At 37.0% G+C, this 72,089-nt stretch overlaps 1 protein-coding gene across 5 annotated transcripts; it reads right to left on the bottom strand.

The window, feature by feature from the left end:
• Positions 1–20,192: 20,192 nt before the first annotated feature.
• On the bottom strand, positions 20,193–63,873 carry slmb (beta-transducin repeat containing E3 ubiquitin protein ligase slmb). Of its 5 annotated transcripts, none has more exons than XM_045737480.2 (13): positions 63,739–63,873; positions 60,552–60,912; positions 53,994–54,180; positions 53,052–53,136; positions 48,815–48,925; positions 47,171–47,248; positions 42,528–42,719; positions 39,268–39,411; positions 37,854–37,972; positions 35,284–35,394; positions 29,466–29,544; positions 27,991–28,151; positions 20,193–21,395 (listed from the first exon to the last, which is right to left on the bottom strand). In XM_045737480.2, exons 1-13 carry the CDS (start codon positions 63,802–63,804, stop codon positions 21,392–21,394), a joined length of 1,698 nt encoding a protein of 565 aa, XP_045593436.1. In that variant the 5' UTR covers positions 63,805–63,873; the 3' UTR covers positions 20,193–21,391. The 5 variants fall into 5 exon arrangements, with proteins under 5 accessions (XP_045593436.1, XP_045593438.1, XP_069188912.1 ...); XM_045737482.2 differs by having other exon boundaries at positions 47,180–47,248; XM_069332811.1 differs by having other exon boundaries at positions 63,651–63,788.
• Positions 63,874–72,089: the final 8,216 nt, after the last annotated feature.

Here is a 72,089-nt window from a genome sequence, read left to right as displayed (position 1 = left end):
CGACGAGCAAGCCTCTGACGTGTCGATGGCGGGAAGGTTGTTTACCCTGCTGGAGGACGGCAGGGCGGTTGTCTTCCACCTCGACTCGTTTCTGAAGTTTCTCTGATGTGGTTCACAGTGGAAATTCCAGCAATTGCCTTTCGTATCCGTATTTATTTAACAGCTAAAGGGTATACACTAGGAAGGGTGAGTGACGTAGTAATATACTGCGTGCGCACGAACACGCACTAAGAACGAGAATTTTAAATATATATACAATCCACCAGTCCATGATGGGATCGAACCAGCGTCCTCTCTCTTACAAATTTGGCATCCAACACATCCTCCATAATAGTTTATAATCAGATGAATACTGAATTGCATTTGAATTTAACCCCAGACTACGTTCGGTTTTAATATTCAATGCTTACTTTTATTCTAGTTTGACTCACACGTGGAATTGCTGCGTTCTAGTAATATATATACCGACATATCACGAAGAACTCTATTTGATCCGACGAGGGATTCGAACCCCCGTTATCCTTGATCACCCCAAAGCGTAAAGGGGTTGCCACAAATAGTCCTGGCGCTTATTAACTAAGCTCCATGGCTGACCAAACCCCGACACTCATGATGCAATTTAGGTACAGTTTTTCATCAAATTCTGGCGCATGCACGGGCTACACTGAGCATACAATTGTGACACAAAGGGCTACATAAACGTTCCAGGGCTAACCAATTCTTATAGACACTCATTGGTGAAGTGGTTACAGTACACTGTACGCTTCGGGGTGATCCTGGACGGCGGGGATTCGAATCCTGGTTCGAGTCCCAGACGCTGCCTTAATCGACTGAGCTACGAGACACAAACCCTGGTTTGTCTCGGAGAGGCTGCAGGATCCAGTAAGTTCAGTAGAACTTCGGTTTCAACTCTTTTGATCATGTCGTAGCTCAGTTGATTAAGGCAGCGTCTGGGGTGCTCTCGGAAGCAGGTTCAAATCCTCATCACGGCCCTTGTGGATTTGTTCATTTGATGCATCACGCTACTGTGTATAATTAAGTGATCGTGTTTCTTCAGCTCCCAGATGGCAGAAGATATCTGCTTAGAATGGAAAATATCCAAAAGTAAATTAATAATAGTCACAATGCTCTTGTGTTGAATGTTAAATATATGTATTGTGCGTATGCAAATCACGAAGAAATTAACGTGATGAACAATGTGACTATATACATATACATGTACCAAATAGGCCAAGTTGCCTAACAAGCCGAATTTTCCTGAAATATTATTTTTTCAATTTTTTTTTCTGGAATGATTAAGCTTTCAATTACTTTATAAATCCCAATCTGTCGGGAGAGGGAGGTGTAGTTGAATTTAGTGTGAGCTTTCCGTAGAGTTTTCGCTTAAAGTAACTAGTGTACACCGAAATTCAAATATAGTGTGTTAAGACTACCAAAAAGTTTACATTTTGTTTTTAATCTTATAATCTTATTTTTTTTAAATCAAACATTCCTAGGGATTGTATTGCTCACATATATACTATATTAGACCTAAGATAGCATGTTTTATGTGTAGGATTGCTAGACAGGTTAGGGTAGGTGCTTTAGTTTCTTATTATATATGTAATTAGACCATTTGGTCTAATTCAGTAATACAAAAGTGAACGTTTTGGTAGTCCATCACTGCACAGTGGTAGTTCGGACGAAATACTTTCTATAAATGCTATCATTAAAGGAGGATGGGCTTAATAATTTGTATTTGTAGTATGTAGGTAGAGCATTAACAGTTGCCATGCGAACAGAGATTGTCAGCAGAGCACTGCTTGAACGCCAAAATCTATAAAAAAAAATATCCATAAACGTGTTTTGCCGGCTGCACAACATGAACATTGACCTTTGTTGATAAGGATGTGCTCACATGGGATTAAAAAAAAAAAGACAATCAGTGAAGCACTGTTCGATATTTGAACGTCATCAGCTGTATTAAAATGTGTCAAACTTAAATTTTTGTTGCAATAATTAGATAGGTTGCTCATGTTGCCCATTATTAATTGTTCCTTCATTGAGCTTGTGACCTTGACATTGACTAAATTAATTTTTGACGATGTTGGACTTAGCTTGATGCAATTCAAGTTTTACATTGTCAAATTCTTTCAATATTTTCCAGTACACTGTATACTCCTAAGACGAAATGTACAATCTTAGCAGATTGTATGTGCTAACTTGGCGAGTATGCCGCTGGTGTTTTACATGAACGATGCAACATTCATCAACATGGGCTATTGGTAAACCTCTTTCACCTTTTCCTTTCTATAAGAACTTCTTACAATAATTCCTCACTGGTAATTGTTTCCAAGAAGTTTAATATAATATTCTTCAGAGGTATATTTAATGTGGCCAAGCGGCTAATTTGTCCTCCACGAGTCCTTTTTTTTCACGGAATACCTGGCACTTCATGTTTAACTGCAGTACTGTACATTACCAAGTAATTGAACATGCTATGTGGAAAGATACATTTACTTCATCCTAATAATTAAAACAACAGCTTACATGAAATGTCTTTATTTAAGTGATCCATACTGACTCTTTCTCTACAAAATATGAAGGGTAGTGATGGTCCTTTAAACACTCAACATCAACAAACATGACATTAACGTAATAGCACAGACATAGGTACCTCGATGGGTCATTAGACCGTGAGCTGGCGAAACCTTGGGCAGAGACAGTAAATTCAGTTCATGTTCATAAAAACACACCTGTATATTTGTAGGATCAGTTCGGGAGAGTAAGTGCAGGGTTGGACAAGGTCATGTATGCAGGCGAAGTGGGTGACAGTATGCACAAGTGAAATGGGATATGCACATAGTATAGTCCTATGAGAAATCTCTCAAGGAAAACACATGTATTAATGATACAGCTAATATGTACAGGTACAATAGATGTGTCTGTACAAATGAAGTGGATGATACAGCTGTAAAAGGACAAATGAACATACTAATGACAATGCAGGTAGTCTGTACATATGGGATGGGGATTATGTTGAATCTAGATGCAGTTCAAAGATGGATTATTATTAATGTAGATTCAGGCAATATGCACAGTGAGGGGGAAGGTTGGGTGGGATATGTGAAAATGATATGAACAATGAGGACCTGCATAGATAACTTCACTGGTATGTTCCGAGAGGTAGCTGGGTAAAATGAAGAGACTATACATAAGACAACAATCAAATATACACACAGCCTTTGTGCGATGAGGCTTTTGTGAAAAAGTAAACAAGAGATGCAAGAGAATAGATTAAATGGTAGTAGAGTGCTAAATAATTTCAAGCAAGCTATTTGAATATGGCTTTTGTGTGGAATTTATGGGAAACTATATACTTATGATATGACTATAAATGACAGGTTACCAATCTGATTGGTGACACTGTACAAAATGATGAATATGCTGTTACAATAATGATCACATGATTCCTAATTATGCATACTAGGGAATCTATGAGGATGAATGGTTCTCTTATTTTGTGATGACGAGTTTTCTCTATGATTATGGAAAACACAGCTCAGAAAGAATGTAAATGAGGCTGACATACTGTAAAATCATTTACTGAAGGCTAGGTTATGATGCAAACAGATGAATGGTGGAAACTTTACATATATGAGTCAATGGCAAATGTCAACATTAAAATGAGATGAAATTTATTTATACATTGAGTGAATGAAGACCAACAAGCCCTTTGAAAAACTGTAGACTAAAATAAAACATTCAAATCTATCGGGGTAGTCCTATTGCAGTTCAAAGCTGGACAGTTGAAGAGTGTGAATGTGTGTATTATTTGCAGTACGTATGTATGTTAAGAATTTAAAAGCAGCACAAATAAAAATTATAACTATGTTTAGAACAGAGAAACATCTGACAAATAAAACCTTGCATCAAGTCTCATACACAGCCAAGTACTGTAGTTTCAATTTTTTCTCCCAAAAACATTTTTTAGAATCTTTAACATTATCTTATTAAAATGGAATACAGGATAATGCCAAAAAGCATAGTATAAGTAATATAAATAAATAAATTGACTAAATTATCCATAGTCTAAATGAAACCACAATTAACCATATTATTTACTTAATGGTATTTTTTTAATAACTGAACATGATAGGCAGGCTTAAGTAACGGTTACAAATTACAGGTTCAGTATCTAATAAACACTTCTTAAATTGCAAAAATGACATACTGTATATACTAAAACTATTTACAAAATTATATACTGTAGCATATTCTGGGGTGAAGTTACGTACTAGACAACAGACTGAGTTTTCTATGACTGTAACTTTGCAGTGAACAAATTCATTCGAAGCTACTTTGAATGTATCTTGGAATGAAGACTTTTTTAGAGTAAATGTAAAATTGATGATTCATATAATATTTTGAACAAGAGCCAAGTATGAAATGTAATGAACTATGAAAAATAAAACTGAAAAAAACATAATGCAAATATAACTGCTGTACTATATTTATAAATATTAACAAATGATGATAAAAATAAATGCAGTAATATCAAGGGGAAACCAATATGATAATGGTAGTGTATAAGAGAGGACAACATTTGTTACATGTGCACCTGTAAACAGTCAAAAATCACAAAGCATTCACCACACATTTGAAACAATTCTTGTAAAAATTGAGCAGGAAACTTTACATAATTTCTTTTTATAAATAGCAGTTTGCATGCGATACATATATTTTGTATTTCTAACAAAAACAAATTTGGATGGGATAACACAAATGTTACACAAGTACTTCAGTCAAACTGAAAACAGCTTACACAGCATTCATTTCTCAATGTGATCAAGTCATAGTCCAAAAAAATATAAGACATTAGCCAACAAAACTTTCATGTATCCATTACATTTAAATACCATATGCACATCACAAGAATTTTTAAGATTTTTTTTTTACTAATTGTGTAATGTTTACTATTAGAAATGTATTGATTATTAAGAGCCCTGTTCAAGTAGCAATGCTAAATTAGTAATCTAACAACAATTAATAAATCATGCCTCACATATTAAAATGTTTTATAGCCCTTCATTATGCAACCAGTCCTCACACATAATGCACCATAGAGTAATTTTGATGCTACAGTTTGTTGCTGATTTTTCAGACCACTTGGTACCTCCAGATGTCTGGATAATGGAAAATTTGGATAATCAAATAAAAGATAGCAAATAAAAATTTCAGCGAGGCTTGTTATTTTGGTATTTAACAGATGTATGTGGCAAAATTACCTGTAATAGATTAATAAAAAAAAGTTTTTTTTTTTTAAAGGAATGCACCAATGTATACTGTATGTAGGAAACCAATTAACATTTTGTGCTATTTGATTTGAAGAAGCATCCTCCATTGCTAAATCGCACCGAGACTTCACGGATAATGGGAGGTAGCCTCCATTAACTGGACATGCTCTAGTTAATTGAGATTCAGAACTGGACAATTTATTTGTTCAGATAATCCGAGAAGTCGGAAAAAGGGGATCCGGGTAATGGGAGTTTCCCTGCTTTGACCAGTGTCAAATTCTGGTGCTTTTGTGAAATTAAAAGCCCAGCAATATTGATGCTGCCTCGATAGGTTAGATGGGCTGCTTATGTTTGTAATCTTTTAGTTGGGTAAAAATTTAAAATTACATCAAATTGTAAGAACAGACTACATAAAGAGATTATGTTAAACAGCTGATATTAAACAAGAGAACATCAGGAGGTCTACCTAAACTTAATATACCTATCTTATAATATTTCCAAAACTTGTGCTAATCTTGTTTAATAACTTTTGGCTAGCTGCAGGATTTGCTCAAATTTTCCAAGTTTATTGGAATAGGTTCTTCACATTTACCAATGGAATAAGGAACACGTTCACCATAGTTTTACCATGAGTTGCAAGTCTTAATTTAAAAGCAAATGCATTTCAAGCCATTTTTCAGAAGTCTGAACTCGACAAAGCCTTTTGACATTCAATTTAATGTTCAAAAATTCACAGTATTACAAAACAGAAAGCAATAGTTCAAATATCTTGCATTAAAAATTTGAATGTTATTTTATAAATAACAATACAGTAATATAGCAACAGATAAAGTGCATTTAGTTGCAGTCAAATTACCATCATGTGGCCTTCAGGCTCCTAAAATACTTGCCCCCTTGTCCTGATTATTATATATTACCTACTAAAACAAAACTAAGAAAACTGCAATAATTAACATTACAAACTGTAGCACATTGCTACACTTGTAATTCTACAAAATTTAGTGAATAAGACAATATGAGTTACATTAATGCATTTTGCAACAGTGCAACAGTCACAATAGGACATTGCTAATATACAACACAGTACTTTAATGGAGGAAATAACATGAGAAACCACAAGATGTAATTTTTTCTAAATAAATTTTGAGGTTAATGCTTATCAAAATTAATCTTTACAGTAATCCAACAACAGAGTATAGTTTATGAAGGCAAAATAAGAACATAAATTGTCCCTACCTTAATGAGTATTTTTTGTAATTTACTAACAACCTTTTGTATCTTCAATAAAATTAATTATCTAACCTTCATGATTGCTATTCAGTATCCTCAGTGTGTACTGCATTAAAGTAGAATGTACTTGCACATTATTAATGTTCAAAATAAATGCAGAACATAAATATGTATCATATCTTCATTTTGGATGCACTGTACTGTACTTACTCTACAAAGAAAGTTGCTCGTTACCCTGTATCAGATTTACAAAAATTATTCGTACAGTAGCCCCTCTAAGCCTGGATCATTTCATTCCATATCTGATCTCCAGAAACCAAAATTTCCTTAAATTTGACCCTTTTATGGATACATGACACAAAATTTCCAAAATTTTCTTGTGGAAAGTGACAGAATACATGTTTATGCATATCCCAAAATAATAATGTTTTTGTCTACAAATAATAATTTTGCACAAAAGTAGTGTACTGAATATGAAAAATATAAGTGTTCACTTATCGTTTTGTAGTACAGGACGGTCTTAATACAGGCAGCAAAATGCAATTATAGTACTGTTAAACTTCTGAAGTCGGCCTTAACTGGCCTTTAAGTTCCCAACGGCCATGGCCCTTCTCTCGGTTCCAGACAGCAGCTGTTCACCACCACCAGCCACCTCAAAGGCTACAATGCTGCATAAATAATTGGTAAACAGCATCATCTAAATCTTCATTCTTAAACTTCAATGTATTTTGTCACTTTTTTTTCCACCAACTGCTTTTCATTTTATTCAACCTATATGATCATTGTCCTTAGCTTTTTTATGCCTTAAACAGCACAAATATAAAAATGATCATGTTTGTCTAATAACTTTGTTTTATTATCCATGGCAAAAAGCTTACCCTTGTCTGATGCATCCATACTCTCCTTACCTCATGACATGGCTTCAACTTGCAAAACAACAATATCTCTAATGAAAAGTCAGCAAAAAAGCATTGGTAATGAAAGATCAGACTTCATTCACACACAAAAGAAAACACAGTCAGAATGCACGCCCTCAGTAAGATTGGATGCCACACTCATATCTACAATTTATATTATAGTACCAGCTTGGTAAAACATTTCTAAAATATAAATGCATTATTTGAAATATTATTTTGAAAGCAAGAGTAGCAAAAATGAGAAAATAGAACAATGAGTTAATCAAAATTACTTTATATGACGAACCAACGATCTAGGGTTCACTGCGTTCCTCTCAAGAATCTGGAGTCTTCTTAGTAATTTTAATTTTTGTGGGGAAAATCTGGTGGATAGATTTTTACCATTGTATAAAGGGAACTGTACAAACTTGGGAGGGTGGTCTATTTCAGAAACATAATTCATACAGTGAAAGAAATGTGCATATAAAAAATAATTCTGACTGTATGGATATTATCATAACACCAACAAAGCAAATTTGTAGAGAAAAAATAAGCATTGACAAAATTAATTGAAGTAATGATTCCATACAAACTACCTTCATTTATTTATAATAACATAATCTCCATTTTGTTTTAGATTAATGTTCATTAAAATTGCATGGTAGATGTGCAGTGGCCATAAACTTAATTTGGCATAAAGATCAATAAGCACTGGGCTGCCAAGATCACTAATACTAACAACCAGCCCAATAAAGATATCACAGGTGGCAATATAGGTAAAATGACTTATCAATTTGTTACTGCATTTTAAGAAATAATACGCTTCAAATCTATCAGGCAACTAAATATTAAAGCACTACAGTACAGTATATTCATAACCAAGCCAATATCAATGTTCCAAAAATGATGTACCATGAAACCTAGCTTAAGGCTCAGTGTACCAAGCTTTCATTCATTCATCATTATTACCTAATTTCCCACTTTTATAGGGAGGGGAGGCATCAGCCTGGGAAAAAAAGGCAAATAATAGTGAAACGTTTCATATACTGTATTAAAAATTATATCGCTTGTCATTCATTATATCATTAATACTATACAGCATCAAAAATAAATAAGCATCACACTCCATCAGTCATCCAAAGCACCACCTCCACCATTCCTTACAGTGCCCTAATTGCCACCCACAATACAAATACATTCACCGTCTCCCTACAAACTGCTAACACCTAGCCTTGTCACTTACAATATCTGGTACATTGTTCACACTCAATACCCACTTTCTTACACACCAGGACTACCCAGAGACAGACAGGTCCAACCACAGAAGGACAAACAGCCCACAAAGCTAGAGGAAAGAGACTTCATCTGTCTCTCACACTGTCAAAATGGTTGAAGTGAGAGAGACCAATCAGCTGAACAGTTGACCAAAATGAAGAATAATAATACTGAAAACCAAAGCCGAAAAGCTAGAATGCTACTAGCCCCACAGGGAACAGAAATGAACTAAACTGTCCCCCTAGGTGAGACACTGGAATGACAGGAGGTGAAAATTGACTGAAGATGGAGAGCAAAGGTCTACTGAAGACACCAGGGCTGAAGCATTGTCAAGACTGGTTTGAAAACCCATACCTAAAATTTTCCACTTTAGTACTGTATGCCAATGGCAAGGATTCCAACTGGTCTAGCTGGAAACAAGGCTACAACCGAGGGTTGACACAACACAGAACAGTCAGAGTGCCAGAGGAGGAGGAAGACACTATGGCACCAAACCCAGAGGAAAAAGACAACAGATATTTCATCTTAGGCAAAACTGGGCCATGCATCACACTGCTCTGGCAGTGGCAAAAGAAGGCTCATTAGTAAAAGCCAAAAAGTGGCCACAGCCAGCTACAGTCCTGTGGGGCAGGTGAGGTTAGATTGTGCAAGAGGTGTATAAAATCCCAACAGAAAAGCCGAGACCATTCTAACATCAGCCGGAATGCAACAGGACTGACAACGGTGATATGGAAGCCGGCCTAGCATCCCAGACCAGCCAAACCCTGTAAAGCCACCATGTGTGACATCCTTCAGTTAATCAAAAATTTTGGAGCTAGGAAAGAACCAGATTCCTGACCAGTAGGCATATCAGATGACTGGTAGCCAAAATTAGCCAGTTTAAGTGGAAAGCAAATTTCCTGAAACTGATATAGGAGTACCACACAATCTGAGGGCCAGGGTAGGACCAAGATAGCAGAGTCTGAGAGTGGTATGAGATATGCCCTACACAAATAATCTATTTGCTGACCAAGGCAGAAGCAGCAGAGGAAGGAAGCTGGCCAATATGAGGCATAAGTGTCGGTCTTTAGGATCAGACACTCAAAAGATCCATAAATAAATGAACGGGAAGATTGGCATCTGTACCAAAAACTTTCACATGCACCTCAGGTGAAAAGGATACATGGACAAAGGCACATGAAAAAGGCAACATGACTGACTATCAGACAATGAACACTGAAGCATATCCTGGAAAACTTCAAACACCAGCATCAGTTATAGAAACCAATTTAAAAACCATAACAACCCTGCCAAATACACATTACCAAATAAGAAACCCAAAAACTGGTACAAAGACAGGCAGGCAGACATGTCGGGCACTAAGCTCCAACATTGAACACACTGCAAAGAAGAGCAAAAGTAATTATAAAGCAAGAAATTAATGCAAGCACTCAGCTGAAGTGGAACGACAGTAACATACATACATACAAGAGCCAGGCCTGCACGAGGAGGTCTTTAACATGCACAAGCACAGTCAATGTTTAAATTTGTTCTTTTTAAGTTGCAAATTGCTTCCCATTCAACAGGCTATGCAGAAGAGAATAAATCTCATTTACTGCCTATTAGTGATTTGATTAAAGTGAATTCGGTTCATAGAAAGGAAGTCCATAACCCCTCAGAGCAGAATATCTCTGGGGAGGTATAAGGAATCCCAAACCAACTCCAAGGAAAGGAACCCAAGGTACGGTGGAAACAAAATGGCATGCTAAGGCATGCCTAACAATGTGTGAAACACAACCACAATCATTTAGGTTAAGCAAAAGCACAAGAGCAATGACACGAATAGGAACATAATTTTCCAAGGAAAGCCAAGATCATTTAGCTGAAATTGAGCAGAAGTTGAACTCTGCAGAGGCAGCAAATGTTTAACTGAAAATATCAGCGGAAGAATGAAGGGCAGGCTGGCCAAGACCTCATGAGACAGGGATACATGTTTATAAACTTGGAGGTATAACCTATTTCTCAGTATGTATTTCACATAACACATACATACATATACATATGTATACTATGTATATTATATATATATATATATATATATATATATATATATATATATATATATATATATATATATATTATATATATATATATTACATACATTTGTATACTATGTACTGTATATTATATATACACATGCATATTATGTATACTAATTATATATATATTATATATATTTATATACATACTCACACACACATTTGGTCAGCAATCTATTGTGGTGGCCTTAATAACCCTCCAGAGGTTGACAGGCCCAAAACCAATCCAAAATCTCAAGTGACTTGGACTGCCATCTGGTAACAGTTGGGCACATCAAAGTTGGGGTATTTATCTCATGGAAATGACTATTTGCCTTGTTTACCTAGGGACATCTGATTTCCTTCTTAAGTATTGGCTTGTGGTTTGGTGCCTAGACTTTTTGGTGGGGTTTTCTCACTTTCTAGGTTGATCTGTGTTCCCTTTGCCTCGTAAAGTGAGTCAGGTTCTGGTGTTGATTCTTCAGAGGACTCAAGAAGCTTGGTGTGTTGGGTTATGGCTTGGTGGTTACCAGAGTTAATCTTAGGGAACTACCGAAGGGTTCTTCCAGAAGAACAACTTTACAACATGGTGCACCACCTTTATGCTTTCAAATTTCAAACACAGGTACTTTAAGTACAATACAATTAGTCATTCATTGTCCACTCCCATACTACTCTGATTATTAAGATCATGCTCCTTCCTAATTGTTATCATTCAATTCCACTTGTTATTGTAACATTTTCTCCATTCCATTCTTCATTATCATTTTCCTTTGTGTTTCAAATCTTGCACAATACTGTATTCTTTCCTTTCTTATAAATCTATCACTTCAAGCTTCTGTTCCTTTATTAATCTCACTCCAAAATCTAATAAACCTCTCATACTTTCTAAGGTCTAGCATTTGTGAGCCTCAGATCTGAGGTTATTTTTTTACATTTATCACACCAAAAATCTGGGAAGATGCATCTCTACCCCAACCTCCTCACCCCCCCCCCCCCCTATAATGAAAAAGAGATACAATATCTTAATTGTAAAAAATATTTATATACTATTATAAATCTTTATCAGCTTTAAAACCACACTGTGTAGCAGTCACTTCACAAGAACTTAAATACCTCATTGCATACTCGCCTATTTAGGCTTCGTGGCAGTTACTTTGTTACTTTTACCCAATGCAAGATAACCCTGCACACACTAACATAGCACTATAAAAAGCAGTGTAAATTGACACTATTATTCGGCTTCTTTAATGCTCTCACTAGAAACTGTTACTGGTGCTCATAACTTCCATGTTTTTATACAGTAACAATGAGAAAAATACTTTAAATTACTATGAGACACTCATTTCTTTTCCAAGTAAAATCTTTTTTGAATGTTTGTTTATGCAAACCAATTATGCGGTACAGAGTGATTAATAGGACTGACAAGAGAGATTGCTGCCAAATGTATACCTATTTATACATTTGGAACTAAAAAAATAAAAATAAAAAAATACTCGGAAGCCTTCAGGCAAAATAAAAAAAAAATATGCAGTAATGATAAAACTATTGATGTCAAACGGTCAACTACTTAAAACCTGGCAAATTATCAATGAGAACTTCATTACCTTCTTATTCCATATCACGTGGTATGGAGGTACCTGGCCTTCCGTAAGGTGTGGAGGTACCTGGCCTTCCGTAAGGTGTGGAGGTACCTGGCCTTCCGTAAGGTGTGGAGGTACCTGGCCTTCCGTAAGGTGTGGAGGTACCTGGCCTTCCGTAAGGTGTGGAGGTACCTGGCCTTCCGTAAGGTGTGGAGGTACCTGGCCTTCCGTAAGGTGTGGAGGTACCTGGCCTTCCGTAAGGTGTGGAGGTACCTGGCCTTCCGTAAGGTGTGGAGGTACCTGGCCTTCCGTAAGGTGTGGAGGTACCTGGCCTTCCGTAAGGTGTGGAGGTACCTGGCCTTCCGTAAGGTGTGGAGGTACCTGGCCTTCCATAAGGTGTGGAGGTACCTGGCCTTCCATAAGGTGTGGAGGTACCTGGCCTTCCATAAGGTGTGGAGGTACCTGGCCTTCCATAAGGTGTGGAGGTACCTGGCCTTCCATAAGGTGTGGAGGTACCTGGCCTTCCATAAGGTGTGGAGGTACCTGGCCTTCCATAAGGTGTGGAGGTACCTGGCCTTCCATAAGGTGTGGAGGTACCTGGCCTTCCATAAGGTGTGGAGGTACCTGGCTTCTAAACAACCAAATGTTCCAGAAAAAGGGTACAATTTACATTATAAAGTTCTTTCCAAAATTTGGTTGAATAATAAAGTGAAAAGATAAGTGCTATACACATGGTGTTGTTTGTTAATTTTTTAAGATTTTGTACTCAAATTATTTACTAATTATTTTGTTATACTTTTGCCAGCCTTATATGGTCCTATTATACAAGTGTTAAATAATTACATTATAAATACGGTAAGTTAAAAGTCCTACATAGAAAATGATACTGGACGAGTGAGACTTTCAATATTAAGAGTCTCGATACATTATAGCTCATGGCAATCACTAATCTATGTTTAGCCTCCTCTCAATGTAATTTAAATAATATAATTCCCAATTATCTGTAAATATTTTCATAATACAAATGTTTCACCTAAACAAACTGATATTTGAAACACCCACCTTAAATAACCGATATTAAATTAAAAAAAAAAAAAAAAAAAAAAAAAAATGACCATACAGTACTTGCACACCTTCATGTCCATGCTCCAGTACATTGGCCCAATTAGGGTATGTAGTTTGCAAATCACTCCTTATGTCTATGTTTACTCTTGTATCACTTGGCATTCTTAGACTGCTTTATATTAAAATAGTTGTATGTTGCGTACAGTGTACACAGTATACAAACACCTACCTCTTCTTATATTGCATTAAGTGTATAATTAGCATAGTAAAGTATTATACAGTAGTGCATCTGTAACACTCACAAATATGCAACAAGTAAATAAGATAGAAATGGAAAAAGAAAAATCCATTTTATACAGTATTTCTGAAGAAAACTTTTGAAAATGGCCATATCTCAAATACTATGATACTTTAAAATATTGTATGGATGGCTATAAAAAAGCAAATTACACCAGTCTTCACCAATTTCTGGATTCAAAATGTATTGAATCTCCTAACAAGTCTGGGTTCTTCTATGTACTAGATTTCTCCCCCTTAAAGGTAGTGATAAATCAGCAACAAAGCATTTATCATGACCACCACTACCATTTCCCATTTTCACAAAGAAATCACATTGACGTGATGTATCAATGAGAAAATCAACAGGAGCTATGAGGATGATTTGAACCTATGTTGTGGGGTACTCCTGACCAATGCCTTAGTATCACAACATGGTAAAAGGCATTGCAATCTGGGATTCAACTGAATCCTCTAGGGACTGCACATTGCAACCAGATGTTTCACTGATGGTGTGCAGACCAACTAGGCTGGTTTTAGGCATATCAAAATTTAAAACTCACATGCATACATGGGGGCTTACATTTGCTTCCTCAGACCTCCAGTAACCATCCTCTCCCCCCCCCCCCCCAATTTTGGAGGGGGAGGGAGGGAGAGAAAAAAAAATTCCAGTTCTTTTATCTTCTGGGGCCTTAGTAGGAAGATGAGGACCATGTCTGGCACATCACCATCCAGTGTCTGAATGTGCTGGGCAGACAAGCTATAAGCCATTGAACTTTCAACAACAGCAAGCGAGTGATTACCATGAATATATTTACAGGCAAACTGTGTGCTATGTGCAGTTAAAAGATTTAGGCTTATAAATAAAAAATAAAAAAATAAATAAAAAATAAATAAAAAAATAAAAAATAATAATTATATATTCTTGTATGAATAATTAGTGCACGTATATTTATACACATATATATGTACATATGTATATTTTCAAAGTTATACATAATGAAAACCATCAACAACACATTAATACAACTTGTTAGAACAAAAAAATAAAAATAAAATGAGAAAGATTGAAAATAAATTGACAAAGTTACTCCTGTGCAGCACCTAGCCTCATATTTACCGAAGAAACAAAAAAAACTTTTCCAAGCCACTACAGCTAAATCACAAGAGATAAAGACTTTCCTTGGATTTTTGGTATTTATAGTTGCTAAATTAACAATGTCAAATAATTTTTTTTGTTTTCAGAACAATTTTTTTATATGCGCACCTCAAGAGGGGCTCATGTAAGAGGTGCGCAGTGCAAAGGTTAATCAGGGCTTCACAATGCCCCCATGCACCCTGACTTGTAGTCTAGTAATTCTATCTCCTACACCTCTCTTCAAATCCACAAAAAAAAATCACATTAACATGATGTATCAATGAGAAAATCAGTAGGAGCCATGAGGCTTCAGTGGAAGCCTGAGGAACTCTTAGAGGATTCAGTTGAATTTCAGGTTGTAATGCCTTTACCATGCCATGGAGTAGTGGTTTAAGGCACTGCTTGCAAGTACCCAAAGCATAAGTTTGAATCCTCCTCATGGCTCCTATTGATTTTTTCATTGATACATTATTTTGATGTGATTTCTTTGTGTATTTGAAGAGAAGCATAGGAGATAGAATTCCTGGACTACATGCCAGAGTGCATGGGGTGTAGTGTGTGAAACCCTGGTTAGGCTTCAGTGGAAGCCTAGAAGACAATTAAATCCCTGGATGCAATGCCTTTACCATATTGTAGTGTAGTGGTGTAAGGTGTTGCTCGAACCCAGAGCATATGTTTGAATCTTCATGGCTCCTACCATTTTTCTCCTTTACCATTTTCATATGGAAGGAAAGCAGCTTGTCTTCAGTGGATAGAAAAGATGAAGTAATTATCAGGAGAAAGCACTAAGCCATTACGACTATACTGTATAGCACTTGGAAAGATACGAGGATAGGGATTTGGGAAGGACATAATAAAGGAATGGTACCCACCCACTTGGAGGGTTGGGGATTGGACACCGATCTGCAAGAAGCAAGACCGTTGCTGTACCATCCAATCGAAGTAGCAGAGCAGTAGATACAAAAAAATAATTGATACCGTCCAATCTCCTTCCACTTACTTTCAGCCAATATAGGTTGGTTTAAATAATAAATTAATGCTCCTGCAACATACCAAGGTGACTGCAAGATGAATTTAGCAGCATTATATATATATATATATATAGTATATATGGTATATAAGAAATTTTTTATTTTATGTCTGTACCTCAATAAACGGCCTTTAAACACCCAGGAAAAAAGTGTGTCCTTATTTAAATCATGGTTCATTGATTTTGCATTAAATTGCCATGTTGTTACAGAAATAAATAAATAAAATTTAAAAGAAACAAAAGTTTTCAATTTTCCTTTAATCCTCTTTTGGTTAATACCAATTCTTTCTCCTCAAACTTACAAATGTCAACTTGAAATATTTTTTTTTTTTAAATTTTGATTCAACTATTTTTTGTGTATCATATTGTTACTTTAATATCTCCCAACATCATCTATTACCATTCAATACAATAATGACTGTAGTCTCAAATTTATCCATTTATAAACATCCACACCAGTCAAGTCACTTTCATCTACAATTCTACAAACTTTCATTTCATATCCAAATACTGTATATACTTGGTATATTAAGTTTGTGGAGTAAAATCAATGTGTGTGGATAGTAGTAGTAGTAGTATGTGCGCGCGCGCGTGTGTGTGTGTGTGTGTTCGCTGGTAAACGAACATGCATGGGTACATGTATACACAGTACAATGAACTACAATTCTAACATAACATGGTACAATTGGAAACTTGATCAAAAGATGATTTCATATCTAGTTAGTATCTGATAAAAAAGGATTAGGTGTAAAGATCGAGAAAAATCGATCTGTAGAAAAAACCTACACTTTCCATGTAATTTTGGTATTAAGGTGTTATCTTTGATGCCATATTCAAATCAATGGCTTTTATCATGTGTTACACTCACAGCACAGAACAATTTGATAATCTTCCATTTTCTAAATCATCATAATACTTAGCACTGAATATTGCCGTCTTTCCCCCCACCCCCTTCTGTCTCAATGATTTCCTATTTACTTCAGCTTCCAAGTTAAATAATGGCTGTCTGTTGAGATGAACATGCCTTTCAAAGTATCCCATCTCTCAATGTAAATAACTTTTGACCATTTCACCTATGTGACAGTGAACAATGCCAGCAGATGAAAAGCATCAACAAAACTTACCACAAGCTATTTAAAGGGAAAGTCTCCTAACAGGAGTCAGAGGTTGTATGTTCCTGTACCCATCTGTGTATGATAACAACAATAATAATAATAATAATAATAATAATAATAATAATAATAATAATAATAATAATAAATAATAATAATAAATAATTATTAAAAAGTTCCAAATGGTTCTTCAGGTGTGTGTGTGTAATTTGCATAAATGGGGAAGATTCTACACAGTCCCTAACCGACTAACTTATGCGCCACAGAAAAAAGCAACGATGAAAGTAAGTAATTATAAAAAAAGAAGGCACCAAACCGGGAAGGTTATGTAAGCAACGATGAAGAAGGAGCAGATAAAATGATCAAAAAGAAAGCACTAAGCCTGGTGAAAAAGAATATGTTTATGGCAGGGCCATAGCAAAAGAAACAAGTCTCAGTATTGTCATCCATTATTTTTTGTTTTTTTGAAAACTCATCCTTACAGAAGGTACTGTACATTGTTAGGAAAATAAATGTTTTAAGTGTAATTCAGGCCAAGTGAGATAAATACAGTCTAGTGTGAAAATGTTGGCTATAAAAATAACTACGAAATGTTTAAAAATGCATTAATTCTCTTTAGATACTACATACATTTCAATAATGTAACAGCAGCTTATGACGGTTCTGTCCTTGCCTTTCCAAATATCTTTCCAAATAAGACTAGGATATTCCTCAAGAGAGAATCTGGCTTTCTATCTTTTTTTTTTAAGATATAAATTAAACCAGATAAAAAATTCTATGCAAAACTGTCAGCCCAGTATCACATCTGGCAGTGTGCAACAAATACATATTACAGCAAAACAAATATGAAACAAACTTGAGGGATTACTCAAAACCTGCAGAATATCTTGGAGAAAAAATGCAGACTCCTTTAAGAATTTTGATTAACCAATAGCTTAATAGCGAATAACTGAATATTTTACCACACAATATGTACGAATATACATTGTGTATTCACACACATTATAGCACAAATACAGCAAACAAAATTCTTAAATTTCCATTTCAACTTCAAATAAATTGCAGCTCATGAACAAAACCAATACTATATATAATATTTGTAAAAAAAAAGATCTCATTAATAATACTAATACAGTAATTATTAATATTTATGAAAAATTCTACCAAATTTTAAACTAGGCCCGTCTGTATTATACCCCAAATGCCGTTACTTAGTGTGTAAAAAGTAAACATAGCATAAGATCATCAATCTCAAAGAAACTTTTTCCTTTACTCTATGCACTACTTCTCAGTTTTAGTTACAGTACATGCCATTGACCACCATTAGCATATGCGGAAAATCCAAAGCCGCAACAGATATTCCATTCAACCTAATGCAGCTTCAAACCAACTTGAGAGAATTTCAGCAAGAGCAAGACAAATTCTCGATAACACAAACTTGAAAAGAAAACAGAAAATACATTTGAAGAGGAAAATTGTCTTTTTCAAAGAAAATATTATTTGAATAAAATATTGTCAACAGTTTGAAAGCATTGAATGGCAATGTATGACTTTCAAAACAAAATGAACACTTAACTGGGGAGAAAGATTCTCCACGCGATGCTCCAGCGATAACGAGGAAATGGAGGATATGATACAAATTATCAACATAAATAAGAATTACAGAAAATCCAAGTACAGTAATACAACAGTAAAAAGAAACCAATGCTTAAACAAGCAGACTGCTTTTCCCTTTTGTACTTTTTTGAAACACACTATCCATCTATAAATGATTTGGATATAATGGTTGTCACTGCACTGGTGATATCTCTATAGGGGGTCGAGGGCAAGGTTTCAACGACAAGAGGCCTACATCTTGATGCCTTATTGAGGACGTTTTGAATCTAAATATTACAGAAACGTTGTTACTCTTAATGATGCATCTTCTAATATTTTTTATTTAAAAGTGCTTGTAGTAAATCTTTATAATGCTAATGAAAAAAAAAGGAAAAATTAAGAAAACATGATGAACTGTACTTCAATTACTTTTGAAATTGAAATAAAGTTCGGTTAAATTTTCTCCCTATGTGAAGAATTTCATTAAGGTTTATAAAACTATCAATGTCAGATATATCTGCAAAATATGTGAACATAAAATGTACATACAAGAACATCCATCCACCTTTAAAAGGATTGGCTATCATTAACACGAAAGCACTGAATTAAAAAATAAATAAATAAATAAATAAAAACAGAACTAACCAAATGTTAAATTAAGTGTAATGATAATCTAAAAGGAAAATGTGCAGATTTATAAAAGGAATAAATGTCCTAACAGTCACTTGGGTAAGATTAGTGAAGGAATCTATGAGAGACAGTAAGAGAAGTGTAATATTTTAAGCCAACAAACATGCCCATATATTTCATTCAAATAAAATAGTGTGAACAAAGGCTTCAGTTTAAATACGAGCATTATTGCTCAAATTCAAAATGAATTTGAATCTCAAATCAAATGACCAAATCATTCACTGTACAACATAAAAAAAAAGTTACTTACTTGCAAATAAGGAAAAATGCTGGCATATATGCAAACACTATCGACAACAAACGTGTACACAATGTTTCACTTTAAATTCCTGTGTCAGTCATTGTCTCACAACCAAATAACTGGTCCAACTGACCAACTTCAAATTAAAAAAAAAAAAATAAAAGTATTTCCTAGCAGTGAACAGATTATCCACACCCCCAATAAAATCATTTCAAGACACATACATACTGCATATCTTCGGAGACAATAGAGGCATCTCGGTAAAACAAATGCAACTGAATCCTCATAACGTTAAGGATATATATACTCTAGTAATACTCAATGTGCCAGATGAAAAAGAGGTCAATATAGAATTAAAAAAATTACCAGAGACATCATTAGTAAAGATCGGAATGAAAAATCTCAACAACCAAATTGGCCCCATGTACTGTACATCACTTACTCTGCAGTTATACTTCCACTCTTCCATATACATATACTGTACTGTATATTTATATATATATACTATATATAAATATATTATATAATATATATATATTATTTATTTTTGGATGAATAATGCATTTTCCTTCATAAAAATTAGGGTGGGAGCATAGATATGAAAATAAAATCACAGTATACATGATGTCAGCAGTGGACAAGACCCAAGTCTCGAAAACGAGCAATAGATTGATCTTGCTGAATGTCTCAAAAAAATAATAATCGGGGAAGGGAAAAGAAGTTACCCTTGTCATAGTTTTAAGCTTTTTATCACTAACCAAAACTTTCTTTATTAGCAATGTGTAATAAACAAGAAAGATTTTTGTGAATATATTTCCATGTGTTGGGCTGCATTTTCCTTGTCACTTTTAATTACAGTTATAAAAATGCCTAAATCTGATAAATGTAAAGCTCTAATCTACTGAATAAAGACATGTTATATTGATTTTGGTAAAGCTTCACCCACTTACATGATATTAAGTTTGATGCCCATAAAAGCTCTTTTGGTAATATACTTACATATTTTTATAACTGGCATTTAAGACCTCCCTGATGAATACAGGATTTGATGTGTTGGAAATATTGCACAAAATACCAGACGTGATGAACAAGCACTGCCTTGGTTAACAGTGTTTTGTACTGTCTGTACAGTGGCTCCTTAATCTTTTAATTAACTATTCCATAAATTTTGTTCCTGCAGAAGTACAGGAGTCACTGGGCTAGCTGGAGTTTTGAGATCAATTATATATTTTTATTTTTCCTGTTTACACACAACATCCAATGTAGACACATTACACTAGAATGACAAATACTGAAATTGCGAGTTCCTTTTCTTTTTATTGTTAGATGCCTGGTATCTATAAATGAAGTGAGAAAATAACCAGAAGTAGAAGGCTGTACTGGAACGAGTATTACCCATTACGTTGGGCAATATATCACTAACAGTTTTTTTTCTGTAGCCCAAAATTGGCCTTACATATTTGATGAAGTACCCTCACAAATGATCACAAGACTAATAACTTTAGACTTATTCCATTGTTATAATTTAACTAAAGCTTTAAGTTGAAGTGAAGGTAGAGGGTACTAGAACTGTTACATGAACTGGTACACTTAACCCTTGTCTGGCTATGCACCAATGTGATCTAGTCTGCCTATCACACCACAGTAGTATGGACGGGACAGGGGGCAGAGGTGTCATATTTGCGCTCGACACTTGCAAGTCCAGTGCATCTAGTGTACAAGTGGGTGCTTGACAACAAACATTATACACTGGCACTCGTATATAGTTTCTTTGTAGCACTCGAGTTTCCATCACTCAAGTCTTGGTCAAAGCTGCAGAGGCATCTCATAGACTTTGAACTTTTCAGCTCTTGTCCCTTGATACCAAACAATCTGAAGATTTCAGTGAAACACAAATCAAGCTAACTGTACTATGTCCCCATTGCATTAGCTGAAAGAAAAGAAAAACAATTAATTCCTTATACTGTACAAAATCATTTCTTTTGCAACAAGTACAGCAAGTGCATAACACACATTTAAAACATATACACACACCAGAATGTTGTACTGTACATATAATATGAAATAAGTACCACTAGCTCACACCAAATAACAACATTGCACAAGACCAGAAGGCAATAGCAGGATGTGCAAAATGGCCTCTATGAAAAGCAGAGGTGCAACAGGCACTTTGAGAGAGAACTCACACACAAAGGCCCAAGACTATCAAACTCACTCACTCTACACATAAGGAGAATTATTGGCTGACCTCTCGGTGTTCAAAAGAGAACTTTATAAACGCCTTCAAAGGATACTTGATAAACCAAGCTGTGACTCATATGCCAGGCTGTGAGCAGCCATTTTGAACAGTCTGGTTGACCAGCCTACCAACCAGGAGGTCTGGTCAGAGAGTAGGTCATGGGACACTGATCCTCAGAATCATCACAAGGTAACCAAAAGATAACCGATAGATGAAAAATGTACATTGCAGTGTTATTAATATTTATACACTAATTTTTAAGATCAATACGTAATGAGTGGGGCTGAAACATTTGTCCTCTAAAGCCTAAGTATTAGATAATTTTGTCAATGTTTTGGCATGGACCAAATCATAATTCTTTTTAGTTTCCAATAGGTGTTCATCATACACATTAATCGATATATTTGCTTGTCCAATAAAAAAAAATGGGTAAAAAATTTTCATATATAAAAGCCATTCAGAAGGTAAGGCTTTAAATATTTTCCCAAGAAAAAGATTATTTACAAATTATGAAACTTGCATGAAACTGATACATACTGTAATTGATAAAAGCAAGTAATTATCTACAGAAGGCAACCAAGAAAGGAAGACTGTAGCCCAATCATTGTCATTGGATATTCAAGAGGCGCAAAATATCACCTAGAATGCAATACGAGAACAAAAGGCGAGTGATATCCAAGGACTCTATTAAGGAACAAGTGACCCTGAGGGACATTAGGAAAGAAAAAAACTTACGATTGTCCTGAAAATCTAGACGGTCTGCGAGATGTATGACTAAGTGGGATGATGCAGTTCAAATAATAAAGATTTGGGAAGTATTCCGTTAAGTGCCTATAAGTTAAGCATGTGGGGCCAATACATATACCCTAGCCAGAGCCATTTCTCACCATCTATTATGGTGGTGGAGGAAGGCCAGGGTTAAAGGTTACCAAATCAAACCAATGACCCTGCCAGTAGTCACAGATTGAGGAATGAATGACTGGGTAGATCTTTGAATAAAGAATATCTTCTTGGGAAGTAGAACAAGTGTGGAAGGCTCCCTTAACCCTTGGGCGCTAAGGACCATTTTGCCTTCAACCCCCTCAGGCACAAAAAAAAAAAATCGTCTTATAAAAGTGTTCATTTGTGTTCCCTGATCACGGGAAAAATAACAAAAATCGTAGGTGGCATATTTTGGGTGCAACAAGGCGGGGAAGTCTGGTAAAAAAAAAAAAAAAAAAAAAAAAGAGAAGAAGAAGAAGAAGAAGAAGAAGAAGAAGAAGAAGAAGAAGAAGAAGAAGAAGAAGAAGAAGAAGAAGAAGAAGAAGAAGAAGAAGAAGAAGAAGAAGAAGAAGAAGAAGAAGAAGACGACGATGACGAAGAAGAAGACGACGACGAAGACGACGACGACAAAGATGACGACGAAGAAGACGACGACGACGAAGAAGACGACGACGACGACGAAGAAGACGACGACGACGACGACGACGACGACGACGAAGACGACGACGAAGACGACGACGAAGAAGACGACGACGACGACAAAGAAGACGACGACGACGACGAAGACGAAGAAGACGACGACGAAGAAGACGATGACGACGACGACGAAGAAGACGACGAAGACGACGACGAAGACGACGACGATGAAGAAGACGACAACGACGAAGACGACGACGAAGACGACGACGACGACGACAAAGACAACGACGACGACGAAGAAGACAACGACGACGACGAAGAAGAAGAACGACGACGACGACGACGACGAAGAAGAAGGAGGAGGAGGAGGAGGAGGAGGAGGAGGAGGAGAAGGAGGAGGAGGAGGAGGAGGAGAAGGAGGAGGAGGAGGAGGAGGAGGAGGAGGAGGAGGCCTTGACAGAGCGTTCGCCAGACAAGATCTGCTCCACCCGAGCTGTCAGGTGGGGTTGCCACAAAGATATTATTACCTAATTATTTCAATGTCCCTGATTGATTTTTTCTTTGTTTTTTTGCAGTAGTGTAATATTATTCAATAGTGTGTATTGTTATATGTTTATATAATAAAATGTGTGAACCATCACTGAACTCAAAATTATTGTGTTCATTACACAATAATGAATCATTAGTGATTCAATTATTATGTTCATAAAACAATAAACAAATAGTTTTGCTGTTATTACACTATATACACACACACGTTATATATACGTATCGACATGTTTTGTTCACCATAACGAAAAGAAGTTGACATCTAAGTGTGAAAAACACACACACCCAAGACAAAAAAAAAAAAAAAAAAAAAAAAAATTGGAGGAAAGTGTGAAGTTCCCCAATCCAACAACAGTAAGCTCAGGACCAACAAAAACAAAGCTTTGAAAAACAATCTTTGACTGAAGGGGCAAGAGAAAACCAAGGAGAGGAGAGAAAATTTAATTAAAACCTGATCCAAGGACCGAGATGGCTGAGGATGAGCGCGAGCAAGCTGAAGGTGAAAAAATTCCAGATACAACTTGTGAAACAGGGCTGATGAAACGTCAACACCAAATGCCAACAGCAGCAGATCCATAAAGCCAAACGATATGAGGCAACTGTATACGGCAAGAGAAACCTATCCATAAACAACCAGGACAAAAAGATATGATTACAGGCATAGAAACCAAGAGCAAGCAACAAAGAGAAAGAAAAATTAAAGGAGTGCCAAGAAATACATATTGTCGTGTCAACAAAATAGCTGTTGTGAGCCCACTGAGTCATTAACTAGGATGGAGTGAAGCATTTATGCAAGCAGAGCAGTGCCAGGAAAGCCAGCAATCAGGGCCGTCTTAACAGCATTATGGGCCCCTGGGCAAACCAGTGTGCCGGGGCCCCTACGTCAACCACTTACAGGAATAAAAAAATAAATGGTCGACAATATTAACCATATTATTTCTTCAACAAAACTTGTGTTAAACATTAAAAAACATGCTGTAGAGCAGAAACTAATCAATATGATATACATCTGAACAATACACAAATACACAAGGCTTCAAAAACACAATAATACTTGGTAATATGCACAGAAATCACAATAGCGTGACATATCAAATTAACAAATCCACAAGGGCCGTGATGAGGGTTTGAACCTATGCCCGAGATGATCCCAGACACAGAAATCACAAAAGCCTTGTGGATTTGTTCATTTGATATAACACACTACTGTGATTTCTGTGTGTTTTGAAGTAAGAGCGTAGAGGTAGAACACCTGGTTGACAGAGCCCGGGTGCATGGGAAAATTGTGTGAAACCTCAGTTTGCGCATGGAGAAGCTGTGGGATCCTCATGAGGGCAGTTGCACTACAGGTTGCAATTCTTTTAACTATGTCATGGCACAGTTGACTAAGGTGCATCTGGGATCATCCTGGGCATAGGTTAGAACCCTCATCACGGCCCTTGTGGATTTGTTCATTTAATACTCATTACGCTACACATTATATGGCACAGTATGAAATTACTACGAACTTCATATTATAACAAGCATTTGCATTTCTTTTCAGATAATTGCTTTATTATTGGCTTGAAGTCAATGGTCTTCAGGATGTCGTTTTCCATGCACGAGGAAAGCCAGTTCAAACGATGCTGCCCCATTGTGCTATGAAGCAGATTTTTGTTACAAGTTTCAGTCTTGAAAAAGAACGTTCTCCTGCACAGTTAGTCACCCTCATGCACATGAACACTAAGTGCAATTTCAACATTCGGGAATACAGAATAATTATTCTGTATAATGTAGGGAGAGAGTCGCAATTTTCATCAAGAGCCATGTAGAGCTTGAGATCTATCTTGAGGTTATCTTGAGATGATTTTTGGGCTTTTAGTGTCCCCGCGGCCCGGTCCTCGACTAGGCCTCCACCCCCAGGAAGCAGCCCGTGACAGCTGACTAATATCCAGGTACCTATTTTACTGCTAGGTAACAGGGGGATAGGGTGAAAGAAACTCTGCTCATTGTTTCTCGCCGGCGTCTGGGATCGAACCCAGGACCACAGCATCACAAGTCCCGCGTGCTGTCCGCTCAGCCGACCGGCACCCGTTTGATGCTCACATTTATTTCAAAGGCCATCATAATTCAGGTCTTTGTGATACATATTAGCCAGATGTTCACACTTTTCCTTAGTGCATCAGAAGCAATGGTTTTCAACATTATCATTAGGGGCCAAGTGGTGGCACTGACCCCATGGTGCTTCTGTTATTTGTGAATGGTTTAAAGTGCCGTAACCCTTGGACAGCAGCTATAGAGAAATGGTCATACCTGCCAATGAGCAAAAAATAACAAAATTCCCCCAAAAAAATTTTCATTATAGAATTATTAAATTTTATGCAAAATGTAAGAAAAACCTGAAAATAGGTCAATATTTATAGTTTCACAGAATGAAGGTGCTCTTGAAGGTTGAGTGGTGGCTATGTCTGGCATCTGTTAACACCTGGTGATTAACTTTGCTAATATTTCTTGTGTTATCCTCAGATGTTTCCCTGATTGTTTATCAATTGTTTCTCTTAATTTACAAGAGGATGTGTGGTGAAAACTTGATAAATCACACAAGACATGATAATGTTTCAACTGATGATTGGTTTACCTGGTACAGTATACTCCATTACAGTTAGTATAGAGTAGTGAAAAGGATATGAACATAATATTCAATTGTGTTGGCCTCTGGGAGATGACATAGTCTAATTGGCACCACATGGGCAAGAGAATAGATTGAAACAAAGGCCTAGGCCACCAATGTGGCACCTACAGATGATAATCGTGCCACATTGATGAATGAAAACCGATTCAACAGATGAATGAAAACCGCATTTACCTAGTAACGTAACCATGAAATGACAGCAGGATTTTTTTTAAGGGTCAAGGTAAACTCCATTACATCCACGTAGACCTATTACAGTACTATATATCCTTATTCAACCCATCTTTCTGTTTTGGTAGTACTTATAGTAACGATGAGGACAATCGTACATACCCTGCAAACACAAAACGTAACTGGCTCTATTTTCTGCTTGTTACAGCTTGTAATAAAGGTATTACGTCTTGGTATGATGTTTTTATGATGTATTAGAACTTGCCATATTGATTGTTACAACTTGTTAGGTGTTAAAACTTGTTCGAACATTGTAGCACTGTCATAGTTTTGTCGCGTGTTTAGCAGATATATTGAGGTAAAAGGCAATTAGAAAGTAGAAACTGGTACTGTTGAATTTGGACAAATCGGAATAGATTTTGTATTTATGTTGCAAGGACAACCTAACCTCTATAGGCCTAATACATGCTATCTGAGGCCTAATATAGTACATATATGTGCCTAGGCCTAGGAATACTTAAGTTTTTCAATTTCAGTTTTTTGACTCAATAAAGTGAATAGTACCAAATTCTACTATCTAATTGCGTTTTATTCCAATATATGTGCAATGGACCACATTGTTACAAAAAGTACCATCTAAACAGGAGGTTGGGTTGCCTTATTTGCATCATACATGTAATACCCCAGACAACACTTGTATAAATCGCCATATGACAATAACCACATTCCCCTATGTAATGCAACCATGAAATAATAGCAGCATTTCTTCAAGGGCCAAGAAAAATGCCATTACATCCACATAGACCTATTACAGTACTGTATATCCTTATTTGCATCACACATGTAAAACCTAGACAATAATTGTTTAAATCATCATATGATGATAACCACATTACCCTGTGAATCAACATATGACAATTACTGCTTTCTAAGGGTTAATATTCAAAGTTCCGAAATATTCTGTGTGGTTGTCACTCTACACCTCAGACCTCTGGCAATCGTTTGCCACACTGGGAAAAAGTCCAGAAAGCCTTAGCTATCTTCCAGACCATTATTAAAAAACACCTTACACTAATTCAGGTGAATCACCATCTATTTACTGATGCCTATGTTTAGAAACACTGACTATACAAAATTTCATTAACTTTTATGGGCCAGGAAAACATTTGTAATAAGAAATCTATTAAGAATAGTTTACATTAAAATAAATTTTTAGAACATGACATCAACATTTCTTCACCTCACTACAGCCAAAATTAAATAATTAGAAGGTTTTCTAACATCACAAGTGTTTTATGATACAAAAATGAGAATTTTTTTTTATGAGCACATAGAAACAAACCTAAAAACCATGTGCAGTCAGTGTTAAGAAATGTTGAAACCCCAGGATATACTGTACAGGAAAATCTTGTCTTCATTAGTAAAATCCACAGACGTTCATAAATGTGACTAGCCTTGGGCTGCCATGTTACACAACTTTGAGAAAGTAATCACCTTGCGTCTACAGTGGGCGATGAGCCTCGGCCACCAGGAGGCCCAGATGATTCTGGCGGGGAGCAATTAAGAAAATCCCAGATGAGGATAGTGTCATCGTGAGAAGAGGACACTATCTGGAACTCGTCAAACTGCAATCGAAACACTCTACCAGAATGCTCCTAGAAAAGGGGTAAAGAAATAATAAATGCAGTAATGTACAGTATAAAAAATGCCAGTTAACCTTCTACTTAAAACCTAATTATACTATACAGTATGTAGAAAATTTAATTAGTTATGTTTAAATACACAGTTAAAGATAAACAAGTATAAAACATATATACAAGTACAGCACACATGCATGTGCACATTTTGCTCTCTCTCTCTCTCACGCCTTCCTCAGGTCCCCTTTTATTTTCTAATCTTTGTTATTCCCAAATCCTCCTTTTCTCTTCCCAAAGTCCCACTATTTTTTCAGTCTACCTTAATAGCTAGTCTTTAATTTATATTCCTCCTTTTCCTATTCTTGCTCTAACTCTCACCATTCTCTCATTCAGTAATCACTTACTCATCATTTATTCCCCAAAATAAAATATTAGCTTCAATAATAAGAAACTCAACTTTTAATATTTTAATAAAGACTACAGGAGTGGTACTCAATAACAGTGATAAGCACTTGTATGCACAATGAGAAAATATGAGCCCTGTGCAAAATAGAAATGAAAAACAAGATATAAATTGTTTTATAAGTGAGTAAAACACGTAAAATTTACATATATTATATATATATATGTATATATATAATATTTATTTATATATATTTATATATAATACATAGAATTCATGAAAGCTGCATATAAAAATAAAGAAATTAGCTATTTAAAGCAATGACTAAAGCCTAGCTCAAAATACCACAACCCAAAGCTTTTGTTTTTAAAACTTGAAAGAGGCAAGGAAGCTAAACCGAATAAAGAAGAAATATATCGACCTTAAGGCTGTTGTGACACCCTGTTGCCTTGATGAGAAACATTTCACATCAAGCTCAGATACACCCACTTACCCCCTGCAAGTAAATGTACAAGACTTGTAGGGAATTGTAGCCTTTTTACACTGTGCTGCAGTATGTCACCATTAGCCTGACATTGTCCTCCAAGGTAGCAAATCATACATCCCTTTAACTTGAAGTGTCTCTTCTAAAAATTGTAGTAATTGAACATATGAAAGGAGCATACAGGGTCAAATTAATAATGACAGACTACACATACTTAATTTTGTGGGCTGCCAAAGGAAACCTTTTACTATATTTACTTTCCATTCAAGCTTTATGGCCATGAGTGACAACGCCACACAAAGAGACTATTTTCCATTATTACTACACAGCCCACAGAATTAACTGTTAACTGTAAACAAGTTTTAAAGTTTTCACATATCTATACAGAATAATACGGAAAGTAGAAAATAATCACAAAGCACTATAATGCGTTACTAACACTTACCACTAGAGTTCGAAGACAGAGGGTGCCGGCAGGAGCACGGGGATCTAATGCAGCTTGAAGATCCCACACCTTTATTTTCCTGTTGGTCATGGTAACACTGGTCAATAATGTTATTTATAAGCAAATTACAGTTAACCAGATCAATTATTATATGTAATAATTCCCATTCTTTTTTAAATTGGCAAAAATAATTTCAATGCCCATGAACTTTATGGAAAAAATTGGGTGATTAAATAAATTGTGCCAATATTGTACTTTCAAAATACCATTGACTTTTTTTAACATGTTATGGTAATTTCCATGAATTACAGTACAGGGTATATGATGACGTGGGAAAAATTAGGAGTGAGGCACTAAGAAATGTATAGGACAGAGTAACTCAGGGAGACATTCTATTCATATGCAGCATTCTTCCTAGAAAGGGGAAGTTGGAAAGACAATCTAGAATTATTGGTGCCAATTGCCAACTTAAGAAGTACTACAAGGCTAATGCAGTATCATTTATTAGCAACTGGGAACACTATCAATACAATTAAATATATACAAGAGATGGAGTACATTAAAGTAAGAGCAGGATTGTAGCTTTTTGCATCCTCATTACAAGCTGCAGCTGGTGAGGATCATCAGATTTCAACTGGAAATTGAAGGTCTAAGAATGTACTTGGGGAAAAGTCATAAATATAATCATAATGTTAAAGAAGTAGATGAAAAACTATTGTGAAACAAATTATAGATTTTTTTCAGAAGCCTTCAAGAGCTTCTAGGGATGAAATCCATAGCAGAACGGGTGTCAGGGATAAAAACATGCTTAAGGAAACAACATAAATATAGCCGTAGGTGTATTAGAAATAAAATTTATGAACCGAGTGCATTTGTGGACACAGATTCAATTAACATAATTGCAATAACAAACATTATGTAACAACATGAATCTATTAGCAGAATAACAAATTAAAGGATACATATTATTAAACTCTAATTAACAGATTAGACAAGGAGAATACTACTTGTATCTGGATATAATATTTTCTGTAGAATAATATATTTCTGTGCAAAAAGTAAGGAAAAGTATATACTGTGTAAGTAAATAAAAAAATATCAAAGTGCATAGTAAGAGGAAGCTGGATGGTGGAATCATGAGTCCGTTGACATCAGATGACTAATAAGAGGTAATAGGGGAGGACCCACTGTCAATTTGGATGGTTTTTAGGTTCAATGCTTCACATAAGTTTACACCGTGTATTTAAAATCTACTTTTTATACATGTTTGTGACACACTTGCAGTTCTTCATGCCAAATATCTAGTCCCTGTGAGAACAGTGACTTGTAATTATCTAAGTGTAATTACTTAAGTGTAGTTACAGGATGAGAGCTACACTTGTGGTGTCCAGTCTTCCCAGCACTCTTTATCATACAAAAATTTGAAACTACCGACAGTTTTGGCCTCCACCACCACCTCACCCAACTTGTTCCAACTGTTTACCACTCTGTTTGCAAAAGTGAACTTTCTTATATTTCTTCAGCAACATTGTTTAGTTTGTTTAAATCCATGACCTCTTGTTCTCAGAGTTCCAGGCCTCGGAAATTCTTCCCAATCATTTTTATTGATTCCCGTTACTATTTTGTACGTAGTAATTATATCGCTTTTTTTTCCTTCTATCTTCTAGTTTTGGCATATTTAATGTCTAACCTATCCTCGTAGCTCTTGTCCTTCAGTTCCGAGAGCTATTTAGTTGCATGTCTTTGCACCTTTTCAAGTTTATTGATGTGTTTCTTGAGATATGGGCACCATACAACTGCTGCATATTCCAGCTTTGGTCTAACAAAGGTTGTGAACAATTTCTTTAGTATTTCACCATCCATGTATTTAGAAGCAATTCTGAAATTGGAAAGTGACACAAAGGCTCCTTGCACATGTTCTTTATGTGGTCTTAAGGTGATAGTTTTCTATCTATAACAACCTCTACATCTTTTTCTTCAACAGAATTCTTTAAAGATTTCTCACATAATTTGTAAGTTGTGTGGGGTCTATTCCACAGTCATTCCATAACACGGCATTTATTCACATTAAATTCCATTTGCCAAGTGGTACTCCACACACTTATTTTGTCCAGGTCTTCTTCAAGTGCAAACAATCGTCTAAGTTTCTCATCTTCCCCAGTATCTTAGCATCATCAACAAACACGTTCATGTAATTCTGTATTTCATCTGGTAAATCGTTTATGTAGACAATAAACATTACTGGCGCAAGCACTGAACCCTGTGGTACTTCACTCGTGACATTTCTCTAGTCTGGTACATTGCCTCTGATTACTGCCCTCATTTTTCTGGCAGTTAAAAAAAAAATCATCCATGTTAGTAACCTACCTGTTGCTCCTTCAATATGTTCCAGTTTCCAGAATAACCTCATATGTGGAGCTTTGTAAAAATCCATTTTTAGGTCCAGACTGATGCAGTCAACCCAACCATCTCTTTCCTGTAAAATCTCAGTGGCTCTATCATAGAAACTGAGTAAATTCGTTACATAGGATCTTTCAGATAAAAAACTATACTGTCTTATGTAATTTTTCACCAGGTGTTCTACCCATTTAATTTTAATTATTTTTCCAATATTTTGACTTTTTTTTTTAATTATTTTTCCAATATTTTGACTATTACATTTGTCAATGATACAGGTCTATAATGTGAGAAGGTCTTCCCTGCTGCCACTTTTATAGATTGGAACTATGTTAGCCTTTTTTCACACATCTGCTAGGACTCCAGTACACAAGGATGCCTGAAAAATCAGTTGAAGTAGAGTGTTAAGCTCATGTGCACATTCTCTCAGAACCCATGGCAAAACTCCATCTGGGCATATTGCTTCGTTCTTACTTAGCTCTTTTAGCATTTTTTCCATCTCATCTCTTAGACACTTCTATGTGCTCTATGTTATTCTTTGGAATTTTTATTGTGTCCGGTTCCCTGAAGATTTCATTTTGCAGAAACACACTTTGGAACTGTTCGTTTAATGTTCCACACATTTCCTTTTCATTTTCCATAAATCTGTTTCCCATTTTCAACCTCTGAATATTATTCTTTACCTGCAATTTGCTTTTGATGAATTTATAGAACAGGCCTGGTTCTGTTTTACATTTTGTCCGCTATCCCTTTCTCAAAATTTCTTTCTGCCTCTATCCTCACTGCTGTGTAATTGTTTCTCACTTCTTTGTATCGCTGGTATGTTTGGTGGTTTGGCCTCTTCCTATATTGATTCCATTTTTGTGTCTTTTGGTCTTTGGCCCTCTCGCAATTTCTGCCGAACCAATCCTATTTCCTAGTTCTACATCTCTGCTTTGGTATAAATTTCTATGTGTTTTTATATCATATATTTTACAAAACTTGACGTACGTGTTTTAAAGTACGTATACCTTTACTTTCTTGCCTAATAGCAAGTCTTTCCAGTCAAATTCCTTAAAGAAAATAAGTTCTCCATAATGTTCTCTCATGAAATCAGGTTTTTCAACTGCTTTAACTTCCCCTGTTCTTCAAGATTGTTACACATTGCATACTTTATTCCCAACAGGATATGGTCACTCTTACCCAAGAGAGGAAGGTACAGAATGTCAAATCTCTTCCTCTTTCCTTGTGAATATCAAATCCAGCATGGAGGGAATATCCCCTTCCCTCATCTGCATAGCTTGATTAACATGTTGATACATTAATGTTTCTAGGATGAGGATTACGAATTTACAGTTCCAAAATTTCTCTGTTCTAGCTTCATATGCCTCCCAGTTTATAGATTTCAAGCCGAAGTCACCGACTACCAACAGTCGAGATCTATCTTTATCATCTCTCGTTATTGTTATGAGGCCCTGTCATTTATTATTCAAATCCTCCTTGTCCATGTGTTGCAGGACAGTGGACTGCAAACACATGGTTTGATTATGTGTTTATCATCATGATTGCAAATCTCCAGTACTACTACTGCTTGTGGATTGGCAATCATTATTTCATTTACCTTTAGGTGTTCTTTCACCAGCTCAACGCCTCCACCTCCACCTTTCCTAATTTTGTTATCTCCGATCTCCAAACCGAGTAGCACCTTGGGAATACGACCTCATTTAAAATATCATCTTCGAGTTTTGTCTCATTGAGTGCAACAATATCTGGCATTTCCAGCTGTATTACATCACTGATCAGTGATGCATTACATCACTGTTCATTACATCAACAGGTGTGATCAGACTATTGTGCAGAGAAGGAACCTCAGTCTGCATGTACAGTACTATCACCTGTACTAAATGTGCATCATGACTGATCGTTAACTAAAAGAGGACATACACTCAGTGGAATTGGATGTCAACTATTCACATAAAAGGAAAACTACGTCAACACTGCAAGTAATCAACAACCCTATGGACCTCCAGCAAAAATAACAATTAACAGACTATTCAAATTGAGGCATGAAACAGCGAACTTTCTCTTTCTTCACAACCTGGCAACAGTACGAAAGCTGTAAATGATTTTTCCAAATGATTTGATTAAAAGACAAAAAGAGTATAAATGCTGCAAAGGCAACCCATAGGAGAAAAAGAATAACCACTACATGGGCCATAGCTAATGGACATTGCCAACTAACCAGCATGACAATGCAAACTGGAAAAGAACCAGCCAAGAGCACAGTGGCAAAAGACAGGACCTCAGCCCTGGGAAGTGCCCATGCAAGGGCACTTGCATGGGCACTGCCACCACCAAAACCATGTAAGTAGCAGCCAAAACAGGCAATCCACCTGTTAAGCAATGCGATGTGGGAAACATTTTTTTTTTCATATGCATCACAATGTAAGATTTTTCATTAGCTAAGCTATTTAAAAGTTAAATACTTATTAATAGGGTTAATAAAAATGTCATAGGAAAGAAATTGTAAGGCTGGTTTTCATCTTGGAAGCTAATAAGTTGCATTCAGTAACATATCTACTTTTAATTTGACTCGGTGGAGGCACCAGAAATGTTATGAATATGATTATGAGATATTCATTATTATGAGAGTACGAGGTAGGGGACCATATCTCCTTACTTATTCATTGAAAGAGATTCCTGAATTATTTCAAAGAAATTCTTGAGCTACAAAAAAAAAAAAATTGGGTGTAAGAAAATTGTTGGGTCCTGGTTCCATTACAGCCCTTGGGGATAATCACCCTACCTAAGAGAAATGAGCTTCAGGGTCTAGATCCTGAGAAATATTGGGGACGAGAGTGAAAACTCTTTACAGACAGGTTCTGTTGGATGATATCTATTACATGGTAAATAGATATTAATATTATGTTCAGTTATAACTTGACTAGCATTGAAAAAATTAGGGTGTGAATGGCAACTCTTTTTAATATGGCTCTTATCACATTTTTAAAGATTTCATAGATAAATATAACATAAGAGCAGCAGTTGTTGCACTGATTAAGCTAATGCACGAGAAATACAGAAAACTTGGCAAAAAGTAGCCAAAACAAAGCGTTGAATGTAATGAAACGCCATTTTCTGGGCGAGCCTCGGAGGCTCCATGAAGCCTCTGGGGCTCCCCACAGGAAAATTTACAATTACACTGTTTAGGAGTTCAGATCATTTGGAAATCCAGAATGATGTAATCTAAATTTTGAAAGTGGCAGTGCACTTGACAGTTAAGGTTGCCTAGTCAAAACATATTGGTAAAGTATATATGCTGCTGGTATATACCTAAACCAACAGCAGCACTGATGAGAAAAAGTTGGCATAAAATGTCAAGGGCAACTTGCAACATTTATTTTTTAGACAAAACTATTCAGCAATTTTATAAAATATTTACCCATCATATGCACCAGACACTATCCTCTTGTTGTCAAATCTAATGCAGCGGACTAATTCTTCATGACCTTCAAGTATCCGCAGACATGCTCCACATTCAATGTCCCATAACCTGCAAAAAAATAAGGTAATGAGTTCATTACTATCACTCAAATTAGGGACTCAAAATTTTATGAATATATAATTGGCTAGAATCAGACAGGCTTCATACATACATACCATACAGGGGAATCTCACTTAAACAAGACCTATTTCACCAGAAAGTAAAAAGCAACAAAATCAGTGTCTTCTGCTAGTTGGACACTTCATGCATTTGTGTAAATGATTGTATGTGTGTTATATATTTATATATATATATATAGAAGGGGTATATATATATATATATATATATATATATATATATATATATATATATATATATATATATATATATATATGTCGTACCTAGTAGCCAGAACGCACTTCTCGGCCTACTATGCAAGGCCCGATTTGCTTAATAAGCCATGTTTTCCTGAATTAATATATTTTTTCTAATTTCTGTCGTATGAAATGATAAAGCTACCCATTTCATTATGTATGAGGTCAATATTTTTTTATTGGAGTTAAAATTAACGTAGATATATGAACGAACCTAACCAACCCTACCTAACCTAACCTAATCTATCTTTATAGGTTAGGTTAGGTTAGGTAGCCGAAAAAGTTAAGTTAGGTTAGGTAGGTTAGGTAGTCGCAAAACAATTAATTCATGAAATCTTGGCTTATTAGGCAAATCGGGCCTTGCATAGTAGGCTGAGAAGTGCGTTCTGGCTACTAGGTACGACATATATATATATATATATATATATATATATATATATATATATATATATATATATATATATATATATATATATATATATATATATATATATATATATATATATATATATATATATATATATATATATATATATATATATATATATATATATATATATATATATATATATATATATATATATATATATATATATATATATATATATATATATATATATATATATATATATATATATATATATATATATATATATATATATATATATATATATATATATATATATATATATATATATATATATTTTATTTTATTTTATTTTATTATAGTATATTTTGGTAGCAGTCTCTCTAGTAAACATATGTTGTTAAATATGACCAAAAAGGTAGGATTAATAATTCTAACAAATTTTCTCACTATTTCTTATGTTTCTTTTCACTGTCGATGGTAATTGAAAAATCAGTTCTCTAAAATTCATTTTATTTCTAGTCTGACGCGACGCTTGAACGCGTTTCGTAATAACTTATTACATTTTCAAAGACTTTAGTTTACACACACAACTGTAACCTGTAAACACATCCATACTTATACTCGCATTTGGGTGAGGTGATTGACATTTGCACAAGACAGAACACGAACCAATGGATATAAAAACATAAGAATGGGAGTAACTGCAGAAGACTTATTGGCCCATAGCATCACCACTTCCCCTTGATGCTTCTATATTGGTTTGGAGTCTTAAAGTGGGTAGAATATAGTTGTGCATTAATTAGCTGTTGATTGCTGGTGTTGACTTTTTGATGTGTAATGCCTCGCAGATGTCGAGCCTCCTGCTATCGCTGTATCTATCGATGATTTCTGTGTTTGTTAAGATTTCTCTGGTGATGGTCTGGTTGTGAGTACCTCACATGTGTTTTCTTAGGTTGAACCTTACCACTGACTTTCTTGGGACCCATGGCATCACTATAATTACTTTTATATTCAAAAAATAAAAAAGCACAAATATAATGAAATTCTTTACAAGCAAGATCATCACTAAGCGGGCAGCTCTGGTAAACTGAAGCAGGATCGCCCGTGTCACCAGGAAACCAAGCGGTCGACCCATATGCGTATCAACAAAGTCGCTAGTCGAGGCAAAAGTCCTAAGTCGAGTTGCATTTTCCAACGAAATTTACGTCTTAACTAACAAAAAATTGTAAGCGGGGGCAGTCGTAAGTCAAGGTGCCACTGTACTGTATATAGAAATAGGGATGTATTCCAGAGAACTCGCACACTCTTATCCCTCATATCTCAACAAAATATATACAGTAATACACTTCTACACTACTGTATTTTACACCACAACAAAAAATTATGTAAAACTAGACAAGCCCACATAAACTTGCACTGGGCAACTTTTTGAAATAAATGACAAGATCACATTACATATGAATTCTACTACATGAAGGGTCTATTGTGCTAACCAGTAATTTACAGTACAGTGCTTTATAATGGCTATTTCATAATGATCTAATCTATACAGAAATTTAGCCAACATCTGTTCTAACCCGAGTAGCTGGATTGTATATTTCAGCAAGGAGTATCCACTTAACTATATCCCAAATATGATCACACTTTTACCCTTCCTCCTCTATTTTTAAGACAAAGTCAAGTTTTTGAAAATGTAATAAAGGTTGTCATTTAAATTGCCAATGGCAAGATAAAATTGGCAAATCATGCAAACAGGACCATACCTGTGTGCTACACTTACTTACCTTATAGTATTATCTGAGGAACCACTGACAACTAGTCTGTCCCGATACTGTAGACACGCAATACCCCTTTTGTGTCCATTTAACGTACGTACAAATTCACACGTTCCTGTGCTCCATACCTGTAATACATGATTTAAAGATTCATTGAATGTACAGCTAATAGCAAATTGAAATCAAACATTAAGGAGATGTGTTTTGAACATAGCCATTCACAAGAGAAAGCACCAGACCATATCTTAGGACACACAAAAAAGTGCTGTAACAATACTTGGGATAAGGAGTTGTATGATTACACTGGTCAAACATTTGTCAAAAGTTATCTGCCTCCGAGATGAAAAGTGCTATTTATCATGCATTTTGATGTGCTGAATTCAAATACTGTATCTTGTACACTAATTAAAATTGCTGATTAGCTATGTTTTTATGTGTAAGGTTGGTAATAAAATCTTGATCCAAAAAGTGGTGGATGCTGAAAAATTTTCTCCCAGACTCCAAAGATGTACAGTGGGCAATCAGCCTTTCATGATAAAATGGGAATCATTTGCATGACTATCCTTTAAAATCTTTCTGCAGTACAGTACTTTTCTGTGTTGGTATCAGCATAGCGCTCAGGTACAGTACGTCTTGCAGGGAATTCAAGGTTGAAAAGTGTGAAAGATTACTCTGCAAGTCGACTTTCAAAGTTTAAATTTCATCCAAAAGATACAAATACAGTCAAAAAGCTGTCACTAATTTATTGCACCTTTGTTAATCGTTTGTTCAGCTAATTTAAGTGTTCTATAACATCCACCATGAAAGCTTTATCTCAAAATCATTCATTAACTTTTAGTTAATGCACATCCTTTCCATTGTTTCATAAAATCTGTCCTTCACAATGTAGTTAATTAAAAAGCTCCAAAACAGCTTCTAGACTAAACTATCGAACATCAATGAGATACGGCAATTTGTGAGGGTTATAATTTGTTCTCCAAAAATGCAGTTGAACTGCCTATAGTTATGATTTTATGCTTATACAAAGTTCACTATCTTCATATCATCAATGACAAAATCCATTTTTATTATTTTACTGCATAACTCTTCACTATGAATAATGCAATGGAAATTGCAAAATTCATGGTTTGCATGTCACAACTAGTACTTTCTCCTATAATTTAGTATCCACACCAGCTTTTCTAACCATCATATGAGCAGTGTCCTGGGTGGCCCAAGGTCCTGACTTATGAAGAATATGATAAATGTTCAGTAAAGAAAAATCCCTAGTTTGGCAAAATAATAGTTAATTAGAAAGAGGGCATCTGTAATCTTTTATGGGAGTAGAAACAAAGCCAAATCAAGTTAATTTATTCTTACAGTATTGTATTCCTAATTAAAAAAAAAGTTCTAACAAACAAAAGAAAATGTAACAATTCCATACCTTTATAGTTCTGTCACCAGATGCACTAACTATGTACTTCTCGTCAAAATCAACAACATTTACAGCCGCTCGGTGACCCACTAGTACACGTCTTAAATTAATTTCAGTTGGGGACACCATGTCCCAAACAGCAATAGATCTATCCTGTAAATAAATTAAATCAATATAAACATACATACAGTTCTTTATTCCAATTTATAAAAACTGTATTAGGTATACACATGTGCGCACACATACAACAAGGACTGAGGACTTTTCCAGAAGTATGGTATATATATATATATTTACTTAAGAGCGTGACTAGACGGCATTATATATTAGTAAGTAAGTAAGTAATTATCAAAAGAAGGCACCAAACCGGGAAGGCTATGTAGCATTATATATTGATGATCATTCTATTAATTTTCTCAATGTAATTTTTCCATTAGTGAATGTGTAAGATGCTAAGAAATCAATGTCACACTTTTTGCAACAATTATCAAAGCACAATGGTTATTTTGTTTTGGCACTATGGTCACATATGTATGCAATGTTTGGTCATAGTTTTAAGGGATGAAAAGAACGGAATGATTGAATGACACCCTGCCTGTATGCACTTTTATTTTTATATGTAGTTATTGATAGGTAGAAACATTGTCTGGTAACAACAATAGCTTGGCTAAACCACCCAGGATGAAAAGTTATTATGGTGTAAGCAAGGCATTTGCACTTGAACCCTTTCTAACAAAAAAAATGTAGAATGTAACGAAACGTCATTTTCCGGGTGAGCCCCGGTGACTTTCTAAAGCTACTATATTTGATATAGTCCCAGACAACAAGGTGCCATCAGTTGAGTTGTTTTATCTTCAACCCTCCCTCCCCCCCATGCCCTGGGGATGGGGGAGGGTGTCACGGAGCCACTAGGGCCAATTCCATTTCCAAGGCTGATAAGCAGGGGACAGAAGGCTGGGGCGAGGCTGCAGAAAACTTGAGCAGGAAACGGGATCAAGGTGAAGGAGGGAGATACAGCTCGTTGGCCCTACCACCGTGAATAAGATTTGCAGCTGAAGCTGAAGATTGGCGGATGTATGGGATCTTCATGGCTGCTTGCATGTTGTGTCACATATGAGGGTCGGCTTCAGGTTTGCAGCCTATCTTACGAGGCGATGCTTGAATTCTGCGTACATTAGTAGCGGTAATTTGGTGTCCTTGGGATCGTAATCTTTGGCAGGAAGCTCCGTTTGTCCCTTTGGATGTCTGCGGTAGATGTCTCAGTCATAGTAATACTCCTTCAAGATGGCAAGTTTGGTGTAGGTGTTCATGGTGCTAGCGTAGACATACATGGGGTACGGTTACTGGATGGGGTTCTTTGTACCAATTGATGAACATGCTACATTTTTGAGCCATTTGTCATCTGGTGCAGACAAATCTGCCTGGAGATGCAAAGTGCAGAAGGGACTCCAGCAATTCGAGGGCAAACTGAAGAGGCAGGCAGAGGAAAAGAAACTTTAGAGGAAGTCTTGACCACTGACAGATGCAACCGTTTCAGCGTTTATCTGCACTCGCTGCGGTTAGAACTGCCGTTCTCGGGTTGGACTTCATAGCCACAACAGACGTTGCACCCAACCAGACACCCAGGGCACAACTCCATAACCCCACGGGATTATCGGATACCTACTGTCATCTGATGCTAGTGTTGCCGTTGAATCTGCTGGAGTCCACCCTGAGGTAGAGGACATACCAGGGGCTGCTGTCTTCATCGGCATTGTCATCTTTAGGTGGAATGGTCACTTCATGGATCTCAGCGTTGTTGGCAGAGGAGGGCTGACTGGTGTCAGTTGCAGGAGCATTGGGTGGCCCATTGTCATGGTCAGGTGCGATGTTGTCCTCGCTAGAACGGGCGGCCTGGGTGGGGCGAGTCCCCGTTGCTGGACCTGTCGTGGGCTCTACTGTGGGGTTGGCGGTGTGTGGTCGGCTGGGTGTGTCATCTCCAGGGTGCAGGTGGTAGCGAGGTAGCCACAGGTGTGTTCTCGGGTAGGCCCGGGAATGCAGATGTAGGTGGGTTGACTGGGTGAGGTATGGTGGAGGTAGTGTTTGCCGTCATCTTGATTTCCTCCTGCTTGTGAAGTCAGGTGAAATTGAAATGTGCACGCCATTGCAGAGTAAGCAGTGCCAATGGGAAGATGTGCAGGCCATATAGTTGTACTTCTGGGTGCGGATACTGCACTTCTTTGCTAGCTCGGTGCATTTCCTGGTATAGGAGAAATACCTGTAATACTTGAAGCACTTGCAGAGCTTCGTGTATCATTCCTTGGTCACTTGGGTGGGTGGTATGATAATTCCAGTGCACTTAACTGTGTTGGTGGCAAACATGAATAAATTTACATAAAATTTTCATAGTGCCATTGCTCCCTGTGCCTCTCTGAGGTGGGACAGATTCTGGCTTGTGGTCTCCAGTAAGCCAAATAGAACTCCGCAACTGATGGCACTTTATAGTCTGGCACTACATCAAATATAGTAGCTTCACAGAGCTGCAAGGGGCACCCCCTTAGAAAGACCAAGGGAAGAGGGTTCTGGTGGCAAAGATTGAGAAGTTTCAGGTGCTGAAATTTTAATGAGAGTGCTCAAGCAGTTTAAAAATAAAAAATACTATACAGAAGTTATTCACAAGTTTATTAAGCACTGAAAGAGTTAAGCCAGCCAACAAAAGTGTCTAACTTCACTAAGACAATAAAGCTAAGTCACTTTTTCTTTAATTCACCACTGAATAGTTTTACCACTAACTGATCTAGAAAAATTAATAATCACTAATAAATGATAACTTCATCACACAGTATGCAATAACAAAACTGTAGCAGAATGTTTTAATTCATATAGATGTATAATGACAATTGCAGTGGGCTAGATCAACAATGACAATAACCATATTTTAATGGTTAAAACAGTTGCAATCTGATGACTTATCCCACCAGGTGCAACAGGTACTCGGAGAGAACTCTATCAACATCAGAGGCCCGAGACTGTTCAACACGCTTCCACTACACGTAAGGGGCATAACTGGCAGACCCCTCACAGTGTTCAAGAGAGAACTGGATAAGCACCTCCAAAGGATACCTAATCAACCAGGCTGTGACTCATACGTCAGGCTGCGAGCAGCCGCGTCTAACAGCCTGGTTGACCAGTCCAGCAACCAGGAGGCCTGGTCGACGACCGGGCCGCGGGGACGCTAAGCCCTGGAAGCACCTCAAGGTAAGGTAAGGTAACCACTGTACTAAACATACCTTCGAACAAGTAACCATCATTCCATTGTTGAAGCGTAAGTGAAGAACAGCCTCACAGTGGTGGATAAGCGTATTGGTCATATCTCCAGTGTTAACATCCCATACTCTAACTGTAGAGTCTGAAGACCCACTGATAATTACACGCTCATCATACTGCAAACATAAAACTGACCCTGTGTGCCCCGTCAACACCTGAAAAAAATAAATGCACATGTTGTTATTGCATGTGACTGGTAAATGACAGTCCAATTATCAACAAATCTGGCAACACCTGACATTATAAAATAATTAAGAAACAGGAACAATGATGAGAATTTGAATAGCATACACTTACTTAATATCAATTAACTTATTTTCACAAAAGCACTTCCATATTTCTATGTACCATATACTTTTGTTTTGATTATTGATAGACATTAAATATAGGTATACAAAACCTTTTAAACATTATATATATACCCTTACATAGATGAAGTGTTCCTATGACTAGGTAAAAAATATTTTGAAACCATTAAGAGAAACCATGAGTTAAAATTAAAGTTTACAAGGACAAGTATCAAATAATAAGAAAATTGTATAATACCGAGGTAAAAAGTTGAGGTGCTGCCGTGATATGAACAAATCAATTACACTTGTGAAATTCCTACATAAATAATCACAATACTGCACAGAAGCTACCTAATAATGGACACATTCCCACGAGCTGTCACATAGTAATATAAACAAATACCAGTCAAGGACAAACCTTTGTTTTAAACACTGTACTCACAGAAGCAACTATTCACCGAGTGAAACACTAACAGAGGCTTGTCCTAAAATTGAATTTTAAGTTTTGGTGCCTGTTTAGAGGAATGATTCCCAACCAGGGTGCTGCTGATGGTGTATAAATGTACATGAAACAAATGATGTGAAGGAAAGGGTACTAAACAGAGCCAAAATCCAACATGAAAAGCACACTAACACTATACTGCAAGAAACAGACATCCTAAAGTGCCAGCAAGACTGCTGCACACCACTTGTACCTGAAAAAGTGGATGCCACAGGGAAGAATAACCTGAGAACGAAGCTCCAGCCAAAGGATGATAACTTTGAACAACCTAAACGTTACTCCCCCCCTACCCCCACCCAAAAAAAAAAAAAAATACGAAAAAGACGACAAAGTAACATTAGCCAAAATGGATCATACACCACTTGGCTCTGGTAGCAGAGTAAAGTGGAGCAGTGGTAACACACTCACCCCATGCTTCACAAGCATTTTGGTCTAGGTTGTTATAGGGAGTTGTAGCAGAGGAGGATTGACTAATTGCAAACCATTAACTGTACGCCTCTGTTCACCCAGCAGTGATTGCGTACCTGGTGGTTAAATGATTGGCAGGTCATATTCCAGGGAAACTAGTTGGTAAGGATTACCATGAGCAATGGGATGGGAAAGCTCTCAGCATGGCTCTAACATGAGCCAACAGTCTCCTGGAGCATACCTAGAGGGGGATCTGGGAGTTCTTCTACACCCTGAGCCTGGCAAGGGGACCCAGGCTCAACGTGTGATAACTTGGTCCAACAGGCTGTTTCTTGGAGCAACCTTCAGGCCCACATATTCACCACAACCCTGTTGGTCTGGCACTTCTTGCAGAAACTTATCTAAAGGTTTTTTGTAGACATTCACCTTTGTTCCACCTCGAGCAATAATCATTTGCAGTTATCTAGAGGCACCTGATTTCTATCAAGCATGTTGCACCTATGCATTCTGGCAAACATTTCTCAGTTTTGTGGTCGATTCCGTATCCCCTCACCTTGTAGAATGAGTCAATCTGCTTCTGGCTCCAGATAAGTGATGGAACTACAAGAAACAATGCTACAACCTTTAAAAGTATACCTTAATCCCTAGCAATTAAATATTTAAATAAATTGTTTACAGTATGCAGATATGTACTGAACATTGATAAGTACAGCACAGTGCTCCCTCAAAGTTGTATGAAATCCAGGGTTCCAAAAAAATGCCTTTTATTGGCTACTTATGACCAAATTTTCTGGATTATATTTATAATGATATAATACACATTTTACCATATTCAGATATGCAATACACACTACAGTATAGCGATTTTGTGTCCATAAAAATAATAATTATGAAAAAATAATAAATAATGTTCACTTACCTTTTTGTAGCAAAGGTTGGTCTTGATAACCCAGACATAACAAAATGCAGTTATAGTGCAATGTCATGCCTTTTATTAAACTTCGGTAGTCACCCTGAACTGTCCTTGAAGTCCTCAATGCCCATGGTTAAAGCCATTCTTTCGGCACCAGACTGTAACTGAGCACCACCAACAGACTGCACCAGGCTACAATGCTACATAAATCACTTGTAAACAGCATCATCCAAATCCTCAGGCTTGGAAGCTTTCAATATTTTTGGTCACGTCTTTTTCACCACAGCTCGACATTTAATTCACAAACTATATGAATTGCTTCCTTTACTTTTTATGCTAAAAACAGCACTAGTACCATCATGGTCATCGGCCATTCACAATCTTATCCATGATAAGGAAGCTCTTCTTACCTTTGGCTGATGTACTCATACTACTATTGCTTCAAGACTGCTTCAGCTTGCAAATAATGATATACAAGAAGAAAAGACGGTGAAAATGCATAGGTATCGAGAGATCATACCAAACCCTCGCACGAGAAAAAACTGTACAGGGGCTCTCAGAGTAAGTCAGGATTCTACGAAAAATATATCACTCCCCCCTTTGTACAATTTATCGTAAAGTACAAGCTTAGTAAAACATTTATGAACCATACATGCATTATGTAATTTAATACTGTATTTACAAATAATAAAGCAAGATTAGCAAAAATAAGAAACACAATATAATTTTATAAATATTATATTGTGATGATGATTCAGATTTCAACGTGTTTCCCTCGGAAGCCAATTTTCTTTTCTTCTCGAGAAATACATATTAATTAATTTAAAGAGAAATACATTAAGTGGATTTAATCCATTGTTTAGAGAATACATTATATAAGATCCAGATTTTTGAGCAAGCACTACACCTCTAAGTGTATACGCCCAAGACGAAAGCAGTATTTGGCATAAGTGAATGAATAAATTACATAGTATGCATACAGTATTTTTAAATTCTTGAACAAGTGTATGGCTAGTAGTGTCCCTGAGGTCATCAGGCCCTTCTCTTTTTTTGGAGCAGCCCTCTGTGTTCTAAAGAAGAAGGATGGGGGGAATAGGACCCATTGACATTAGCAATACCCTCTGACACCTGGTAGCTAAGGCTATAGCGAGGTCAGTCGGTCAGCCACCATGTTGAAACTCGATCAGCTTGGGTTTGGGATCCCCCTAGGCTGTGAAGCTGCAGCGCATGAAGCACATTGCCAATTTTTCAGACCAGAAGGCCCTAGTTAAGCTCGACTTTAAAAATGCCTTCAATCAAGTCAAAAGACATGCCATCATCTGAGATATATGTAGGCATTTCCCTCCCCCCCTATATCTATTTATCCAATTGTACTACAGTAGTGACTAACTTTCTCTTTGGGGAACATAAGAGAGACTCGTGTGAATGTGTCCCCCCCCCCCCCATCTTTTTTTGCAGAGCTATCATACGTTACTGATAGTCAAGTGAGCGAGCATGACACCTGGTTTCCTGGATGATGGCACTCTTGCTGGAACCCAAGACACCATCATGGAGGTTATAAGCAAAATCCAGGAGCATCAAATCCAGTTAAATGATTATCTGAAAGTTTTGCCATGGGCCAGAACTTTTATTTGACAATAATTTTCAGATGACTAATTTTATACTGTACCTACTGTGAATGTACCCAACCCTGAACAATGTACACACCAATAAAATTATCTGATAATATATAAATGTCTATGGCTAGGATTTAAAAGGAATGAAATATTATTGTTAATGAACTGAAAGAAACAGAATATTTAAAGTCGTTTAACTATTTTCATCAGATATGAATGATATTTTATGCAAGCGCTTTACTTAGCACTCCAAATCAGTCATTTTGTAAAAGTCAAGAAAATGTAACATTGAGACAAGTTTCCTTCTCAAATAAAAACTACTTGTACCTATTTCTCTACCACTTTCGGCCTTATCCATAATCCACATTGTCAAATGTAGTGAAACTGAAGATCTAAGCCTTGAAAGAAACTAATACAAATACATTTACTCAACTTATCTTCAGTCAATGAAAGTGACACATCATCTCATTGCTGGATTGCTTCAGAACTACACAAGAGAATATAATTTAAATTGATCAGTATCACATACCTAAACATGGCCCCCCAGGCTTTGTATCAAAAATATATGCATTTACCATCAACTTGTGTTCTGTGAAGCAAAGTCAAACACGACTTTAAACTGCTGACTTGTTTTAGAACAATAATAAATAATTTAAACTAATATCTACATTAAATAAAAAGCTTACTCTTATAATATCAGCATTTTACTTGCAATATTTTAAGTACTGGTACTAAACATTCCATTCATTTCAAAACTTTTAACAGGAAGATTAAGCTTATAGTCTTATAAATAAAGTTAACTGTCAACCTTAAATTTGACATCCAATGATTAATGACAATTACAGCTAAAAAAAATACTGAAGAAGATCCGACGTACCCCTCGTACCTTGTAACACTGCAGCGAGGTACGATCCCAAATTTTGATTGTGTTGTCCCGAAGACCAGATACAATTTTCTGAAAGAAATAGCTTAATTAACAATTTTAAAAACCCCTATTAATAAAAAATTATATATATATTTACATTCATTTAAAAAAGTATCTAAATGAAAGAAAACGAGAGCTTAGGTGTAAGAGGCACAGGTCATTCTCACACACGTACAAAATTATAATGGAAGCCTGCAAAACATACAAGTAATATTTTTGTAAACCAGGAACATCGAGAACAAGAGAACATATTTACAAATTAAACAAGGTTGTAAAACATGGTTGTTTACAAGATAACACTTGCAAACCGTGGTAGACGGAAAATGAATGACAATATTGCATACAAAAACCATTGAAAAAGTCAAAGCTCTGTATAACAAGGATGAGATGCCACAAGCTTGGCTCTCATCTTGTAACTACAATTACATAATTACAAAAATTGCTTGATAATATAATAAAGGAAAATAGTAATATTCTAATAACCTAATTAAAGTGAAGCTATGGCAAATTTCAGCTAACACAAGCAGAGATACACTTCAACAAATGATGAAGCCAGTCTATAATCATACCAGTCAAACTGAAATCCAAAGAGCAATCAGGTACAAGGGTAGAAGTGAAACTATATATTTTCAACGGGGCAAGTAAAATTCAAAAGCATAATAGATAATGAACTTAGAGTAAGTAAAACGGTGCAGTCCTACATATCAAGTCACCAACTATTCAGTTGCTCTCTTACTCTTTAACTTGTGAATTATGAATTCTGATTCAATCTGGGTAGAAAGAAAAAAATTCTTGTACTGCATTACCAGAATGTCTTGGCAGCAGCCTGCACTCATTTTATTACATAAAAATAACTTTACCTTATCTAACCAAATAAACCTATCCTAGTAATCCCATAATAATAAAAAAAGATGGAAAAAATACAATGTTACTTTCCATGTTATAATGTCCATGAAGTAAGAAGGTGGGTTTGTTTTTTAGTACTGTACTATAACATTAAAAGTGAATATGAGGGATTTTACGTTTATGAAGAAATTAGGCCGCCTGATGCAGGCACAAACAAAAAGTAAACATCCGAGGAGTGAGACATTAATAAATTCCAAGTTACTGCCTCCAATTGGGTTCAATGCGTGCTCTCTCACCTAGTTTACCTCATCACCATAAGTGGCTCGACAGTGTTCGTAACGAAACTGTCATCATGATGTAACCCATTCCATGACCAATAAATACATGTTTGAAATTAATTCACTGACGAGTATATTTGAGACAGCAAATGTGTATATAAAATTAATGTGCTGACAAGTGTTAAGGAAAGGAAAGATTTAACTCTTAACTCTTAGCCCCATAATATAACCAGCAAATTAGTCAATATTTTGGCTTTTGACTGAGTGATAAAGTTCTGAAAATGGTTTTTCACTGAAAACTTAAAAAAAAAATTCACTGAAAATGTGAAACTAATAAGTTTATCAAAAATATATGGTGTAAGTCTTAATAATCTGCTGCACTAATGCACTGAATGGACTTTTCATTGTTCTCAATCTTGAGAACACAATCAATCCCTCACCAAAAAAACAAAACATATGATAAATACACTACCTGATCATCATACTGTAAACAGTAGACACCTTTAGAATTTTCTGAACGACAGTTTATCCTTTGTAAATTATGTCTACCCATTCTCCAGTTGGCTTCTATAGTTTGTATATCCTGGAAGAAAGAAAACAATCTTAACTCACATCTAAAATTTATTATTATATTAACATCTGCCACAAATTACAAATGGAAACTTTTAATGCACAAAATTCTGTACCTGGAACCAGTATGAAAGCTGCTGCTGCCCAAGTTGAAGACAGGAGATTATTTTTAAGTCTACCATTATATATCCAGCAATACCATTAGCATCCATTACTGGCTACAAATAAATTTTAGTTAATAAAAGTGTAATATTTTAAAGCTCAAAGTAAGGTACATTATTTTCAATCTCTGCCCTCAACCATTCAAGACAATGAAACTTTTTTGATATGATGTGTTCAAAAGCAGTCCATCCTCCTGTTTAGGTAGTATTAATAGTAACAATGAGGACCACTGGTCATATATTGACATAAAAGGTAATTAGAAAGTAGAAATTGGTTTCATTGCATTTGGACAAACTGGAAAAGTTTTTGTACTGATGTTGCAAAGAAAATTTGACCTAACCTAACCTCCCTCAGCCTAATACATGCTGCCTGAGGCCTAATACAGTACATGTGCTATACTAGGCCTAGGAATATTTAAGGTTCGTTTTAAGCATAATTTTTGGTGGAAACTTAAAGTGAATACAGTAGTAGTACCAAATTCTACTATCTAATTGTCCATTACATCTATGTATGATATGAACGATGGTCCACATGTAGTAATTACAAAAATTACAATCTAAACAGGAGGATGTGTTGTAAAGAGTGGAAACCACAAATAAAGTTTTGAGTACAAATGAAAGGGTCATTTATAAGCCACTTGACTGCTACCTTAAGCTGCTCTCAAAGGTACATGGCATTACTGTATATATCAACTTTCCTTCCCCAATGGGTTTTTTTTTCAAATCACTACCTGTTGACCCATTATGGGAGAAGGGAGCCACTATTGATTTCTTTAACTTAGAATGACCTCCAGAATGTTCCTTTATCTGAATTCATAAAATTTCCTAAAAGCAATACTTAACCTCAAAGACTGACAAGTGTCACTCTGCTAGCTGCCTCCCTAATTGCTATTACTACTGCCACCATGAGTCACTACTAGCATAAGTAGTGCAGAGAAATTGTCAACTCGGAAACCATGGACAAAGTCAGAACAAATAGGAGGCAATAGGTACAACTGAGTATGACTTGAAAGAGTTTGTAATCCATACTCAAAAGTTTTTTCCTAAGCTTAAACAACTTGGTTGCTTCCTTAGATGAGAATCACCATGTTATGTGCAGCCAAAGAAAAGAAAAGATGAAAATCGAACTTGGAACACAATCAAAAACTGTATCCCCAGAGAAACAAACATCCAGGTTCACAGATTTCCACCTGAAGTGAAGAACAGGAGGATATAATCCAGTGTAACACACTGACAGTAGGATGCAAATGCACAATTCATCTTCCAAAATTCTTTGGTCCACGTGTAAGCATGAGACACCAAAGAGACTACCCCATTGAGGACAGGAAACTTCTGCAGATCATGGGCATTAATACAAGCCTACAGCTAAGTTTCACAACTCTGTAAAGCATTGAATCCAGACAGCCTTGCCTTAGAACAAGGCACCATAATACGAGGATTGAAGCAGACACACACTTGGGCATACAAGCGGTCTGTATTTGTTCTATTTGGATACCCCAGCTACTATATTTGGACTTTGTTTTCACTATCAATACAGACAAATAACAATTTCCTACTTACATTAACTGATATGTTGCTGAAGGTACAGCACTAAACATTCTGCAACCATGTCAACTTAAAATACACAAAATGTGTCATGACAGTTTCTTCTAGCAGCTAGTGCAAAAAGAAGCTTTGGTAAATTTTGAGCAAAAATTTTAATTTACAAACTGGAGATTGTTGTTTCTAAAATTCTTGTGTGCTTTGAATGAAAAGTATTTTCATTCAAAGCACCAAGAATGTGTGCTTTGATTTTCATTCAAAGTTTTCTATTTTCAAGGAAACTATTTTTATAATTTTAAAGCTAATCCTTAGATTGTTGCCTGCCTAATGTGCTCAAAGTAATAAGCACTTAAGCTTAAGATTAGATTATTGTTGATGCTGTGTGGAGTTGAACAAGCAATGTCAGAAGAAATAAAAATCATTCCAGGATGACTGCTCAGACATCCATATTTTGCTTCTAGTAGATTAACAACATATGAAACTAAGAAGCAAGTAGTGTATTGTGAAGACTAATAATAACAAACAGCAGCTCACCTTTGACCCCTGTAAAATTTCCATAGCTAGCCAGCCAACTAGCCCTCCAGCTAGCTATATAACCAAACTATCCAGCCAACCCAGTGATATATAGCCAAACTATCCAGCCAACCCAGCGATATATAGCCAACCAGCCATATAGCCAGCTAGTCAACTGGCCAGCCAGTAAAAGACCTACCATTGATGTATAATGATTACCTGTAAATACATAGATATTGAAATGGAACCTTTTCTGTAACTAACGACATAATTATAAGATGTGAAGGATAGATGTAACTGTTAATGTAATAATCTCCACTAAGGTCTGATAAAGACCTTTTGTGCCCTCTGTAATCCTTTTTTGCACTAATGCTCACAGGATGAGTATGGGGGTGCACAATAACCTAGCCACCTCCGGCAGGAACAATCAATCAAGACCTGCAAAATATTTTTTTTCAGTTCATGGCAAACCCACCAAGGCAACTCAGTAGAAGACAAAGCAAAACTGAAGCTGAACAGCAAGACCCAGATGGAGATATTAAGATGACCTACCCAAAGTCCTAGTCAAGCCTGAGACAGATTGGATCATAACAAACCAAGGGATAAACTACAAATCAGGAAAATGAGCCATGAGTATCAAAATGTGGCAAACCTGAGATAAGAAAAAGCAAGTACCTTGAACAGCAAACATGAAGACAGAAAGAAAAGAATGAGGTCTGAACAAAACGCAACGCAAGAACCCAACCTCACACTAGGAAAAACAGCAGACTGCTCCCAACTTGCACAGACATGCATGTCCGAAGCCCAGTGCAGCCACAGAACACAAACCAAGTGCCATGCTGAAAGCACCCAGTAAGTGCACCAAAAACCCCGAGCCTGGAAGTCACTCACTGAATCTGGAAGAGATTCAGTCAATCAGGAAGAGATTCGGCCATTCTGGAATTGTTTCAGCCATTTTTGAAAATATCTATGGAAAACACCACCATGGAAGCCGCTAACATTGTTTATCTCTGCAACTTGTATCAGATGTATCATCACTGAACCCAGATAAAAATTTATCTATGTATTATCTATAAAAATTGGAGATAGCATGGGTGGGCAAGAGTGGCGCTCAGAATTACAACTGGATATGCTCGCTGTATCGCCCTCATTTTAGCTGTATCACTTACATCAGACCTTTATGTTAGGTCCTTATTGTGCCTAGCTTCATCAATATCATAACCCTTATGTTCTTCAAACAATAAGGTCTGAATTTCACCGACAGAGAGCGATCTTTCAACACCGTGTCAGACAGGAGTTTGGGAGCCAGAGGCGCGTGCGCCATCCACGGTTGCTCACTCAATACTAAACCGGCCAGCAGCCCTAGGACATTCTGGGAATTTTTTCCAAGATGGCTGCCTCTCACTGGAGGTCCCAAGAGTTCATTTCCTACACAACCTACTGTGCATGCGTTTTGAATGGGTACGAAATATTCAAAAGGTGTTTTCTCGGTTGGTGTAGTTTCCCACCGACCACGTTTTCTTGGTTGGCGCAGCACAGTGGTTAAAGAAAAGATCCTGGACCAAAAAATTCTGAAGAGTTGAACTAGCAGACCAAAGATCTACAGTAGTAGTAGTAGTACAGAATGTTATTTTGGGCTGGATAGAAAAAAACCTAGTGTCTCCTGCCTCAAAACTAAACCTTAACTTCCCCTACAGTAGTGATAGCTGTAAATATTAATTTACATAATGTTTTCTTGCATTGTAAATTAAAATCAATGATCAGATACCATGTTACCAATGATCAGTAACACATGTGCTTGGAAAATTGTCTTATTTCACAACTTGATTGAAATTTGACCAATAGCCAAAGCAAAATCTTGAATATCTGAATAGACCACATAAATAAGGTAAGTAGCATAAAATGAGTGTAATCTAAACTCACCTGAATTATCTTAGGGTAAAGCTTACGATAGTAAGAGTGCCCTGGATGCTGCTCACCCGGCCTTGGTTTGAACAGATACATACCCCTGTTAAAATACAAAAATTACAAAAATATCTAAACACAAAAAAAAAAAAACGTGTAGAAGAATTTGTTCCAAAAGCTCTAATAGACATGCTATAAGGTTTAAATCCAATGTATCAACTCTTCAAATATTCATAGGCAGGAAGAAGTAGAGAGGGAGAGAGTACATAGGGAAGAATAACAGAACAGTCCATGTACCTATGGGTACATGGACTTTGTTATCTGCTGATACACTGTCTACGCTAACTACTACCAACAGCACTGTGTGTGAATAGATATGAGGATACTGAAAGTGACAGCTCTCTCCCTATCCTCTACTCCCTCTGGCTTATATTGGCAGCTAAAAGTATCTTAACTAAGTGGTAGCAGCATTAAGTTGTAATGAGCACATGGAAATATGATGACAAAGGTAGAATAACAAGCTTGTCTTCCACCTAATAATAAGAGAGCTTTGACTACAGTTACTGCTGCTGCTGCTACTAAGAGCATGGACAATCTATACCACTACTATTAATTCCACCATAAATTAAAATATGGGTTGAATATAAATTATTAGTTTCAAAATACTTGTCTAGCCATTTCTTAAAGGCATTGAATTTGCACTTACAGCATCGGCTGGTAATTTCTTCCAATGCTCTACAACTCTGTTGGCAAAGAAACTTTGTTCCTTGTTTGTACTGAAGCTACATCACGAGTTCCATACCATTATTTATATTAGTTAAATCTGCCAGCATTTTAAAAATTATTCAGTATAAAATATTAAAGTTTTGATTAGGACTTCCTGCAACTTAACCCTTAAAGAAAAGATGAGAAAAATATGATAGCACTAAGAAATAAATGTGGTTACTGCATAATACATACCATCCCTTTCTTTCTGAAAGCCCTCTCCAAAGAGGATCTGTGCGTACTTTTCTTTCTATTAGTTTCTTCCATAGGAGACCATCAGCAATAACACGATGCCATTCTTTACAAACTAACTCTGCTTCTCGTAGTGATTTAGCATCTAAATAACCTAATATTTTTTCTGCTACATGATCTAGACCTTTTTCTGTAAAGAAAAATGATGGTCATTAATAAAAATACTGTATATTTGTTACAAATTTGGGATATAGCCAGCCTGATAAATAGGTAGATAACGAACCAGCCAGCCACATAGCTAAACTAGCCAGCCAACTAGCCATATAGCCAACCACCCATATAGCCAGCCAGCCAGTCATATAGTCAGCCAGCTAATCAACTAGACAGCCAGCTAATCATATAGCTAGCCAACTAGCCATATAACCAACTAGCCAGCCAGTTAGCCATATAGCCAGCCAGCTTGCCAACCAGATAGCCAGCTATCCAGTCAGATTTTCAGGTAGCAAGATAGCCAGCCATCTAGTCATAACTAGTCAGCCAGCCAGATAGCCAGCCACTCACCATCACTCACTAGTCAACTTCATCAAAATATTCACCCTTCACCCCCATATTACCACTTAACTGTAAACTATTCCCACAAAGACCATAAAGATTGTGAAAGGTGTTTCTAATTTTTACATGAATTAATATTTTAATTAGCATTTATTTTTAATAAAATAAATGCACAAGTTAAATAGAAGTATTCCGAGAAAAATTGGGAAATCTTTTGCTGGCATCTCGATACACAGTTTTCCAATGTCGGGGACAGGAAGTTTTTTAGGGTTATCAAAGTCCCTTTAGTACTGACTTTCCCCAGGATGTAACCCACAACAGTGCAAAACACCTAGGTACTCTTTACTGTTATGTGAAGAGGCATCCAGTGACAGCAAAATAATCAAGAGCTTCTGTACCACTATGGGAATCGAACCAGGGACCTTTATGTTACGGCCCAAATGTATTTGTAAATTTTTAAGAACAAACATTTTTTGTATAATTTTAGTGGAAACATTCATGCAGAGTTATAGCAGAGTCAGGCCCCACTAGGTTAGGGGCCTGACAGCTGAGTGAACAACGCTTCAGAGTCGTATCCCAGGTGGAGGCGGAAACAAAACAGGCAGTTTTTTCCACCCTGATGCCCCTCTTACCTAGCAGTTAGACAGCTGCTATGGGTTGCTTCCTGGAGGTGTGCAACAAAAAGGAGGCCTGGTCGAGGACTGGGCACATAGACGCTGAGCCCCGAAATCAACATACCCTCAAAATAGCCCCTCTCCAGTATTTCTTAACACTTAAACAGCTCAGCTAATTAAAAGTTCTATATTGTAATGCACATGATAAAATAGTTCACAATCCAATTAAAAAAATCCTATTTGCAGATTCAAACATAGGGGGTAATTGTAAATAGAGACTGAAGAAGTTTAAAGGTCAAGTCGTATTATAGAATGATACAACTAAATATAATGTATTTTGAAATGCATTACAATATTTGCCTTGTTAAATACTGTAACAGCATTGGCTGCCTATATGGACATGAATCAATCTTGTCCTATGACCCTGGCACTGGACAGGATCAACTGTATTATTTGATCCTGAACAGAATACCAATAATGTACAGCAATTGTTTGTAATGTACTTCAACCTCGTTCCGACAGTTTTCGCGACGGCGCTGGAACTACTATATTAGCGTTTGCCTTTCCATTGGAGACCTTCGGCAACGTGGAGAGGAGGAGGAGGGGGGGGGGGGGGGGACCTGTTGCATGGGTGACAGCATCTCCTCCATATCAACCTACCCTGGCTTTGCGCCCTAGAGAGGCCACTCCAGACCGATAACCAGAGCGCAACTCCAGTTTCCTATGACTAATGGATGCCTACTATACAGAAAAGTATGTTAAATCATGTTCTCCAGTCATCTTCAAGTCCAAGACACAACAAATATTATTACTTAACTTCCCCAAGCAAGCCCTGGATACCTATGTAAAATATAAACTTAGCCCTATACTGTACCATGACTGAAGAAACACACATACTGTTCAGTATAAGACATCTTCAGCACATAGACATCCAAGGTTTTTTTTAAGAAATTAGTTTGAATCTTACTTAGCAGATTGCAGTTGAGGGCGGCATATATTTGTGCAAGTACACTATATGACTGGGTATACAGTATTTGGATAGAGGAGCTGATTTTGCACAAGCCAATATGCCATTTGCATTCTCCTCTATTACTGTCAAATTGAACAACATTAAACAGCCATATAGCTAAGGAATATGTGGGGGTGTCATGACTCCAACATACCGGATTAAATAGTAGGCGAATATAACGATACAAGGAATAGTAGAATACAGTGACAAGGATGGAAAGTAGGCAGACAAGACTATGGTACAGTGTATGTGTGGTCTCCTATGTCAAATGGTAAGTAAATGTCTCACTTGGGTGCCTAGCCTTCATCTATGTTCGCTTATTCTGTCATTCCTCCTTTTAACTTGTTTCTTTATCTACTTTATCAATGCCTAATAAAATTTTGAACACACAACAATGAAACCACCCCTAACACCACACCTCTATTCTATTTCCCTTCTGTTACGAGGTCCAGTTCCCACAGTTTTTCTGTGCAGATCATTAGCCTTAGTAGAGGAACAAGCCTTGTTGCATACCTCTGTACATTTTTGCTAGTTTTGTTGTGTGTTTTAGAGTGGGGTTTCCACGCAGAGGAAGAATACTCAAGGAGTTATCACATACTGCACATTGTCTCATCAGCCGTCTTCGAGTGGTCACAATGTCACTAAACTTGTGTACTAAATTATCAAACCTAACCAAGGTGTGAGAATATGGTCTCTCAAGATTCTCCCACAGCTGACTTAAATAGCTCATTGCCATTCCTGTGCACTGTGCACAAAGCTCCATCTCTTTTACCCCTGGATGGAAAACTGTCATGTCAGGTGTCCCCAAAATGCCCACATAAACAGGAATACTTGTATCATACAGAGGCTGCCGTATGTCTAGGGGAAAATTAGATAAAGAGGAATAAAGCAGTTTGCCAGTGTCAGGGAGTACACAGTTGTAAAGTGCAGGCGTGGGAAGAGAGGGGACACCAGCAAGACATGAGAGATATGCATGACCTCTGGGGTCAGCCTCAACACTCGCAATGAAAAACAGTGACGTGGTCATGACATCACACTTCTACCCATCACGTGAGGATCAATATCATTGGTTTTGGCACCTGTGTTGCAACGCCATTGGTTAGTTTGTAGACCTGGTAGTTGTGCCTTGAGGAAACCCGCAAGTCCTTGCACTCTTAGTCTCGTGAGGGACGTTGTACGTGATAGACATGTGATTCTAATCTATCGGCCAATATATCAGAATCCCCCACCTGTCAAGTTAAAATCTGCACTTAACCAATATACCAGTGCTCGCCCAGAATTGTGACTGACTACCTGTATATTGTTTAGAAGCCTTCGAGTGACAAAAGGTCCTTGAAATCACCAGAACGAAACAGACTGGTATCGGGTAACACCAGGTGACAAAGTGAGATCGAGATTCCCTGTGAGTGACTCAGTGGTCTAGAGTGAACTAAGGAAAGTGCTGCCAACAAAGTAATCTGTGTGATTTTACCACAGTGGACCTGCTTGGTGTAATAACTTAGCCGCCAACACCGCCGCCACTCAATCCAATGCGTAGCCGCCAGCCACCACTTGCTCTGCCTCACTATACTACGTGACGACACCCTCCTGCCAAAACCTTACCTCCCGCGCCCGTGTCTTTTACCCACAAGTGCATCTACATAAGATAACACCTGCGGTAAGTGTAGAAACACAGCATGCTTCTTGTGAGTACCCCTCTGTTTCATTACAGTTGTATTGGGAAAGCCTGTCATCCAGTGCTGTAGACCAGTTGTCAGGCCACCTAAGAGGTCTTGCATAAATGAGCGTAAGTAAATGGTGAGGGCTAGCCAATTTGTAAGTACAAGATCTTGTTTTTTTTTATTAAATGTCTTTCTGTGTGTGTTGATGTGAGTGGTTAACCACAGTTCTCACCTTCTCAATACCTGACACAGCTAGAGGTGGAAACCAAGACACCCGACAGTGTATACATGTTTATCTGTGTGGTATCACAACATTGCACTTGTCTGTGAATGTGAGCTTCACATACACCACACATTTAGTTATTGTGTGATCTAAGTACTAATCATGCACAACTTGTCTCATTGACAGTGCCCTTGTTGATTTACTGTACACGATTGTTACCAGAGTATCCTGTTTGGAACTCCTGCGACTCTTTGCACATTAGCACTGTTAGGTTTGCCGCGTTAGTGATTGGCTACCAATAGTGTTAAGTTACGTTTTATCCATGAGTGGATCGGAATCGATTAGTTAGATGTCAAGAGTCTCGCTAATGCAATAATAGCCTTGCTGACGCCAATCTAAAGTAAATCAAGCACCCATTGTATTAATGGTTAAGTGTAAATAAACTACTGTTAAGCATAATGCAAAGTTTCCGTTGAACCACTTCTGATTCTGATAAGCGTTTGGTATGCACACCTGATGTTTCTCTCCTACTGTGTCCCTTTGGCATAAATTTAAATGGCTACTCTTTAAACTTTTGCCTTTCCTGATGTGGGAAGCTTCACCCCTTCACTCTGTAGTACAGTACTGTATTCTGTGGGTCTTTTCACTCTAGCTCCTATCTCCCAATAGCTTTGCATTTCTGTTTCAGAACTAAGTTTAATAAACTGACATTTGAATTACTGTACTATGATGTACCAGTGGATTATCTGCTACATTTTGTTTCGAGTTCTGAAAACATACAGTATGTCTTCAAATCCAAAATATTTTATCCTCGAATTGTTTTATAGCCATTATTCCAGCAATTCTCCAGCCCAAACAATAAGTCAAATGCATACAGTACTTAGTTTTTACTAAATTAGTGGAATTTTGATTTTTTCAGCAGAAACAACTGACAGGATGAATCTACTATACAGTGTAACAGTTTAATAAACTTTTTTCTGAAATGTAAATTAATATTATAATGTCGTTTATGTACATTGAGGTCTAGGTTAGGTTAGGTGCTTTGGTTACATTGGTTTAGAAAGTGTTTACACTATAGGCTGAAAGAAAAAAAAAAAAAGCACATTTCAAGTTTTAGCCTTGAACACAGCTAAGTGGAATACAAGTCCAAATACTGACTTCAGTATAGTTTGCAGTATGTACAGTACTGTATTTGACTTGTACGTTGTGAACCTCAAGACCCTTTGTTTTAATGAGGGACTGGATTATTTACTCATCATACTGATGCGGAATGGATCATACATCGCACCTTACAAGTCAAATTTCCTTACAACACCTCTGCTTACCACACCCAAGCTCAGGGCCATATAAAAACAGTTGATTCAGTAGTTCCATGCACATATTATACTTCTTTCAATATTTATCAAATAAAGATCATTCAAGCACTTGTTTCCTTTTCATCTACAATTGTGTGCAGAATTTAATGTCTTTACAATATATACAAATACTGTACTATACTGTACCTACTAAAAAATTTATTTTGTAATTTTATTTATACAGTAAAATATTTGTATTATACAAATCAGTCATTTCCACACATTTATACACAGTACAGTATATACAGAATTAGATGTCGTGCGAGATGAAATGTCTATTCCTGAGTGGCACTTCTGTAGCTTCCCATAACCTTGGCACTGGCCCCTACTAAGAACACTACTAATAATACGTCAGGCTAAGTGACTTGGAGAGCAGAACACAATCCATAACCCAAAAGAGACAACTTGTGTGCCTATATTCATGCTGTACATATATTAAATAGAAAATGACCACCACCCTTGGAATACAGATGGATCAATTAAAATATGTAGTTGCAAATCCATTCAGTCATTTGCTCTAATAAGCACAAAATTGCCAGAAATAAAACAGTAAACAACGTAAATGCCAAAGCACTGATCTTCCCTGTAATGACAGAGGTACAAAATGAATCACTGTATTGAAGTAAAGTCATACCGTTTGTAGTGCAACAACTGTAAATACACAAACTACTGTAAATACAATACGCATTATAGTAAAGATTTTACAATATTTAAGAACAAAAATATTTATATTAAAGAAGTAACAGAGGAAGAAAGAATATTCATCTGAAATATATAAACACTAAATAATTACTGAATGAAGTTCAAACATACAAACCCATTTACCTAATGCAATATTCACTTAATCACTTTGTAGTATACATAACTTATTATACCAACAATCACTAGTTTCTGCAACTATAGAGAAACTGCTGGTCTTAAACAAGTCACATAACATTAGACAATTTTTATGCTCAGCGATGATTGTGTGCACTGGAGTCAATTTTCTGGTACTGGATTCTTTATCTTCTGCACACACAATCTTTTCACTTTTGTGAAAATGTTTTAAAAATGTATTATTATGAGCATCACATCACTATACTGCCTCTTTAATGGTACACTGAAAGCAAATATCACTAATACAATATTGTATTATGTTAGCACTTACTTGGAAGAAGAGTAATAAAGTCTCTTTGAAGCATTGGTTTTAGAAAGGCATTAATGTGTCCGTGTTGATAGTGGCACATTCGTGATAATAAATGCTCCATAAATTCTAACTGATCTTGCTCACTCCATTTTTCAAAATACTGAAGGCACATCTCCCGCTCATTGTTGTATCGAGCTGTAGATTCTTTTTTCCGTCGCCCCCCTCCTCCTCCTCCCACCCCTCCAGAGGAGTGAGAGAGGAGTATTGTGGTCATGGGTTCTGCATCTTCATTGTCACTCACACCATCACCACTTCGAATGCCACCACTTGTTGTGACACTCATGGGCGATGTGTTGTTATCATAAATCACCGTCATGGGTGCCTGAAAGTGCAAAAACGTAATGATACAGTATTGAATTTCAACTAGAAAATTCACAAAATTACATATTAACAAGTGGAAACGGCACTTTACTAGACTAACTGAATCAATTGTGCAAATATGAATTAACACATTATATATAGAAATTTGTGACAGTAGAATATTAAGAACTAAATATAAATTTGTACACAATTTAACTAACTACTCCATAGCCCTCAAGTGATAGGAGCCAGTGCAACTATTGCCTGTGGAGGAGAATGTATCCAGTAATATTCAAAATTCCTAAAATATCTATGTGGATTCCAATGAACACTAGAGATCTCAATTATTTGCCATATTTGAAAATAAAACTGAAAAACCTTAGCTTTTTTCCTCGGAACTGGTATAAAAAAAAGCACCCGTAATCATTAAATTATGAAGACAGCAGAGTGATGCCATGAATGTCTGACGTAACCCATCTGCTGGATTCCTATCACTGTCCTTCCTAATTCATAAAATTTTATGAATAATCCTGATTTTTGTAATTTGCTATTTTTTTTAAGAAATGACATTACACATTTACACACATCCTACAATTGTCCCCTGATCTGTTTGAAAGTTACATTATACAGAAAACCACAAGCAGAGTAAACAATTTTATACAGAATAGAGAAAAATAATTAGGGTCCAAACACCTGAAAACTTCCACAGCAATCTTTCAGTAAAACACCTTTTTATGTGTACTAACTTACTGTAGATATTTTAAAATAATGATAATTCATTGGACAAGCAGCCAGCTTATTCATACAGTACATATTAGGCTTATATCGAGATTCCACTCCCCCCCCCCACCAGGGTCGAATTACTGACCCCCCACAGGATGCAACCCCACAACAAACCGACTAACTCCTGGGTACCTATTTACTGCAAGGTTAACAGTGATGATAGGAAACGCACCCAACCATTTTTGTCCCACCCAGGATTCGATCCTGGAATTCTTGATTGCTAGTCAAGAACAAACCAACTATACTACCAAGACCCTGTTTATAATAAGTTTTGATTACTTTGGAAGAAGCACAATACAGGACTATAGCTAAAACTGAGCTAACACAACATACTTGTCACAAATATCAATAGAAAAATGCAGAATTAGACTATTGGGTACCACTGTTAGACCAGTTAGGAGATGAGGAATTTATGGAGCAAACATATTGAACAGTGAGATGCATCACACATTATAATAAAGCACTCAGGTTTCCACAATCAATTAAGTCTGGCCAAACCAGACCTTGAGAATATTTTGAAAAATTGTGCAACGTCAAATTTAGTATCTCACTCAGACAATTCATGCACAGCCAAACATGCTGCTGTTCACTCCAACTAGGCTCTTAAATAAAGCTGCATAAAGAGATCACTCGCTGATTTGGATTGTCCGTGGTCAGACCACAACCCAAACTACCCTAAATATTTAAGGGGAAAACTTCAATATAATTTTTTTATTGCACCCAACTTAATTCATATTCCACAAACAATATACTACTAGTTACTTTGTGGTAATTACATTTAACTACTGTAAATGTAATTTTTCTTCACATAAAAAAAAAGGTTAGCATATTTACTTTAAATTTCTAATAAGAAAAACTAATGCTCTTCATTTTTACCATTAATTATTATAGTATATTGCTCAATACAGTAAGTCTACAACAGGATCTATTTATGAATGATTTATATCTACTACACTTGGTTATGTTTTCTTCCATTGTCACCAGACACCTGCAGCTACCAAGTTCAACCTTGGTTCAACCTTTGGTTCTAAAAACCAAACGTCTGGAAAATTACACAAAACCTTTTGCTTTAATGTTACTATGCATGGGGTGTATAATATTTGAACAAAATCAAAGTGAAGACTAGATCACACACCAGAAGATGAGGAGTCGTCTCCTCATCTTCTGGTGTACGATCTAGTCTTCATATACTCAGCCACGTTATTGCGACTCATCGTCTGCAACAAAATCAACTTTCAGTGCCTCTGGCATAGCTCACTTATTGCAGTTAATGAGTTTTCGTTTAGAGAAAGCATTTTTGCTAATAGCAGTAAATAGTTTGGAAATCCATCTATTCCCATGTATATTTATTTAAAACCTGATAAATTCCTCCATCAACCTGAGGCCAATAACCCCCACACTAGAGTACCCTAAGGATATAAATACTTTGATACTTCACACAGCAGCAAAAGACTGAACCAAGAACAGTAAAATATTTTTGACATTTGACAGCTTGGAGACGAGAATCATTTCACGACTGTGGCTAGCCAGATACAATTCCACTATTGCAAGCTTTTCAGTCTGTTAAGCTTCGTCGTACAGAGAGAGGCCCAGTTAATATCCCCTTCTGTCGGGAATATAAATAGAGGAACTCACTTCCCCACCCGAGGTCTTCACAACAACGTGAAACCTTGAGCTTCAAAACAAACTCACGAAATCACTTTTATTTTCGTACTCGTGAGCCTTTGGGGGGGAAAATTTCCTGGAAACTATTCCACACTTCACGCAGTCGAATATTCTTAAGAAAAATAGCCCAAATACTTAGCAAGTTTATGGTAAGGAAAGTAAAATATTGACCTTCACTCATCTGAGACGAGTCTGACATGCCAGGAGGCCTTGAATTGACCCTGCACCGTCAACCACACCAGCGCTAAATACGCCTCGCAGGGTACCTAAAATACCGGCACACTTCCAGCCAACGCTGCCAACACCTCCTACCTCAACTGAATCTAGACTATCGTCCAAAAGATGTTCAGTTTCCATCTCCGCTGACAGGACTCTGAGAAAACCTCTTCCATTCGCTTACGATAGATGGCGGAAACTGGAGAAGAGTTGGTAAAACAATGGAGGATCGGCGGGGAAGGAGGGCCATCAGACGCCGCTCTCCGCTTACCCGACACCTTCCTCGCCACCTTCTCCGCCCTTATGGCCTCTGATCCTAATTTATATTAGTCATTCAATAACTTGTAGCCAGAACCCAGGAAGAGACCCATGAGTGTGACGTCAGGCATAAAATGATATGTGTTTGGTGGCGCGCGAATCCAGCGGTACTTTTGAAACATTAACCCTATTTTTACTAGATTTTATCTTGTATAGTTGCTCAGTGAAGAGGGGGGAAAAGGTCATCCACGCCCCAGAAACATATCGAGCTGGCGACCGGAAAAAGTATCGATTGCTTGGAGGCAATGAAGAGATAAATACAATATGCAACCTATGACCAGGTGGAGTGGCTTGAGTTTGATTGCCGACCTAAATCAACACCATATTAATTTCCTATCTATTGTAAACAACAAGTGAGGGAACTTATATTAATCGTATATAATTTACCTTGTTGCAGTAGCAATATAATAATAATTTATTTGATTATTATGTATTATGTATACAAGAAGGTACATTGGGTTTGTGAGAGTACAAAACATAGGTGATTTTACATTCTTGCAAAGCCACTAACACGCATAGCGTTTCGGGCAGTTAAATAACAATTCATTGTGTCGGGGGACAGGCAGCCAGTGGATAAGAGGTCCCCCCTCTCTCAAATGTCTAACTACTGGCCCTTAATCCCACAACAAGCTGACTGTCTGGTACCTATTTACTGCTAGATGTAGGTGATAGGATTGATTGATTGATTGATGAAGATTAAGCCAACCAAAAGGTGGCACGGGCATGAATAGCCCGTAAGTGGTGGCCCTTTTGAGCCATTACCAGTATCAAGAGCTGATACTGGAGATCTGTGGAGGTGTGACTGCACCCTGCGTAACGGGAGATGTCTCCCCCGTGAGGTGATAGGAAACGCGCCCAACATTTTATATCCATGTCTATAACCCATAAATTTAAACATACAACTTTTGACGAGAGAAGAATTAACAGATGCATATTGTTACATTTCAATATAAACTGCTACATATTAGCCCTATAAATAATATTTTAATTCTTAGCATTCAGGAAAGTATATCACAACATATTTCCTTCGCAATTTAATTATATGAAGAAAATAAAAGTGTAAAGTGTGAACATTTCAGAGAAGCTATAAGTATGAATGAAATAATATAATGAATAAGGCAATCCCAGTAAATTTATAGAATCCGTTTTCAAATGCGGGATTAAAGGAATTTAAAAAGGAATATATGACTAAAAGTCTATTTACCTACAAGTAGATCATTTTTTCCGGGAAAAATTTACCTTGGGTTATCTGAGGGACACTAACAACTAGGACTAGAAGCCGGCGGTTTATCAAATTCCCCCTACCATTTGTCCTGAGGATTTTTTTCAAGTTAAATTTAAAAATTCAACAGAGTTTTGACATTTACGTCTTCAACAGGTGGGCGATTCCATTTGTTTATAACCCTGTGGGTGAAAAGTCATCTCCTCGGTGAGGTTATTTTATATGAATTAGCTAGTCTTGGTGTTAAAGGGAAATTATTGCGCTGGATAGGGGATTATCTTTACGAAAGGAAGGCTCAGGTGTGGTATCAAGGTTGTATGTCAGGTGTGAGGTCTTTTGAACTCGGCACACCTCAGGGAGGAGTGTTGAGTCCCACCCTGTTTAATGTACTAATGAATAAGATAGCATCTGAGAGATACTCAAATGGGGTAACTCCGATCATATATGCCAATGATATTTTGTTTCAGGGCAAAGGTTCAAACAGTGTTGGACAATTTCGGAAACCTGTGTCACCATATGGGATTGGTGGTTAATGAAAACAAAACTAAGTTTGAATGTAGAAGTCGGAGCCCCATTGTTTTGAAAATAAACGATAAAAATATAGAGAGAGTTAATATATATAAATATTTAGGCTTATATGTTGGATATACCCATGAGAGTTTGGAAGCTGAGATGAACAGACTGTTGGGTCAATGTCGGAAGAGATTACAACCTCTGAAGGCTTTGGCATGCTGTGGAAAGGGAGTGGGAGTCCCTGTGCTACGAATGTTATACTTGAGTACTGTAAGATCTCTTATTGATTATGCTGCACCTGTCATTTCTTGTTTTGGTAAAGGTAGGATGGGCAAGTTGGAGAAGGTACAAAATGAAGCAATGAGAATTATCTTAGGATGCCCAAGAAATGCTATGATTGAGATAATGAGGATGGAGTTGATTCTGCAGAGTATTGGGGATAGAATTTCAGAGATAAATGTAGCCTCTGCCATTAGATTAATGAGAGGTGGGGGAGCTAATGAATTAATCCTCTCGGTTCCAAAGGTGGGAAGTAGTGAACAGTGTATGATGAAGAAGAGAGTATATATGAATAAATTATGTTATAATGTTATAAAGTATGATGTTATTACAGAGTGTATTGCTGTGCCCAAGAGAAAATTTACACCACCATGGGAGGATTGTAATGTAGATGTAGTAATTACTCCCTTGCATAAGAAAAAAAGTATGTATGAAATAGGAGAGCTGAGGGCAACATATGATTGTATAATTAGAAAACTGCCTACAGAAAGCACTCTACATGTATATTGTGATGGGTCAGTAGCTAGGGATGGGAAGGCAGGATGTGGAGTCTTGATCAGGGAGTACACTGACATCGGCACTGTAGATACTGTTATTGGACGCCGCTTAACTGACAATGTCTCTTCAACGCAGGCTGAACTCCAAGGAGTATTAGCAGGATTACAGGAAGTAGTCAAATGTGGTAAAAATGCTTGCTTCTTTATTGACAGCAGAGGAGCGTTAGAGTCTTTAAATAGCAGACGCCCAGTATATCAGAATATTGTGATAGAGTGTAGAGAGAATGTTAAGAGACTAGAAAAAACTGGGTGTAAAGTAAGATTCATGTGGATCCCTTCACATGTGGGGATACTGTTGAATGAGGTAGTTGATGACATAGCGAAGAGAGCCACTGAAAAAACTCTTGTTGATGTTGTATGTCAGTTAACCTTGAAACAAATAAAAACAAGACTCAAGGTGATTCAGGAGGGTGAAGAAATGATAAAGAGAATGGCAATGGTGGACAGTAGTAACACACTTAAGAATTATTCAATAATAAATACAAATTCGTCCTTCACTTATGGTAAAGGAAAGTCTACTTGGAAGGATTCAATTTACATGAGATTACGATTAGGATATAAATATATCTGGCAATACGGTGTTGATGTCAGTGAAAAAGATAAGGAGTGTAAATTATGTAGTATGCCGCACGCCCACACCTTAGAACATTATGTATTAGTGTCACCTTATTGAAAAATATAGAAATAAGGAAATAAATAGTGTACCACATCAAATTGCTTGGATGTGTGATAATGGTATAATAGACAGTATACTTAGGAGCTACAAGAATTTTGCCCCAAGAATGTAACAATTATATGCTGTACTTGCTGTATGCAATGTTAAATGGGATTCTTGTACTGTTATATGTCTATTTGTACTCACTGAATATGTGCGCCCCTTGAGGGACTTGAAGTAGAGGGGGGTAGAAATAGCCTAAGCTACTCTATCCCTTTGAGATGTATTTATTGCTTATCTCAATAAACATACTTGAACTTGAAATTGAATCTCCTCGGTTCTACATTGTGGCTTGTTCAGCTTGAAACTGTTGTTCTTTCTTTGTGATACATCTGACATTTTTGAAGAAGTTGTCCGGATCGACGTCCTCCAAATTGTTCAGTATTTTAAAAGCTTCAATGAGATCAGCCCTGTCATGTCTGGTTTGCGTTGTTGTTAGTAGTGTGGCCCTCAACCGTTCCTGGTATGAGAGGTGACTTACTTCTGAAATGATTTTTGTTGCCCGGTGTTGAACTTTCTCCAAAGAAGCTTTGTCTTTCTGAAAATGTGGAACATGCCTTGGAACATGCTCTTGCTGAACACCGACAACATGTTATCATACATACAGATTCGAGAACCGCTATTGAAACCTTGCAACAAGAACATATATGTGATAACATATATACATCTGATCACAAATGTCATATCATTAATGCAAACACTCAAACGACAAGGCCGACGGGTACTTATCAACTGAGTGCCAAGCCATGTGGGAATAATAGAAAATGACATTGCAGACGAAGCTGCAAAACTTGCAACTAAGAGAAGAAATGTAGACATTTACATACCACAGAGTCTATCACAGATTAAACAAGTAATTAGAAACAGAGCAATGCAAAAGATGTATAGTGACCACAACACAGCAGTTGCAACATCAGGATCTGCGGGTTGGTACAAGAATTCAACCAACAACGAACCACTTAGTTTGATGAAAGGGAGCAGTAGAGCAACAGAAGTACACTTACATTTACATCGCATCAGGCTTGGATACCCATGTGCATGGGAAATAGGCTTACAGGTTCCGGAAGATGAGAGGAAATATCAGCACTGTGTAGAAATGCCCGACAGACCGCTGGAGCATTATCTAACACAGTGCACAGTTACAAACCCATTAAGATTTCAACTTAGATTCAACAGAGCAGAAGAAGTTGTTAAACACATATGGCAAAATCTTACTGAAGCGACCATACGAGTCATAAATACTCATACTCCGCCCAAGTAAAACAGAAACAAGCAACACTTAGTAGGCCAGCCAGAGGCTTAGGGCCCGCGCAGGAATATCCCTGCAAAAAAAAAAATATCCACGTAACTTACCTTACCTATTAAATGTTAACCTATGTCTTGCTGTTTTCAAACAATACTGATTTTTCACCAACTTGTATAACTGCTGATCTCCACCATGTATAAACGTACAGAAACATGTATAAACAAGAAAATTGTCGTCTGTTTATTTAGTTAAAATTCATTCTGCTGATCTGTTGCAATTTTTGCTGTTCCATCCAATATGTAACAACTGTCATCCTTTTTTATTGTTTTGCCTTTTTCAGTCCAATTCATTCTTTTGGGCTCAATTAGTTTAAGTCTTAGTTTTCAAGTGTTTTTCCCACATTTTGTTCGAAACGCTGTGCACATTAGTGGCTTTGGGTATAGTATATACTAGCTCTATACCAATATATACTTGTATAATATATATATGAATGCTAGAAATCCAACATTCTGTTTGGAACTCATCATATTGTATGTATGTAGTTTAACCTGAATAAACATTATTATTATTATTGTATACCTAATCCTGCTAATAAAAAATATATTATTATTATTATTATTATTATCATCATCATCATCATCATCAACAGTAAGCGAATTAAGATTTTTGTGTTTATCACAGACGGCCCTTCTAAAACGTTCTCTATTCTCTTATCATGAAATAAAGAAAACGGCATACTACCGTTTTTTTAATACTAACATATATAATATTTATCTGCGCCCCCCCCCCCCCCACTCCAGCCGGAGGTGCCTCGATAGGGACAGGAAGCCCGTGGTTTGTCTAAAGTCTCCTCATTATTCTTTAGGATTTTTTCCAGAAGGTGCAGTGATTTGCACCGATTCAAAAGGTACATACATTGTATGTATGTACCTTACCTAAATAAAATTGTATTGTAAAATTGTATTGTATAAAAGCAGCACTGCAAAGCCTAAGTAAAAATCGGGCAGAAAATCTTGCAATAGTCGCTGAAATTAAGAGAGCTGTAAGAGTACTTACCAATCAGGGAAGAGTCATCAAGTTTCTGTGGATCCCCTCCCATGTTGGAATATGTGGGAATGAACGAGCAGATGTGCTGGCTGCTGAAGGTGCTGAAGGAGACCATATTGAATACTTCATACCCAAGACTCTACTACAAATTAGAGGTATTGTCAGGCAACATCACCGTGACAAGGTAACTGAGGAAAGGAGGATAGAAGCACAAACCAGTGAATCTGTACGATGGTACAACATGGTTGCAGCTGGCAATCCCAATCATTATGGCCGAAGAGGAGGAGGACGAGGGAGAGAATGATGGCATGCCCGAAACGCTTTGCGTAATAGTGGCTTTAGGCATTGTATGTACTAGCTCTATCTATAAGTCCACCAATCTTTGTAAAAATTTCTTGTATGTATGTACCTTACCTAAATAAACATTTATTTTATTTTTATTATAGTAATAGCGAGAATCCGTCTTGGATACAAATATCCATGGAGATATGGAATGGAAACAATAGTTGATCAGCGAAGTTGCAGAATCTGTGGTGAGAGTGATGGACACCGCCTTGAACACTATCTACGTGAATGTGAACACCTGAGAGACATTAGGAATAACTGTAGAATAATAAACCCCACATTGTTTGAGTTAGGAAAACACTATTTGTCAAATATTGATACTGTTCTTAAAAGATTCCCATTTTGCACCCGCAAGATAACGTAAGCTTTTAAGGGTTGATAGATGTTAATCTTCTTGTTTGAGGAGCTGTTCACTTGAGACAGTTAAGCAAGTCCCAGCTAAGTCTGGGTACAAGTGACAGGATGAACAACCCAGCGGGTTTTATTCCTATTGGGGAGTGTTGTACATGCTGCTATGGCGGTGTGTCCACTCACAAGATTAGTGGCGCTGCCCAATAAACTCGCCCCTCGGGGCAAAATTTAAATAGGATCCGGGACCAAGGAGAGAGAGAGTGCAAGGAGGTTTCTTAAGGATCTTGGTTCCAGGCTCATTGAAAATACAAGATACCCTAAAGCAGCAAGTTTTCTCTTCCAGCGCCTCAGTGTAGCGAACCAGAGGGGGAAATGCCCGCTGCATCTTTGGTTCCTGCCCGGCGTCGGAGGAGTTCGAAGAAATCTACTGCCTCTAGGAAACAAACTTCCCTTTATTTCCTCTTAATGTCCATTTTTTTAAATCAATCAGATATGTAACTGTGTAACCTTGTATAATAAAGTGTACAACATAAAAAAGGGGGTGGTAGCAGAAATGAACACTCATACGTACTCAGAGTTAAATGGCAATTTTTTTCTCTGAATGCTCTGTATTCCCTGTAGACGCAGACAAGCGTCGTCTGCTTAGTGCTTGGATGGGTGACCGCCTGGGAACACCAAATGCTGTTGGCAATAATGTAAAAAGAGCCGGTCGGCCGAGCGGACAACACACTGGACTTGTGATCCTGTGGTCCCGGGCCGGCGAGAAACAATGGGCAGAGTTTCTTTCACCCTATGTCCCTGTTATCTAGCAGTAAAATAGATACCTGGGTGTTAGTCAGCTGTCACGGGCTGCTTCCTGTTGGTGGAGGCTTGGTCGAGGACCGGGCCGCGGGGACACTAAAGCCCCGAAATCATCTCATGATGATTTCCCTTCTCCGTGAATATGGGTTCCTACAATTGCACGAGGTGGTATATAGTAATCGGAACGCAGGAGTTACTAGGCTTGTTGTGGGGTTGCGTCTTGGGGAGGGTCAGTAGTTCGACCCTTTAGTGGGGGGGGGAGGGGTGGACCTCGATATAAGCCAATCATATATATACACGGGGTGCCTGTCCCCCGACACAAAGTTGCCTGTCTCCCGACAAAAATACATTATTTACTCAGCTGTATCAGTTCATTGGTGCCTACTCAGTGGTATATCTGCTGTGATATATCTGCTCAGTGGTATATCTCCTCAGTGTTACTACAAGCGTCGTCTGCTTAACACACATCTTTCGCCTATCAAGAAACATACTAACTAACTTTAAAGTGTGCAAGACGGCCCAAGGAATCTTTAGTTAAATGTGAGAGGCGGCAGGATGCCTAGTTTTTAAAGTAAGTTTTCAAATGTAAATTTTTGAAGGAAGCCTAGTCGACCATTTCCAACATGGCGGGTGAGAAACGTCATCACATGTGAGCACGCCTTGACGCCCTTAGGAAGAAGGAGAGGGCGCCAGATTCATTAAATCACTTACGCAAGTACTTACGAACGTGTACATTTTTCCTCAATCTTTGACGGCTTTGGTTACATTTATTAAACAGTTTACAAACATGAAAACTTCCCATTCAACTGTTGTTATTGTTATAAAGAGCCTCCTGGTGCTTCGGAGCTCATTAACTGTTTAATAATTGTAAACAAAGCCGCCAAAGATTGAGAAAAGATGTACAGGTTCGTAAGTGCTTTCGTGAATCTTGCCCTGGCAGATCGCTTGTATGAAGAGTGAGCCATGACTCGACCAATCAAGGAATGATTTGTAGTCACGTGATCAACGGGAGGCTCCTGATTGGCACACGGCATGCGAGGGAGACAGCGGATACAGGTCACTTCGTACTTAGGGCGAATCAACAACGTAATTTGAAATCTATTTAACCTAACCTAACTCAACCTAAACTATCCTAACCAAA

Source organism: Procambarus clarkii, chromosome 28, assembly GCF_040958095.1.
Source record: "Procambarus clarkii isolate CNS0578487 chromosome 28, FALCON_Pclarkii_2.0, whole genome shotgun sequence".
In the NCBI taxonomy this organism is placed as follows: domain Eukaryota; kingdom Metazoa; phylum Arthropoda; class Malacostraca; order Decapoda; family Cambaridae; genus Procambarus; species Procambarus clarkii.
Note: the sequence above shows the minus strand (reverse complement) of the source record. Positions and strands in the feature narration are given on the sequence as shown.

Bases quoted from the DNA above. Each gene is read 5' to 3' on its own strand.
- slmb (XM_045737480.2), bottom strand. From the start codon at position 63,804: ATGGCCCTCCTTCCCCGCCGATCCTCCATTGTTTTACCAACTCTTCTC. The intron at 53,137-53,993 runs GTATGTATTATG...GTATTTTAACAG, and splicing joins CTTTCAGAAAGAAAGGGATG to GGGTATGTATCTGTTCAAAC. The intron at 48,926-53,051 runs GTGAGTTTAGAT...TCTTTCTTCCAG, and splicing joins TTTACCCTAAGATAATTCAG to GATATACAAACTATAGAAGC.